At 43.2% G+C, this 72,089-nt stretch overlaps 1 pseudogene; it reads right to left on the reverse strand.

Moving 5' to 3' along the window:
- Window positions 1-7,430: 7,430 nt before the first annotated feature.
- LOC142503291 (large ribosomal subunit protein uL2-like) lies at window positions 7,431-60,219 on the reverse strand (annotated as a pseudogene).
- Between the last annotated feature and the right edge of the window lie 11,870 nt (window positions 60,220-72,089).

Consider the following 72,089-nt stretch of genomic DNA (forward strand, 5'->3'; position numbering starts at 1 on the left):
ACTGTGCATAGTATAGGTTTTACTTATATCTTTAGAGGGTTTTTATATAGAGTTCTAGGTTGGCGCCAATTTTTTCTTTTGTCTTGAGATATATATATATATATATATACACACACACACACACACACACACACACACACACACACACACACACACACACACACACACACACACACACACACACACACACACACACACACACACACACACACACACACACACACACACAATGGGACATATTAGGCAAAATATGATCCATTTGATCTAACCAAGTCCATTACTAATAACACAATTGATTACAAAATGCCTTTTGCATTAATAATTTTCTAAATTTCCATAAATGAGGCTAAAGGATTTATTGATTAAACTGTGATAGTGCTGATTGGGACACTATCCACTGAAACTCACATTGGTGTCAATGGGAGTTTCCATGACTTACCAGTGCTGGAGAAGAGCTTAGACCCATTCATTGGAATAGAGCTGAACTCTTCTAGACATCTCATGACTCTACACACAGGTTTTACATGGGAACACGTGTGGATTGGTTTTCGTTGTCTGCCGATAAAGATTAACTTAATTTGGAACAACATAAATAGTGTAACTCGTGTAGCTAGTGAAATTAGCACTGTGCTTGACTGCAGGAGAATGTATACATCAGGGCAACAGAATACTCACAGTATAGGATTATAAATGTATGTGCTGTCGGCACGGGTGAGAATAAAAAAGATGTACTCTCTATTAGTTACATCTTCTTAAAAAAATTGCCACAGCATTTCATTATTTTATGGAACAAAGCCAATAGACAGAGAAATGAAACAAGTCATACAGGTACCAAGAGAAAATTTACTACAGCTCAAACTAAAAAAGACTGAACGGGTACCTCAAGTCATAACCTACAACCCCATTCTCACACAACTCAAAGGTATCATCAAAGATTTACAACCCATGCTTTCTGGGGATGGAAGAATGAAAATATATTCCCAGAGTGACCCATGACAGCCTACGAAGCAGCCTCCGAACCTCCCCAACATGCTGAAACAGTCTGAAATGTAACCAGGATAGAGAAACAAAAGGCACGCTAAGCATGCAAATATATAAGTATAGGGATTACCACTCCCTCAGCTCAGAACAAGATCAATATACAAGGATAATTCACCTGCAAATCCAGCAATGCCATATCTATATATATTATATAATGAAGGAAATGTACCAATATAAACTACTAGATGAAAGTACTCAACTTTGCTCTGGAATTGTATTGTATTGTATGTCTTTATTTGTATAGCGACATTAATGTACATAGCGCGTCACAGCAGTAATACACGTGGTAATCATATAAATAACAAATAATATAAATAACAGAACATGGGAATAAGTGCTTCAGACATAAACATAACATTTAGGAAGAGGAGTCCCTGCCCCGAGGAACTTATAATCTAATTTGTATGTAGGAGGAACGTACAGAGACAGTAGGAGGACATTTTAGTAAGTGCTTCTGCAGGGGGCCAAGCTTTATGTATCATGTTCTAGAAATAGCTATAGGGCTACTCATATGCTTCTTTAAGCAAGTGTCTTAAGGTGGGTCTTAAAGGTGGATAGAGAGTGTGCTAGTCGGGTATTGAGGGGAAGGGCATTCCAGAGGTGTCGGGCAGTCAGTGAAAAAGGTTTAAGGCGGGAGAGGGCTTTAGATAAGAACCCCCAAAGTACTGAGACTTATCAATGGATAATTTTTTTTTTTTAGTTTCTTAATGCTAAATTCCATGCTAAAACAACAACTCTACCCATAATAGTTTAATTGCCTCTGTATTCGCGTGGTTGTGGGACATTGTACTCTCGTCCCAAACAATGATCTTGCACTCTTGAAGAACTGGTTGCTCCTGTGTTTTTGCTAATGGTGCCAATTGGATTTTCAGAGTTACCAAGATTGAGTGGTAGCTTGAGTGTTGTGTGATGAGATCATGTCATATGTGATGTCATATGTGATTTCATCAGTGATGTCATTACTGATGTAATTTGTGAATTGTATAAAAAATAGATAAAGACCTGCTCCTTTATCTCAGGAACCACCATGCAAAATGTGGTACAATATCTTAACAGGTGTCCAAATTCATAGCAAACAGACAAACAACTTTGCAAAATATATAGTACAGTAGATATAGAGTAAACTAAACAGACCCTTAAGACTAATAAAGATCGTGGGGAAAATTAAGGATTTTAAGCAATCTGGTGCTTCAGGGGTTAATGTGGTTACAGTTTATCTTTGAAATACAAGATATTGTGTTTATGACAGGTCAAGACCCTTCCTGTGCCTGTGCTGATCTACAAAGAGGGTTTATTTGTGGGGTGGGGAGAGTGGAGCAGGGGTAGGGGTATCACGATGGCCCACTAAAAGTGAAATATGTGTAGTTTAGAAGGCTTGGGATGACAGCCAGATCCTGGGCTGTCAGCCTCAAAGAAAACTGTAACAGCCTTGAATTATAACTTGTGCATCCCAGAGAGAGGTGACAACCAGTTCACCACTTCTTTGGAGGGCTGTATTAAAAATGAGAAATTATGGGCCTGACAGCAATTCATAAGAGTAACAAATGGATATCTATTACCAGATTAGACATTAGGTATGATTAGACAAATCAAATCATACCACTCACTGCATGTAAGAGGTGAAAAAGACAGAAAACTGTTTCTCATGAAAAAAGAGACGTTGGGCTGTAAAATTTTATATGCAGGTGTGTATGTGAAGTACTCAGACCTAACGGTGAAGATGGCACCTGTCTAAGTATTAGAGAAATTATTTCATATATTTAGTCAGATTTTTGAAAGTCAGAAGAAAGTTTGTTTTCTTTCAAGTCGTAAAACGTGAAGTTTGGATCTATTCTGATCCTATTTTATGTCAGTTTTTCTTTTTGCAATAAATATTAATAACGTTTACTTTTATACTAATAGTGTGTTTCTTTTTCTTTTTTGTGCCCTCGTTATATGTGTATATTTCGGTTGGTTGCCCCGCTGATCAGAGGTGAGTGAGGAGCAGCAGAGAGACTATTTAGCACACTTTGGGACATATCATGATTTTTGGAACCGCGCGAACTTAATATATCTTTTCTTGAGGACTCTAAAAACAATGCCTTGAGTGAAGATACTGGATTCATTACACATTACAGCAACATATAATTCACCTCTTATCCTACTGTATATTTTAGAGACTGTGTGATTGTAACAGGGACTTAGTTTCTTCAACAGGGATACAGTATCTCTAAAATCCAGCAAGGATCTGGTTAAGTACAGCAGGCACTTAACCAGACTCCACCTGGCCAATTAAGTCTGTAAGAAAAGCCTCATGTGAGACACAGGAGAGCGATTTCTTAACTCACATTTGGGCTGACAGAAGGAGAGCAGAGAAGCCTATACACAGACCCTTTCTTGAGCACAAATGCTGTGCTAAGATCAAGACACCCAGAGACCTATATTTCCTGAACACAGAGGACCCAGAAACCTGCCAGAGACTGACATGGAGGGCCACCTGCTTAAGGTACCGCCTGAGCCTTTGGGGTGATAGACTGGTAATGGGAATATCCCTCCAGTCCTGCAGATAGGGTCTGGGGAAGTAAGTTAGCCCTTACAAAGGGATAGGGGTTTGTTATTTTGTCGTTTTTGTATGTTTTGCCTGGATAAAGGAACAGGCTCAATAAAGCCAAGATATAATTTCACCCAAATTGGTCTCCATTATATGTACCTCTGGACACGTCTCTTACAGTGACCATAACACTGACCCTTCTTTAGACCTCTGCTTCTCATCCACCTTTGACCCCTACGATAATCTTCTCACTACTCAACTTGAAGACTCCCAATAGAGTTTATCTCCACCTCTACTTATCACCTTCGAATATATATCCTTCCTTCCAACTGTGCTGCCACAATATACTTGAGGAATAACCCTATTAGGTTTGGAAAGCTCTGTACACTATAATTTTATCGATGAATAATCTAATGTTGGTCCCTGTACCAGGGTGCCTTCCCTGTTTAAGTAGATTTACAGGAACACCTGTCTAGAGAGCTGGAGTCCAGCACTGAGCAGGCTAATTCAGAGCAGACTTTTAATTTAGACTAATTAACCTGCTCAGCTGGAATCTCCTTAAAAATCCTGAAGCATTGACTGCAGGGAGGATTTCTAGTCCAAGAAGACGCCCTGGACTGCTTAAGGCTTTGGCCATGTTTGGCGCTTGCTGGCGGAAGCGTGCTGACGCGCGCTCCTGCTCAGCACTGAGCCCCTACAGCCGCAATTAGAGCGGCTTTAGTAGGGGCTCACCTGCGCTTCCGCGCGCTTCCGGAAGCGCAGGTCTTAGGGGAATTTAAAATTCCCCCGCTTGCCGGCGAGACAGGCCGGTCACGTGAGCGGTTCGCCCAATGAGGGCGAACCAGCTCCGTGACGTCACTGGCCCGCCCCCGGCTAGTGACGCGCCTGCTCCCGGCCCGCCCCCTGATGGTCTGTCCCCCTTCTGCCCGATCCCTGTCCCCCTTCTGCCTGATCCCCGTCCCCCTTCTGCCCCGATCCCTGTCCCCTTTCTGCCCTAATCCCTGTCCCCCTTCTGCCCGATCCCTGTCCCCCTTCTGCCCCGATCCCTGTCCCCCTTCTGCCCTGATCCCTGTCCCCCTTCTGCCCCGATCCCTGTCCCCCTTCTGCCCCGATCCCTGTCCCCCTTCTGCCCCAATCCCTGTCCCCCTTCTGCCCCAATCCCTGTCCCCCTTCTGCCCCGATCCCTGTCCCCCTTCTGCCCCGATCCCTGTCCCCCTTCTGCCCCGATCCCTGTCCCCCTTCTGCCCCGATCCCTGTCCCCCTTCTGCCCCGATCCATGTCCCCCTTCTGCCCCGATCCATGTCCCCCTTCTGCCCCGATCCCTGTCCCACTTCTGCCCCAATACCTGTCCCCCTTCTGCCCCGATCCCGATCCCTGTCCCCCTTCTGCCCCGATCCATGTCTCCCTTCTGCCCTGATCCATGTTTCCTGTGTGTGCATTGTGTGTGTGTGTGTGTGTGTGTGTGTGTGTGTGTGCGCATGTATGTGTGTGTGTGCATGTGCATGTGTGTGTATGCATGTGTGTGTGTGTGCCTTTGTGTTTGTGTGTGTGTGTGTGTGTGTGTATGCATGTGTGTGTGTGTATGCATGTGTGTGTATGCATGTGTGTGTGTGTGTGTGTGTGTGTGTGTGTGTGTATGCATGTGTGTGTGTGTGTGTGTGTGTATGCATGTGTGTGTGTGTGTGTGTGTGTGTGTGTATGCATGTGTGTGTGTGTGTGTGTGTGTGTGTGTGTGTGTGTATGTGTGTGTATGTGTGTGTGTGTGTATGCATGTGTGTGTGTGTGTGTGTGTGTGTGTGTGTGTGTGTGTATGCATGTGTGTGTGTGTGTGTGTGTGTGTGTATGCATGTGTGTGTATGCATGTGTGTGTGTGTATGCATGTGTGTGTGTGTGTATGTGTATGCATGTGTGTGTGCCTTTGTGTGTGTGTGTGTGTGTGTGTGTGTATGCATGTGTATGTGTATGCATGTGCGTGCGCGTGCGTGCGTGAATATATTTATCAAAGTTGCACAATGTTAATAAATAATTTATTCTCACAACATGTCTTTTTTTTTAATTTTTAAAATATTATATAACACACACACACACACACACACACACACACACACACACACACACACACACACACACACACACACACACACACACACACACACACACACACACACACACACACACGTTCCCCAGTGACACACAAACACACAGACCACTTCAAAGTGACACACACACACTGACAGCTACCAAGTGACACACTCACAGTGATACCCGCCTCCCAAGTGCTTGCTGTCTCCTCTGTCAGGACAGCAAAAAGCTCCTGGTAGAGCGAGCGGCAGCAAGCACCTAAGCGCTTACTATGTCCCAGGCCTAATGGATCACAGGGGAGCTGCGTCTCTGGTTCTAGACACAAACACTGGAGTACTGTGGAGAGAAGCGTGCACATGGACTTCTGGATCCCTGCCCCAGCTGAAGGAAACTGACCTCCACTCTGTGATATATATTTGTTGTTGTCAAGGGGCCTAGCTCTCCAACCCGTAGACGGGGTCTGTGCTGTTTAGTCAGCGCTCCCTATAGCAGCTAGGTTGTTTTCCTGTAACCCTGTTTTTACTGGTGAAAGCTATTTATGTTCAGGATATTGTGGCAAATAGAATCCTGTTTTGTGTTCACTTAAAAACGTCTCTTAACCTCTGCAAAAATCTCCTAAAAAAGGTGTTATAAGTGGTACAAGAGGTGGCCCTTGAATACTAAAGGGGACCCAGAGACTGTTGGGGAAAAATGTGTGTGCTTCTGTTTGCAACAGCCCTGCCATGCTTGAGCAACAGGAGTGAAAGTGGAAGAACTGCGTGCAGAGGTGACCAGAATACACTGCGCTGGAAAAAGTCATAAACGTCACAGTCTAACTAGGGGGACTGCTACAGACAGTGACCCACACAATGCACTGATTCTGTGATCAAAGTCTACTCCATCACGTGTATGTGAAAAAAAAATAAGAAAAAAAAGACTCCCCAGATGGGGTTTTAAAATGGCTGCTCAGAAAAAAGAAAAAAAGTCTACAGAGACGCCTGTGAGAGCTACGAAATCCGCAAGTGAAGTCTGCCCCACCTGTATGACTACCAACAGTGATTCTAGCATATACAGAGAATATTTACACAATAGCGTTGAAGACACCTGAAAGTGCCACAATGGAGGGCAAAATGGTATTATGGATGTAATGAACTCGGCCACACGAAAGAGTGCCCCCAGACCTTTTGATGATGAGGATGTCTCTTACAGTATATAATCCCAAAAATGAGATGTGTCACCCCTAGGATGTTGGTAATGCCTGGACCCTAGGCACATGGAAGAGTCATGTCCCTACGTCTTTAAACATGAACACTGGCAGCAAGGGCAGGACCCGCTGAATGATGAATATCTCCACCTGCTACTACAAGAAAAGCATGGTGGGTGCAGTGAAACTGCAGAAATGTCAAGCATAGAAGGCGACCTCAGTATCCCTGATGCGCCAGAGTCTTCCAAAATAAAGAAAAGAGGCTCTCGGCTTACCATGGAAGTTGCAGACACATCCACAGATGACCCTTCGGCATCAGAAGGGACTGATATGCCCTGAAGCCTAGAGCGAATGGAAGAGTCATCCTGGGAATGGTGGAATCTCCAGCGGGCCAAAGGCAGAAGTTGCGAACCCTGAAGAAGTGTCTCCGGTTCAGAAAGTGAGAAACTCTCAACATACAATACCAGGCAAGTTGAGCCGAAACAAATAAGTGACAATCCCCTTACCAATCCTGAAGATGCACTGCAAAATGCCAGACATTAAGGTCATCTCCTACGTGAACGATTGGAAAAGAAGATAGAAGTTAACACCACGCTACAGAGTGGTCCGCTCACACTCGCCTTTGACTGTGGGACTGTGATGAACATGGAGCGTTGCTTTCGTAGTGACTTCGAAGACCTGACGCCTGGGCTAAAGACAGCGAACACTAAAATTACCAACATGTTAAAAAAACAGAACCACTCTCATGAAGTTATTGCTGACTGGAAGCAGAAGTACTGTATGAAGAGGCTCAAGCAGAGCTGGAAGATTCAGTCTCAGTATAGAGCTTGAACTCTCGCAGATGGAGTCTATCAGTCTCAACTCAGAGCTAGGAATCTCTCAAAAGAAGTTTTGCAGTCTCAGTGCAGACCTGTGAGTCACTCAGAAAGAGATTTGCAGTCTTAGTACTGGAAATCTGTCAAAAAGAAGTTCACACTCTCAGAATAGAGCTTAATGTCTCTCGCCAGGAGGTGACCGGTCTCGGCACAGAACTGGAAATCTCTCAAAAGGAATTTCACGGTCTTTATGCAGAAATGGGAGTCTTTCAGAAAGAGTTTCACACAACATGGAGCTACTGTAGAAGTCTTGCACCAGGAAATCCCAAGTTTCAACACAGGTGTTTTGAAGGGAAAGATGACTACGAAAAGGTTATGAGTGTTATAGAGACTGTAAACAGAACAGAAATCCAACTTTTATATTTAACTCATCAAGTCTATAAAGGAAAATAGAAGGTCCATGAAGAAAAAAATGTGAAGAAACAAATCCAACAAGAAAAGTTGGAAGTGCAGTTAGCACTGAAAGAAGTAGATGGGGATTTTCAGCAGGAAAAGAGCAAATCCCTGTGTCTGCAATTAGAACTTTCTCAGATCCAATCAAGCTCTGAAAGAAAAAAAGAGAAGCGTTGTAACACTTCAGAAATACTGCAGATCTCTTCTCCAAGGTACAGAAGGTTTGAGAAAGTTTTACGCTGGTGCTGCCCGCAGACCAGACTCGTCCCTTATACTGAGGTGGGGACGTATATGTGCACGCACCCGCAGAAGAAGGAGCGTGTCCGGAGTGTGGTGTTTCGGCATTGCCAGGCCAGGTGTGAATGTGTAGCAATACTTGCCGGTACCGGTACAGAAGAGACTAAGTCGTTGCCGTAAGCCAAGGTCAGGGAGAGAGAGATCCGAGAGGTCGAGGTCCAAGCTGAGGTCGAGGGATGAGAGAAGCTGCAAGGTCAGGTGGGAGCCGGGGTCCAGAGCCAGAGAGAAATGTCCGCCAAGCCGGATCGCAAACTGAATAACGAAGAGCAAAGGGAAAGCCAGAATAGACGTCTGTAAGCAGAGACTTTGTCGAGCGATGTGAGAGAGGCAGCACAGGTACCATATATCGTGGCTGACCAATAGGGATAGGAGGCAGACCTGGAGGAAGATGAGGAGCTGTCCTGGATTGGTTCCTGTAATAAGCAGGCAGGTGGGGAGCTTTAGGGTTAAGTGGCAGCCTTTGTGAGATTTGGGGGCGTGGTATCACTGCTAGTGCAGTGAATAAATTATCCTTGCCCGGCGCGCGCTCTGTAAGGTCGGAGAGCGCACGCCCGGGACCCGAGGGAACCGCCAGAGCCCTAAGAGGCTGCGGGGCAGCGTCGGACCGCCGGGAGTGAGGGGGCCACCCCCGCACAGCAGGAGCAGGTCGGGTGAGGAGAGGAAGCCGTCTCACGGCAGCGGGGGCATTCGGAGGTGAGGAGGGGTCGCGCTGTGAGCGCCGCGATCCCCGCATCCTCGCAGAAAGAAAGTTATCTGCGCAAATGCTCTGCAGTGGTTGTCATAAAGGCTGCCTACAGAGGAACAAAAGCATGTTACCTTTATCGCTAGAATAAAGCAGCCTGCCTTCTCCAGTTAATATGGAGAATACGACGACAAAGAAAGAATTATGTACATTTGAAGCAATCTGTAATTGTGGTCTAGTCAAATGTGAGGAAGTATCTACAGCAACAATGTTACAGGAAAATGAAGGAAGCGGCTTGTGTGATTCATTCCAGATATATATCACAACAAAACAAGCTGTGCGTTGCTACAAACTCATCCTCAATATCGTCTCAACCGGGTTTCAACAAAATCCAGGAAAGAGGAACCGAATTGGGACTGAGAAGTACAATTCAAATCCAGTCATGTTACCATACCCACGTGGGCCAAACCAGATTCTGCACGCTGAAAACAGCCGCTATAAAGATTCAGTCTTTGGCTAGATTGATAGTCCAGAAAAATGTGTGAGGCTCAGAACTAGTGACAGACATAAATATAAAGCATATATATTCCAGCAAAAAGTACCTTAAGGTATCCTTACATTCATTGAATTGAAGTATAGTGGTATGCCAAGTTATCTTCAGAATGAGCAGATAAAACAATATATTGATATAAAACATAAAATATTTATTTAAAATATACTAAAATAAGCACAAAAACTCCAAAATATGGAAGTAAATTAAATATAGAAACCTGTAACTTAATTGAGCTTAAACCTGCATTGATGCACGAGTATTCACAACAAAGTAAAGTACAGCTCAACCCCGTTATAACGCGATCCGTTACAACGCGAATCCGCTTATAACGCGATGCAAGCGTAGCTCCCAATTTTCGTATTTATGAATACTTTACAACACGATTATTGGAATCTTAAATACTTTATTGTACAATGCATACAATTGTACATTATTTCTAACGCGATCCGCTTATAACGCAATGTGATTCTTTGGACCCCAAGCACAGTGTTATAAGGGAGTTGAGCTGTATATCCTAAACTAGAATCGGGTCTCATATATGTTGGACCCTGTAACTAGGGAGTTATCCCTGTTCAGGAAATGTGCCTCTAATCCAGCAGTGTGGTGGTTAACTGCTGGTAGTCAATTAACCAACACCACCTGCCTGATTATGTTTCTTAGAAAAGCCTGTCTTTGAGACAGGAAGTGAGATTGTTCCTGAGTCTCACAAGTTGTGGGACTGACCATAGAGACAGATGGCTTGAAGCCTGCCAGAAGAAACAGCACGCTGCCTGCAAGACACAGGGGAAAGAACCTGTAAACCTGAATGCTGACACAGCCTGAGGAAAAAGGCAGCAACCAAGGAACAGAGAAGACTTTCCCTCCAACTACAAGAAACAGATAAGACTTTCCTTTATAAGACTTTTGGTATATCTGCACATATCAAGATATATGTTTGGGGCTGGGAGACATGCTTATCTAAAGGGAGTTGTGGACTGCATAGGTTTCACTAGAAATACTCCCAAGTGGAACAGAAGCGTTGTTTGACCCCTTTTTTGAATATGTTTGGATGTTTTTTTCTTATGATAAAGGAACAGGCGCAATAAAAGCCTTATTTAATTTCACCTTAACAAGTCTCCCTTGCATACCTCTACGCACGTCCTCCTACAGACCCCCTCTAATATTGCAACTAGTTGCCTCTAGTCATTACAGCAAAAAATGGATATACATGTAGCCCGGCCTGGTTTCACTGGCTACCAGTCTGCCCTCCTCCTAGCAGTAAGCCCTAGTAGAGCAGGCCAGCCAGGAGTAATCATGGGTTTTCCCCACCTCCTGCAGCTTCAGTGAGTTACAGGGGAGGCGGTGCAACTAGGCCTTGTGTCCAATCAGGGATTCAGTGCTGACTCCTGATTTAAGGAGCTGCACTTCCTGATTTAGTCAGTCACTCTACCTTTGAGAGAGGCTAGTCTACCCAAACCAGTTGTGCAGGGCGCTGCCAATCTGTGGGCCCTCCCTTAGGGGAGTGGCAGGAGACTATTCCTCTTACTCCACCAGGGAGTAAGAGAAGAGCTAGGACTGGTTCTGGTGCCCTAGGCTGGGAGTCCATGTCCAGGGACATCCTGAGGGTGAAGGCCCTAAGGTCTACTGATAGTTGCTGTTTGAAGCCTGCAGTGTATAATAAAATGTTCCTGTTTCACTATACCTGCCGCCTGAGACTGCAATCTATCAGGGAAAGGGAAGAGAACTCTCCTGCAGGAGATTGCTCCCCTCATTCCAGGGGCCTGCAAGAGATGGAGGCACTGTCACTGTGAGTACGAAGCCTGCTCTGTCATCCCCTACTACTATCATGCGGGAGACTCACATCTACTGTGAGCCAGCAGGTATGCACCACCACACTACATGGAGCAGCAAAATCTTCCAGAGGGGAGGGGGGGAGTGAAATATGGGCTACATACAAATTAATTGAATCACAATAACACCCCTATGAATACGTGTCTCTTGCATCCAGAGATTGTTGTATTATAGTCCGTGTAAGTTGTTTATATCCAAGGTAGCTGAGATATAATTGTGATATATTGTGAATATAAACAACTTACATGGACTATAATACAACAATCTCTGGACGCAAGAGACAAGTATTCATAGGGGTGTTATTGTGATTCAATTAATTTGAGCACTAAGGGGGAAGCAAGAGGAATGTAAGTACAGTACTAAAACCTCAAACTTTTCCATACCGTGGGCCACTTCAGAGTCAATACTGTAATCGTTTGGAGGACCATCATACTTAACACTTAGCTCTTCTCATCAATATATTAATACATTTGTTTGATATATATTTAAAAAATATCTGCATATGAACAGCCTTTTGGTAGTTCGATTACTCAGACCATCACTGAGGTCTTAGGGGGATATTCAGTAAAGGTTGTTGGCGGCCAACACACCGGATCGGGTGCCAAACCCACACCAGACTTTAGTGGGCCATCAGTGGTAAGTGAACACCACTGAATTACACTTACTATAATAAAAGGAGGCGGCCTCTATTAATGTACCTCTATTTACCTGTAATGAGGGAACAATAGAATTGCTCCTTTCTCTAATTGGATGCATACCAGAGCTCCAAAAATATGCTGGTAGAATTCTATCCCAGTGGTGGCTACAGTATATGTTCTGCCTCAGATGCATAATCAGAGGGTTCTCTGAAATAGAAACGTGCTACATAAATAAACATATTATTATTACTATAATTATTATCAAAGTGAGTAATAACAAATACATCCATTCTTAAGACCTATTTGGCTAGATATAAAGGGACATCTTTAAAAAGTAGTATTTTGCCACAAGACACCTTTCAGTGCTGGAGACACCTTACATTCCATTCAAATCAATAGGCTGTCTCACAGTGTCCGGAAGGTGTTTTTTGGTTGAAGACTGCTTAGTAAATGGCATAAGGTTGCAGAATGTATTTAGTTTCTGTGAAAAATACCCTGTTTATTTCTGTGATTATACAGACACTAGAACTCTACAATACATGGTTTATATTCCAAGCACATGGTGCTTAGTTGTCAATATCAGTTCATGTTGAATTAACAGGATCACATAACAAAGGCTTAATTATAAGACCTAATGGTGTAAAACGGTTGTTATAATTTATGGAAAATTGGCCATTAACTACCAGGAAAAAAAAAATACTAGTGTCGCCATTCAGAGGCAATACACCATTGTAATACATGGACAAACTCGTTAACAAGAAGTGATCTTATCTTTTGCAAAGGCAAAAATCAATCAAGATAATCCCCTAGTATTCTAGCCTCGTAGCGACCTTTTCTCCAGATAATAAGATGTTGTGGAGTTTAACTTCTGGCTAGGTCAGCATGGAGTAATAACGTAACGGGAATAATATTTTTGCAACAAACGAATTGAAGGTGTGGATCATCGATTTTGGATAAATTACATTAGGGGTCTTTACTTTCATTCAAGTCTACTGTTGATATCTATTCTTTGGTAACTCTCTGGAGATGTTTTGAGGATTCTTTAAAAAAAACAAACAGATTATTATCTTCAGAATGCTGGATGCAGTTTTTTTTTTTGCCTGCAAACCTGGAGCACGGCTATCTTTTTATTTACAGACTTACAGTTATCACAGGTAGAGATGGGCACATTATTGGGGTGGATTTGGATCCGCTGCGGATGGCCGGTTCCTTTGGTCAGCGGATTTCAGCAGATCAATCTCAAAAAGGGCGATTCGTGCTTTGCGGATTTTTTAAATTATTATTACCAAATACAATCTGTGGATTCTGTAACCCGTGGCGGATTTTTAGAATCCAATCCGCGGATGCAGCAATCTGTTGGCAGATTCTTAAGAATTCCTAACAATCCACCAACGGATCGCTGAATCTGAGGATGGGATTCCACAAATCTGTCAACGGATTGTAGCCAATGGTGGATTTTGACCAATCCGCTTGGATTAAAACCGACCAAATCCATCTGCAGACTTTACACCGCGAAATGGATTGGGAGGGGATTGCGAGAAAATCCTGGAAACGAAAAAGCATTGGGCGCTAACTCTCTGACGGGGTAGACAAACAAATGACATGTACTTGGAAAATGAATACCTTATTAGGGGTCTCTCTCGAAGGACCCCTAAAATGGAGTTGTATGAGTTGGTTTGCTGTGGCTCAACCCCACCAGGATCTATCCAGGATCCTCAATACATGCAAACACAAAAGAAAATAGGGGAACACAGGAAAATAAGATTAATCCTAGAAGCAGATTTGGGTGGATTCGCCCATCTTTAATTACAGAGCAGATAGACAAGTAAATAAACGTATCTAATCTAATTCCAAATTTTTCACCTTCAGCTCTTAAAGCGTTGATGCATTATTAAGTATACACGACCTATTCTTCTTTTCTTTTACTTTATTTCTCTTCATGCATTTTTTATAGAGAATTGTTATTGCCATGTTTATATATTTATAGCTTCTACACATCAATGGGGTGGCTGTTGGAAGTACTGTATACAGAAAGGAACTTCTCATAGTGATTTTATTGCAGTGCCTCCTCCCGCTAACTCTTGCAGTGATATTGCTTGGAGCCGTTTCAGCCATAAGATCGAAATGGTTGTAACTGCTGTGTGGTTGCAATAACAAAATATACATTTCAGCCTGAAAGTAATAAACTCCAAATTAAAACAGCATTGCAGGGCCCATCAACATTTAGTTATTAAATGTTGATGGGCACTAGATATGACAAACGTGTACTTAGTCATACCTAGAGCACATCAGCAAGGTGCCTTTTTTTACTTATATCTGTGTAACCCCTGCTTGGAAGACTACTCGTTTCTGTAAAGGGGTAACTTGGCCTTAAGGGGTTAACTGTCTGAGCTCACTCAGGTTACTCCCTTCCTCTTCACACCATCGGATGTATGACATCAATGTAAGGGTATATATAGCCATCCTTTATGTTCTAGAAACAGGTTCATCGGAGCTCTGACTGGGGTCCTCACTGTGAGTTCTGTACATAGGTTTGTGTGTTTAGGAATATGTATTAAGATGTGTCTGTCATCCTTCATTGTTTTCCAGTTAGTAATGTGCCCCTTCTAAGCTAGTGCCTGTTAAAGGAACAGGGAACTTCAGTTTGTGGGAGAGAGATGCAAATCATCCTGTTCTCATAGAGATGCCCCTACCACAGCCTGACCGCCACTGTCCTCATAAAGTCGGTTTTTAGGGTAGGGAATTAGGGTAAGAGGTTAAGGTCTTTAGGGTAGGAGATTAGGATAAAAGGTTTTTCGGGTAGGGGGTAGCGTTAGAATTAGGGGTTGTTAGGGTAATGGGCAAGGTTAGGGGGTTACCTTAGAGGCAAAACTGCTGCAGTGAGAAGTCCCTGCGGCAAGTGTGGTTGCGAAATGGCTGTGCCAAAATGTCCTACACTGTTGTAGGGTCTATGTATTAAGGTTATCTGCGCTGACGCATTTGTGTTTAAAAAATTGCATTTTTATTTGAATGACTGCATATCTATTATCAGAAATTATACAATTTTTCAGCTTTGCAAAGGTCCCTCAAATGAACAATATCTCCCTTCAATTTGTCCCAATATACCACCTGTCCCGAACAGCACACAAGTGAGCATGTGACTTAGTATGCAACCAGGGTAATACATACGGCTAGTCTGGCCAACTCACCTTTCCACTGTTCAAGTTACTTTCAATTAGTTAATATTGACCCTTTACTCTATTGCAATCATATCAATCCCTGCCACCCACCAAGAAATATGCAAAAATATCTGCCAGGGTCTCAAGTCCCTGTTTATTAAAGAAAAACTATATACTTAATACACAGAAATATATGTGCATGCAATGTCTTGTATATAATGTATACCTTGTTCATTTATGTAACTGTACTTGTAACCATGTATTATTTGTTTTTCTCTGTGCCCAGGACATACTTGAAAACGAGAGGTAACTCTCAATGTATTACTTCCTGGTAAAATATTTTATAAATAAATAATATTGTAGCAAAATGTGTCAGAAAATGTAAATACACTCTACAAAGCGTGCAACGTTTAATTGAGAGCCCAAAGCATCACTTACTTAAGATTGTTTTAATATATATAAAAATACAGTTGTTTCGACTGCAGAAAAATATTATTACAAGAACATCCAGTTACAATAAAGGCAGAACATTTTCTAAAAAATAAAAGGATAAAACAAACAGAATTCTCAATACGTTACCACACGTCAAAAGTTCTTCCCAGGTCATTGGCGCGGAAAGATGAAAATTCCCGTGTCTGATCCCAAACACACCTCTGTTGAATACCAATTTTCTATTCAAACATGCCAAGATTTATGGCCAGACGTTCTGCATTGAAACACACATAAAACCCACCCCTATCGTAAATCAGTTAATTAGCTGACTTGAAAAAAAATCTCTTGTCTCATGACGTTTAAAATCTGACTCAATATATCAACACTCATAACTTACATTCCCAAATACTTAGCCAGATGACATCATCACGGTTGTGTCTGTGCTCTCCACACGCACATCTGCACCTAATTTGAGAGCCTAATGTTTATTTTTGCAGGAGAAACAGTTACCTGTCTATTGCACCTCTTACCCATGCAGTGTGTGGTATGATTTGATTTACAGTATCTAATCGCAACGGTGACAGATATCCATTTGTTACTGTTATGAATTGCTGTCAAGTCCATAATTTTTCCTATTTAATATAGTCCTCCAACTAAGTGATGACCTGTTTGTCACCTCTCTCTGTGATGCACAAGTGATCATTCAAGAATGTCATAGTTTTCTTTGAGGCTGACAGCCCAGGATCTGGCTATCGTCTATAGCCTTGTAAACTACTAATTTCATTTTTAGTGGGCCATCAGTGATAGTCTCCCAAATTAAGCCCTATTTGTAGATCAGCACAGACCCCTGAAGGGTGTCATGTACACAATAGGGTGTAAATGTAAATCTGTCCTAAAATCCTTCCACTTGCTTCAAAAATCCCTCATCTTGTCAAAAGAGCAACATAAATCTACATAAAACTGGTACAAATAAGATAATTACATAATGTAGACCCTGCCCCATTGGCTACCTAAGGCTAGGACCCCAGTGGTGTTGGCAGCGCACGCAGTGGCGTGCGAGCTGCACACCAGTTACTAACCTCAATAAGGCAGACCCCTGTGTCTTCTTGCGTGTTGGCTCATGCAGTGCAGTGGAACGTCAGCCAGCAGGGGAGACAACACGATTGTGTTCCCATGCGGCGACGCGGCCAATAGCAGGGCAGATAGCTTGGACCAATGTGAGCACAGTGCTTTGAGCTGCTGGGCTGTGCTTTTTTTGTGCCTGATGTCATGGCTGAGCCCCCCCCCTCCATTTTGATCACCCCCTGCACCTCCAATCACTCTCTACAGACTGCAGATCGCGGTTTTAAGCTGTGCATGCTACGCCAGGCGCTTGCAGCAGCCACCACCGGGGACTTAACCTAAATGGCTAGTAAAGCGTTGCCATGCAATGCTTTACTAACTGCTAAGGTAATACCCTATAATAATTATATTGTGAAATTTTGTGGAACCCCATCCCTCTCTAATAGCGCGGCTGAGATCAGATGTATTGTAAGGAACCCCAACCCTCTCTAATAGTGCGTCTGAGATCAGATACATTGTGAGGAAATTCATCCCTCTCTAATAGCGCATCTGAGATCAGTTGCATTGTAAAGAACCCCAACTCTCTCTAATAGCACGTCTGAGATCAGGTGCATTGTAAGGAACCCCAACCCTCTTTTATAGCGCGTCTGACATCAGACGCAATGTAAGGAACCCCAATGCTAGATGCAGTGTAAATTCTTCTGTATTTGGTACAAATGGCCTGAAAATTGCAGGGAACCCTTTAGGAATGCCATGGGAACCCCTGTACTAAATTGAGTTCATCCAAATGTATCTCTCAGAAATGTTTAAGAGAGCCAAGACAATTTCAGAGAAACATCAAGGTAAAATGTTTATCTAAACTTGCAAAATGTTCTCACGTGATTCCCAGTTTACCAAATTCTTCCAAACTGTCAGTGGGTTCAGAGAGAAATATTTAACAAATCAAGAATAAAATGCCTTAAAATCGTATAACATTGTACACCCCAATTACATGGTTAATAAAAAAAATTGAGAGCTATAAGATAAGCCAATATAAATCAACAGCATTCCTATGGAGTTAGGGGCCATACGATTCTCATTGATAGCCAGTCCTAAAAACAGAACATCCACTGTTAAATCCTAAAAAAGGAAAAATAATCCATATTTAAACTAGAAACGTATAAAACAAGGAAAAGGAAAATAACTCAACCAGAACATGTCCTTTTTATTTTTTTTTAACAAAAAATGTTCTTCTGAGCACGGTCTTGACCCTCTAGGCCCTGCAATTCCAGGCGCTAGGAGAACAAGAGTGCTCAGGGGCTCCAGAATAGATGATCAAAGGAATTTATAAATATTCCTCGCTTGCTGTCACAAAAATGTTTCAACCTAATCATTTCTGGGATGACTTCTGTGAATGGTAACAGCATAATAATCCATTCTGCCCCAAAAGTTACTTTTGTAGCCGGTTTTTGAAATGAACTATTATGACAACCTAGATTTTGAATGTTCTCACTCTAACCCACTCTGACTCTTCCCATCTCTCCTTTCCCCTGTCTCCTCTCACAATTCCTTCATTGTCTACCTGAGGACCAAGGGTCCAGGTCCTAGCCGGTCAGGGCAGGCCTTACTCCGCCACCGGGCCCAGGACAAATGTCTCTGCGCTTACCCTTTCGCAGGTAACTTGCCCTGCATGGTAAGTGAATGGCCCCGGGCGAGCGGCTATCTGCAAGGCTGGTTAAGGCTTTTAGCCAGCATTTAAAAAAATGAGTTAGGTGGATGGACAAATGCTGGGGCTCTGGTCTTTTATCAGTTGAACCACGTGGAAAGAGTTTGTTTCATTGTGTAACACCCCCTATATATTTATATATATGGTTATGAGATGGGATGTACTTTACTGCTCTGCAACAGCTCAGTGCAGAGAACATTAAAAGGCACTATCTATTGCCAACTCCTGTGGACAGAGGAGAACAGTGGGGGTTTACACCTTAGAGGAGTAGTGACATCACAGCAACTGAATTGTGGGATTACTCAGGCAGGCAGGGTTTTTTGTGAGCCAGACCCCCAAGGAAGGAAAGCAAGAAAGAGCTGTGACCCTGAGACAGGTGAAGGACTGCAGTGTTGTTTTCTATTAGAGGCCTAAGCGGACAACACCTTAGGGAAAACACCCAGTAAAGCAGGATCTTATGGCAGGGCTGTGTTGAATGATGGGAACAAAGAGGATCATCGAGTCGTGAGTAGCCTGAGCAAAACATGTGGGAGATCGCATCCCTGACTCACTGACGCTTTTGACAAACCAACCCCATCATGCTCTGAGTGTGTAAGTAGTAGACAAGCGACTGCTATACTGTATATCAGGCCTGCAACCACAACCAGATTCTTCCCCACACAAGCTCCACCATTGTGCCGGCACCAACAGTGGCCGACTAGTTTAACAACAGGACTATGCCACAGACTCTCTGGGACATCCGTGCTGCGATTATATTGTGTGACTACATATGTGATGGGTGTTTTAATGCATCTGACTATATATATATATATATATATATATATATACTAGCTGAGAGCCCCGGCGTTGCCCAGGATGTTTGTGGTGTGGGGATGGCATTTGGGGGGTTGGGTGGGGAGTGGTCCACGCGGCCCATGGTGGTGTGCGGTGGTACTTCTGCTGTGGCTGTACTGATGGTGATTGTATCGGGGTGCTGATTTGGGAAGGTTTGGTGTTGATGTGGGGATGCTGATGTGGGTGTGGCGATGGGGGTGGTGCGAAGGTGCTGATGTGTGGGTGCTGATGGGGGCTGGGAATGGCGGGGGGCCGAGAATGCCGGTGTGCTGATGTGGTGGTGCTGGGGATACCGTGTGTGTGTGTATATATATATATGTGTGTGTGTCTGTGTCTATATATATATATATATATATATATATATATATATATATATATATATATAGACACAGACACACACACACACATATATATATATACACACACACACACACACACACACATGTAGACACACACGTACACACACGTACACACACACGTACACATGTACACACACACGTACACACACGCACACGTACACACACACGTAGACACACACACACATGTAGACACACATACACACATGTATACACACACACATGTATACACACACACGTGTGTATACACACACGTGTATACACACATGTACACACACACATGTACACACACACACACATGTAGACACATGTATACACACACACACACACACACATGTATACACACTCAAACACATGTATACACACTCACACATGTACACACATTATATATATGTATATATATATATATATATATATATATATATATATACACATATACATATATATATATAATGTGTGTACATGTGTGAGTGTGTAAACATGTGTGTGAGTGTGTATACATGTGTGTGTGTGTATACATGTGTCTACATGTGTGTGTGTACATGTGTGTGTGTACATGTGTGTATACACGTGTGTGTGTATACACACGTGTGTGTATACATGTGTGTGTGTGTATACATGTGTGTATGTGTGTCTACGTGTGTATGTGTGTCTACATGTGTGTGTGTTTACGTGTGTGTGTGTGTGTGTGTGTACATGTGCGTGTGTGTACATGTGTGTGTACATGTGTACGTGTGTGTGTACGTGTGTGTACGTGTGTGTCTACGTGTGTGTGCGTGTGTATGTGTGTGTCTACGTGTGTGTGTGTGTGTGTGTGTGCATGTGTGTGTCTACATGTGTGTGTGTGTGTATGTACGTGTGTGTCTACATGTGTGTGTGTATGTACATGTGTGTCTACGTGTGTGTGTGTGTGTGTGTATGTAAGTGTGTGTGTGTGTGTGTCTACGTGTGTGTGTGTCTACATGTGTGTGTCTACATGTGTGTGTGTGTGTCTACATGTGTGTGTGTACATATGAGTATGTCTACATGTGTGTGTGTGTCTACGTGTGTGTGTGTGTGTCTACATGTGTGTGTGTGTCTACATGTGTGTGTGTTTGTGTGTGTGTCTACATGTGTGTGTGTCTACATGTGTGTGTGTGTGTCTACATGTGTGTGTGTGTGTGTCTACATGTGTGTGTGTGTGTCTACATGTGTATGTGTGTGTGTATACGTGTGTGTGTGTCTACATGTGTGTGTGTGTCTACATGTGTGTTAGTGTCTACATGTGTGTGTGTGTGTCTACACGTGTGTGTGTATACATGTGTGTGTGTATACATATGTGTGTGTGTGTGTCTACGTGTGTGTGTCTACATGTGTGTGTGTGTCTACGTGTGTGTGTTTCTACGTGTGTGTGTGTCTACGTGTGCGTGTGTGTCTACGTGTGTGTGCGTGTGTATGTGTGTGTCTACATGTGTGTGTGTGTGTGTGTGTGTGTGTGTGTGCATGTGTGTGTCTACATATGTGTGTGTGTGTGTATGTACGTGTGTGTCTACATGTGTGTGTGTGTGTGTGTGTGTACATGTGTGTCTACATGTGTGTGTGTGTATTTTTGTGTGTGTGTGTGTCTACATGTGTGTGTGTACATATGTGTGTGTCTGCATGTGTGTGTGTGTGTCTACGTGTGTGTGTGTGTGTGTGTCAACGTGTGTGTGTGTGTGTGTCTATATGTGTGTGTCTACATGTGTGTGTGTCTACATGTGTGTGTGTCTACATGTGTGTGTGTGTCTACATGTGTGTGTGTGTGTCTACATGTGTGTGTGTCTACATGTGTGTGTGTCTACATGATTGTGTGTGTGTGTGTGTGTGTGTGTGTGTCTACATGTGTATGTGTGTGTCTACATGTGTATGTGTGTGTCTACATGTGTGTGTGTCTACATGTGTGTGTGTGTGTGTGTCTACATGTGTGTGTGTGTCTACATGTGTGTTTGTGTGTGTCTACATGTGTGTTTGTGTGTGTCTACATGTGTGTGTGTGTGTCTACATGTGTGTGTGTGTGTGTGTGTGTGTCTACATGTGTGTGTGTGTGTGTGTGTGTGTGTCTACATGTGTGTGTGTGTGTGTCTACATGTGTGTGTGTCTACATGTGTGTGTGTGTGTGTGTATGTGTCTACATGTGTGTGTGTATATGTGTGTGTGTGTGTGTATATGTGTGTGTTGGAGGAGGGATGGACGGTGGGATGAGGCCGGAGAGGAAGGAATGTGTGTGGGGGGGGGGAGTTGCTTACCTTACAGCATACAGCAGCTTCCTCCTGCAGCCCGGGAGAGTCGCACCCCAACTCAAGTCATCTGCTCGTGAGGGGCGGGGATCGGACGGGAGCCGGGCGGAGAGCACAGAGGGCATGTGGAGGGAGAGAGGGGGGGAGCCAGACGGAGAGCACAGAGGGCATTTGGAGGGAGAAGGGGAGGGGGAGCTGCACGGAAAGCACAGAGGGCATGTGGAGGGAGAGAGGGGGGGAGCTGCACGGAGAGCACAGAGGGCATGTGGAGGGAGAGAGGGGGGATCTGCACGGAGAGCATGTGGAGGGAGAGAGGGGGGAACTGCACAGAGGGCATGTGGAGGGAGAGAGGGGGGGGAGCTGCACGGGAGCTGAGCCCGGAGAGCTGCAGAACGCATGTGGTGGGTCCCTCCTGCAGGTGAGGCGGCCTCGGCGCCGCTGCTCGTGGGTAGTGTGGAGGCACTGGGGAGGCTGGGGTTTGCTGTGAGTGGGAGTGGGGAGAGGTGAGGCGGTGGCACCGAGGAGCGTGCGGCGATGCCCGTGGGTAGTGGTGTCTGTGGCTGGTGAGTGTGACCAATGAGAGGTGTGTGCGGGGGCGGGCGGGCCAAGGGAGCAATCTGATTGGCCGGAGGCTGAGTGACAGACCGACGGACCAATCAGATTGCCCCTAGACACGGACATACAATGGTTTCAAAAATATAGATATAGATATATAGATAGTAATGTTTGTGGCACTCAACAACCGTAGATAAAAGGAAAAAATACTTTGCTTGCCATGTGGTGCACACCGACGGGCCAGGATCACCATCCAGCCCCAAATAAAATGTATGGAAGAAAAAATATCCGCAGCACTCGCCAACTAATAATCAAATGATACATTTATTCCATCTGGCAAACAATGTATGAATTGAGCGACGTTTCGGACTATCCATTCCTTTGACAAATAGTCGATAGTGTGAAACGTCGCTCATTTTATACATTGTTTGCCAGATGGAATACATTTATTGATTATCATTTGGCAAGTGCTGCAGATTTCTTTCTCATACAGTATATACACCTGCTGTACAGACCAAAGTTTCTGAATGTCTCTCTGTTATATCATCCTGGATGATTTAATGATTTTTTTTATTCACCTACCACTGTGAATACACTTGTGTAATATTATATTTTCTTGCATATGAGGAGAGTTTGCACTTTGTTAATTTCTGCTGTTACAATTCTATAGCAATCATTGAGAAAGTCATATTCCTCTTTTGAAATAGGCTCTGACACCTTTTGAGCTCTGAGCTTTGGCAAAAAAAAAGTATCACAAACAGATCTGTTTCTGTGTTCCAAACAGCAGACGGTCTATTACTCTGAAAGCTGTAACAATAACGTGTTACACTTTGTAATGTAATGTTACATGTTAGCTGCAGCATTTTGCAGACTGCAGCACACAGTTAGGCCGTGATTAAACCCAATCCGTCCGGCAGCGGTCACTGCACGCCGCCCCAAAAAATCAGCCTGCACTAAGGGCGCGCGACTGCGTGGCGAACGAGCCCGTCAAGCGCGCGATTTCTGAGCAGACTTGGAAAATTGTTTTCCCGGAGCAACGGCAGTGTCACGGCCGCATCACGTGAGCGGTTCAGCCAATGAGGGCGAACCGCTAAAGTGACGTAATGACCACGCCTCCGGCACGCCTCCCGATGCCGCCTGCCTGTAGTGCAGGTCTCGGGTAGCGCATCAGCTAGAGGGAGCGCCCGCACCGGGCCGGATTAGGTATAATCGTACTTTTAGGAGGCGGCCATTATGTTAGTCACACGATCAGGATTTATAACAGGGGCACAAAATGATTGCCAGTTTAAGCAAGATGTAGAATTATACATTGTTGCATGCTTTACAGGTAAAAATAAGAAAGGAAACAAAATGAGGGGAATATAGTTTTGCTGCTTTCAATAATGGCAATCCGTTTTCTTCCTGGATCAACATTCTTTCCATGTTTTTAAAAATCCTCCAGTTTATTGCAGAATACACAGTTATTACTCTTACAATCCTCCTTTGTATCGCAGAAATCCGCGGATTGTACTCTTGGAATCCTCCAACGGTTTGCGGAATCCACAGATTGGATTGCCAGCGATTAAAAAAAATCCGAAAACACAAATTGCCCCTTTTTAAGCCTGATTTGCGGAATTCCGTGGACCAAAGGAATTGTCCAATTCATAGTAGATCCAAATCAGCAAAAAAAATTCTCACATCTCTGCCTGTATACCTTTCCTTTCTCAAAAGATGTCCGACCTTTTTTTTTAAACAAATCTATTGTATCCAGATATTGTATCTATTACAGTCTCCATGGCTAATGAATTCCACATTGTAACTGCTCTAACTGTAAAGAACTTTTTTCTTTTTATTGCTGGTGAAATCTCCTTTCCTCCAACCTTAAGATCTGACCCTGTGTCGTTTTGTACTACCCTTGGGATGAATAGTTACAGTAATTTGAAACCTCCTTGTTTTGACTCGATATAGTATATAGTTATCATGTTCTGTAATATTTTTAGGGTTCCTCAGAGCATTCTCTCTGAGAATTAGGTATATCATGAACCACTGTAGATAATAGTAGCTGTACAGATAATGGTGTTTTGGACTGGGGTCGGTGTAGACATGCTTTTTAATTCAACAGAAACAGTTTTGTGAAAGATATGATCATGGGTAAAGTAAGGAATAATTCCTTCCAGTATTCTCTTGGCAATTTGACACACAAGGCTATACACCTTCAAAAATAAAGAGCCCGTCTGAAGTTGCATTGCTTGCATTTTGTCACGATTAGCACTGTGCAAGGCCATATTTAAGGCTCGCAATGAGAAGACGTAATTCTACCGGTCACTGGTTTTTTTTTTTAGAAATTCTGAGTCTTTAAATTGAGTAGAAAGAGATAAAGTAACAGGCTAAAGTAGGTTTTTATTAGAGATGGTGAAACTGTCAGAATCCGTGTCCCAGAATTTCCCCAGCTTTCCATTCAAAATCCGTTCCGCAGTGTAAAGTCCGTTGATGGATTGTTCCTATTTTAATCCGTGCAGATTAATCCAAAACCGCCATTGGATACAATGCTGATGAATTTTTAAGAATCCAATTCCCGGACTCTGCAATCCGTTGGCGGATTTTGAAATTATTATTATTAATCTGCCATGTGGATTGTCAGTGATATAAAAAAAAATTGAAAATATGAATCACTCTTTTTCAGACTGATTCGTGGAAATCCGCAGAACACAGGAACTGGCTGGTCCGAGGCGGATCCAAAACCGGCAAAAAATGTGCCCCTCTCTAGTCTTTGCGTTTTTCAGTTGGGCACTACGAGGTCCAAGGTTTGTAACTATCCAGCAGATCTGATGTCAGACAGAAGCTTGAACGCCAAGTGTTGCTTGTGAGCTACTTGTTTTTTTTTCTGGGTGGAGAATCGTACCTCAGTTCCAAAGAGGAGACCTTGATCCAGAACTGATGTCATTTTTGATTCTGACATACTGTGTTGTCCCAGGGGATCGTGCCCCCTGGTAGCATGCCACTGCCTGCAACAAGATGTGCTCACCTCAGGGGAGAAAGGGGGACCTATTTAGTAATGTTCAGACTCCCTGTTGTCTTATACACAGTATATCACCCAAAACACTGCCACACATGGAGCCATACCTGTGAACACACCTGGGATACCTGGGAAATGACCTTATTTGAGTATGCAAAGTGAATGTGCATATTACTCTACTAAGCAGGTCTTTCTCCCTCCAAAATTCAACAACTTGCCCTAAACTTTTTGGGGAAAATTTTCTAACTTTTTCACATGTTCACACATCTCAAATAAGTAAGCATGGGAGTGTGCAGGTGTGTGTATATCATTGTGCGATTCATTGTGTCTACGTTTAAAGTGTGTGGTGTTTGTATTTTGTCCGTTAGTGAATGTGTGCAGTAGGGTTCGACAGCATCACATGCTGGCTGGCCACGAGCTATAAATGACAGAGGTCCCCATGAACCCTATCCAGGTTCCAGCAGTGCATTGTCTGCATGTTCTTTATCGCGCTGCACAGGCTTCCTGATCCCTCTAGCAGTGGAGGTTAGGTAAGCTGGACAATTCATTTGATAATTCTTCGTCTTCATTAGCAGAACCCTGCGAAGCTCGGGGTGATGAAAAGGATTGAGCATAATTTCTAATTAATTAATGTCCATAAAGAATAATGATGTTAAACGACACCTAAACATCCCAGCACTGTTACTTGTTAATTACCAGCAGCATTACAGTTAATTGTAATGTTTAAGTGAAATCTAACGAACCGTTTACACCACAACAAAACTTTTGGTGAATTAAATAGCAATTATGTTTATGCTGCGCGTTCTTATCTCGCATTGACAAGCGTTTTGCCGCGATTAATTGATGTTAGCACAGTAAACTTTACCACACAAGTTAAATTACCTATTTAATCAAGACGCTTATAATGTTGTATGGCTTTTCCTATCACAACAGAATTACAGCGAGAGGCTCGCTGCAGGAACTCGGGCAGAATTGAATGCAGGAATGGTTTAATCATCATAAAGATGTATTTACAGACTGATTGGCTCAGTGAAAGAGCAGCGAGATAAAAATGTAATTACACTTTTGGCATCCAAATCTCATTCCAGTTGATACCATACAACACTATATGAAAACTGTACTTTTTGCAATTAGTCATATACACTATATATTGAGAGAGACATACATATAAATATTTGTATTTAGATATCTATATAATATGTACAGTATATCTATATAGCAGTTGAATCCCAGAAACTAGTAAGTACTGTAGATATACAGTATGTGGTTAATCCAGACATTAATTAATTTTACTCTTGTTTTTCGTAGCCATTCATTACAATACAGTTTGTTAGGAAAATGCATTGAGCACACTGCATAGTTGTGTATGTATGTACGTGTGTGTGTGTATATATAAAATAATATATATATATATATATATATATATATATATATATATATATATATATATATATATATATATATATATATATACAGTGTTCGACAAATCACCCAAAAATCTACTCGCCCAACCAAAAAATCTACTCGCCACCTAGTCCCGCCCCCAACCCCGCCCCTAACCCCGCCCCCAACCCCGCTTTAAAATAAAATATATAAATAAAATACATTTAATAAATTCCTAGTCAGAACAACATTCGTTTTTGACATAAATGTATTTATTGTATTACATTATACTACAATTAGTCCTTGTTACATGTGTGTGTGTAAATGTCGGATCTAGAAATAAAAGCCAGGTGTGAATGACTAGTTTCCTGAACCCCTTAACCAATGTCTGGATGTCCCCGCTTCACAATATCTAAAGCAGCAATCCCACCTGGGATCTTACCTGATCCGCAGTCCCTCAATGTCCAGGTACGCTCATTCCTGCAATGTTATACATTGGGAGGTGTTCATTACTTGTCTTCTGGGTTAGGGGGGGGTTCCGATGTCTTCCGTGTGAAGCTTGAGCCAGATCTGGAAGAAAGCAGTATAGGGTAGTTAAGATTTCGGTGTAGTATAGGGCAGTTAAGATATATAGGGTAAATAAGAGATCCAGAGTGTGAGTGACAGAGAGAGAGAGTGTGGGAGTGACAGAGAGAGAGAGTGTGGGGGAGAGAGAGAGAGAGAGTGTGGGGGAGAGAGAGAGAGAGAGTGTGGGGAAGAGGGAGAGAGCGTGTGGGGGAGAGGGAGAGAGAGTGTTGGGGAGAGGGAGAGAGAGTGTTGGGGAGAGGGAGAGAGAGTGTGGGGGGGAGAGGGAGAGAGAGTGTGGGGGAGAGAGGGAGAGAGAGAGTGGGGGAGAGAGGGAGAGAGAGTGTGGGGGAGAGAGGGAGAGAGAGTGTGGGGGAGAAAGAGAGAGAGTGTGGGGGAGAGAGAGAGAGAGAGTGGGGGAGAGAGAGAGAGAGTGGGGGGGGGAGAGAGAGTGGGGGGAGAGAGAGAGTGTGGGGGAGAGGGAGAGAGAGTGTGGGGGAGAGAGAGAGTGTGGGGGAGAGAGAGAGTGTGGGGGAGAGAGGGAGAGAGAGTGTGGGGGAGAGAGGGAGAGAGAGTGTGGGGGAGAGAGGGAGAGAGAGTGTGGGGGAGAGAGGGAGAGAGAGTGTGGGGGAGAGAGGGAGAGAGAGTGTGGGGGAGAGAGAGAGAGAGTGTGGGGGAGAGAGGGAGAGAGAGTGTGGGGGAGAGAGAGAGAGAGTGTGGGGGGGGGAGAGAGAGAGTGTGGGGGGGAGAGAGAGAGAGTGTGGGGGAGAGAGAGAGTGTGGGGGAGAGAGAGAGTGTGTGGGGGAGAGAGAGAGAGAGTGTGGGGGGGAGAGAGGGAGAGAGAGTGTGGGGGAGAGAGGGAGAGAGAGTGTGGGGGAGAGAGGGAGAGAGAGTGTGGGGGAGAGGGGGAGAGAGAGTGTGGGGGAGAGAGAGAGAGTGTGGGGGAGAGAGAGAGAGAGTGTGGGGGAGAGAGAGAGTGTGGGAGAGAGAGAGTGTGGGGGGAGAGAGAGCATGTGGGGGGGAGAGAGAGCGTGTGGGGGGGAGAGAGAGAGTGTGGGGGGGAGAGAGAGAGTGTGGGGGGGAGAGAGAGTGTGTGGGGGGGAGAGAGAGTGTGTGGGGGGGAGAGAGGAGAGAAACGGTGGGTGACACACACAGAGGGTGGGTGATACACAGAGAGAGAGGCTGGGTGAGTGACTGGCTGGTTGAGTGGTTTGCTGGGTGGGGCAGGGGTGACTGGGTGGGTGAGTGACTGACACTGACTGGGGGTGGGGGGGTGACTGACACTGACTGGGGGTGGGGGGGTGACTGACACTGACTGGGGGTGGGGGGGTGACTGACACTGACTGGGGGTGGGGGGGTGACTGACACTGACTGGGGTTGGGGGGGTGACTGACACTGACTGGGGGTGGGGGGGTGACTGACACTGACTGGGGGTGGGGGGGTGACTGACACTGACTGGGGGTGGGGGGGTGACTGACACTGACTGGGGGTGGGGGGGTGACTGACACTGACTGGGGACTGGGGGTGGGGGGTTGACTGACACTGACTGGGGTTGGGGGGATGACTGACACTGACTGGGGGTGGGGGGGGTGACTGACACTGACGGGGTGGGGGGGTGACTGACACTGACTGGGGGTGGGGGGTGACTGACACTGACTGGGGGTGGGGGGGGTGACTGACACTGACTGGGGGTGGGGGGGTGACTGACACTGACTGGGGGTGGGGGGGTGACTGACACTGACTGGGGGTGGGGGGGTGACTGACACTGACTGGGGGTGGGGGGGTGACTGACACTGACTGGGGGTGGGGGGGTGACTGACACTGACTGGGGTTGGGGGGGTGACTGACACTGACTGGGGGTGGGGGGGTGACTGACACTGACTGGGGGTGGGGGGGTGACTGATACTGACTGGGGGTGGGGGGGTGACTGACACGGACTGGGGGTGGGGGGGTGACTGACACTGACTGGGGGTGGGGGGGTGACTGACACTGACTGGGGGTGGGGGGGTGACTGACACTGACTGGGGTTGGGGGGGTGACTGACACTGACTGGGGGTGGGGGGGTGACTGACACTGACTGGGGGTGGGGGGGTGACTGACACTGACTGGGGGTGGGGGGGTGACTGACACTGACTGGGGGTGGGGGGGTGACTGACACTGACTGGGGACTGGGGGTGGGGGGGTGACTGACACTGACTGGGGTTGGGGGGATGACTGACACTGACTGGGGGTGTGGGGGGGTGACTGACACTGACGGGGTGGGGGGGTGACTGACACTGACTGGGGGTGGGGGGTGACTGACACTGACTGGGGGTGGGGGGGTGACTGACACTGACTGGGGGTGGGGGGGTGACTGACACTGACTGGGGGTGGGGGGGTGACTGACACTGACTGGGGGTGGGGGGGTGACTGACACTGACTGGGGGTGGGGGGGTGACTGACACTGACTGGGGGTGGGGGGGGTGACTGACACTGACTGGGGGTGGGGGGTGACTGACACTGACTGGGGGTGGGGGGGTGACTGACTGGGGCTGGGGGGTGACTGACACTGACTGGGGGTGGGGGGTGACTGACACTGACTGGGGGGTGACTGACAGGGGGGGGGGTGACTGACTGACTGGGGGGAAGGTTACTGACTGGGGGGGGTTACTGACTGGGGGGGGGGTTACTGACTGGGGGGGGTTACTGACTGGGGGGGACCTCTGGTGTCACACACATACACATACTCCCATACACACATACATTCATTCCCACACACACACATTCTCCCACACACACACATACACATTCTCACACACACACAGGGGAGGAAAGGCCGCGACCAGCACCATGCAAATCCCCCACCCACCCGCGCCCATCTCCCACTCGTGTGGGGGGCAGGCCGACATCCCCCCCCCCCCAATCAGCAGGGTGGGTGGGAGGCACGTGGCGAGGTATCCCCCACTGGGTGCCCCAGGTGACAGTCAGCCCCGCCGTGGCCGCCACTGCCCTGCTCCCCTCGCCGGCATGTCACAGTGCCTGGCCAAGCTGCAGGCTGCTTCTTCCCCCCCTGCCCGCGGCGGCATGATGCTCGTGGCGGGGGGGGGGGGCCAGGCCGACATCCCCCCACCTCATGCGGCGGCTGCGCCATCATGAAGGTAGGGGACGCATGGGAGGCACGTGGTGAGGGCCGAGCCCCCCCCCCGCAAGCCAACCGGGCTGCAGCAGCGGGGACCTCCCGCCCCTGACATCGATCGGTGGATCGAGGGGAAGGGGACAGGAGGAGGGGAAGGGGACAGGAGGAGGGGAAGGGGACAGGAGCAGGAAGAGGGGAAGGGAGCAGGAGGAGGGGACAGGGGACAGGAGCAAGGGACAGGAGGGGAATGGGACAGGAGCAGGGGACAGGAGAGCTTCCACGGTGGGGAGTAGGGAGCCATGTGGGGACCAGGCGGATCGCAGGGAAGGAGCAGAGGGGCCGCAGCATGGAGAGTACTTACCCTTCAACAGAGCTCCAGGCAGAATGGCCGCTCGTTGGGGGCGGGCTCATATAGAGCCTGGCCGCGCGCCCACAAAGCCTGGAGCGCGCGCCAATCAGGAGTCAGGTAGGGGAGTTTTTTTTTTTTTTTTTTTTTCAGCGCGAGCAGGGAAATTTCAGCGCGAATGGGGGGAATTTAAAAAAAAAACACGTGTGCTGCTTGGGCCAATAGTTACTCGCCCGGGGGTTAAATCCACCCGCCCCGGGCGAGTAAATGTATACAATTGTCGAACACTGTATATATATATATATATATATATATATATATATATATATATATATATATATATATATATATATATATATATATATAGTATATATAGGCACTGTGAACTGTGCTAACCCAAAGAGCTTTCATTCTAATTTGAAATACTTTAGGCACAAAAAAGTTAAGGAGCATAATCTACATCAGCTAATTGAGCAATTTTTGTCCAAAATTTCCCATGCAAGTCTAAAAACAGCCCAATCGACCACATTGGTTGATAAGCCTTTAATGACCTATTCCACTAAAATCTCTAATGTTAGCCACGTTTTACCTTTAGCTGCAAGAATAAAAAAAAGTGAGCTTTCTTCCCTTTTATAGAGAACTGATAAGAATACAAAGGAGGTGATAGAAAATAAGAAATAAGTAACGTGTATTGCAGATCTCTGGATAAAAACACCACATGGGATCTTATGTGTCATCCTGTTACAATTAATGTTCTCAGCTCTCCCTGGCTTATTCCCCATTCACCCAACTTGAGATGGTCTCATAAAGCAGATCTCCTCCTGAATGTCTTATCTTTCTATGTTGCAAAGTGTTGTTATCTTTCTATGTTGCAAAGTGTTGTATAGGCTGATCCACTGAGTCTCATCATCAGCTCAAACTTTTCATTTTGCGCAGAACTCTTTGTTCCCCAGAAAACTTCAGTACAAAGGCCTGGAAAATGAGAGTTATTGATTTATACAGCTTCTTCTGTTGGATGAGGGGAGAATGTGTTTCTAAGAAAATTCAGAACTTTGGCCATGTTTAAAAAGCCCCATAAATAATATCACTTCACAATCTTTATCCCTGTAACTTAAAAGCATATGAAGTACATGAGTGTGTGTTTGGGGTAATGTTTGTTTCCAGACGGGTATACAGGGTGTTTTAAAGCTTTGCTTTACTAGTCCTTACAATCAGAAATTTTTCCCTACAGAGAAATACTGAAATGTAGAAGTCATGTTTGTTCCTGCAAAAGTGTTGATTTGCTGCAGATTGTGATACCTTTTAATGGACCGACATGAAAACTCTTCATACAGTAGATGGAATAGTATTCAGTCACTTCATGTGGACAGATCTCTCCATAATGTATCTGGTCTCTTCTTTGCATGTACAAACCTTCCTAAACTTCACAGATCTCTTCATATGTACAGAGACTTGCAAACCTCACAGGTCTCTTCTTCATGTGTACAGAGCTTCCCAAACCACACAGGTCTCTTCTTCATATGTACAGAGATTTCCAAACCTCACAGGTCTCTTCTTCATGTGTACAAAGCTTCCCAAGCCTCACAGGTCTCTTCTTTATGTGTACAGAGCTTCCCAAACCTCACAGGTCTCTTCTTCACGTGTACCAAGATTTCCAAATATCACAGGTCTCTTCTTCATGTGTACAGAGCTTCCCAAACCTCACAGGTCTCTTCTTCATATGTACAGAGATTTCCAAACATCACAGGTCTCTTCTTCATGTGTACAGAGATTTCCAAACCTCACATGTCTCTTCTTCATGTGTACAGAGCTTCCCAAACCTCACAGGTCTCTTCTTCATATGTACAGAGATTTTTAAACCTCACAGGTCTCTTCTTCATGTGTGCAGAGCTTTCCAAACCTCACAGGTCCCTTCTTCAAGTGTACAGAACATTCCAAATCTCATGGGTATTTTCTCCATATGTACTAACAAACACATTAAATAGAGTAATGTGGCTTCCAAAAGCATGTTGTCAAAAGAGTTAAATAGATCTGTATATACAGTGGGACTCCCATTGCTCGGTAATGCCCTCCTAGCACCGAAGTGGTTAAACAAGATAGGACGGGCTCTTTCCACTGGCCATTATAATAAGTACACTGCAGCATAGCAGGGAAATGCAGGCATTGGAAATCCCTGTGGGGAAAAGGATTATGAGACACTGAAATAACTACACAACCTGTTATACGTGTATAGCGGGAAGCAGAGGGGAATCATCTCAGAACTGATTTATAAACATTGAAACGTTCTAATATTTTACATCTGCAAGCCATTTCGCAGGAAGAGTTTATATCCTAACATGTCATAAATATACATTTGTTTTTGTCTACCTGACGGATTTGAATAGACAGGAGAGAGTCCAGGAAAAGTCTCAGATTTCTTAAATAAAAAGTGAAGTTTTTTTTTTTTACAACCCTTTTTGCTGACTTAGGTGCATCTGGCATGGTAGTAGATAAGGTTGAAAACAGACATACGTTCAACAAGTTCAACTTATGCAAAATGTAGACGACAGATACTTTAGCCTATATTTTTACTTATAATATATTGATCCAGAGGAAGGCAAACAAAAAAACCCAGTGACATATCATCCAATGATATCTCATAAGGGGATAAATAAATTCCTTCCTGACTCCAAAGAATTGGCAATCAGATTATTCCCTGGATCAACATCCTTCCCATATTTACTTATTTGGTATATCCCTGTATACCTTTCCTTTCTAAAAAAAGATGTCCAACCTTTTTTCTTTTAACAAATCTATTGTATCTGCCATCACAGTCTCCATGGGTAATTAATTCCACATTTTAACTGCCCTTACTGTAAAGAACCCTTTCCTTTGTTGCTGGTGAAATCTCCTTACCTCCAACTTTAAGGGATGACCTTCTGTCCTTTGTACTGCCCTTGGGATGAATAGTTCGTTTGAAAGCTCCTTGTATTGTCCCCAAATATGTTTGTATATAGTTAACATATATCCTCTTAGACGCCTCTTTTCTAATGTAATCAAATCTAATTTAGTTAGCCTCTCCTCATAAGTTAGAATGTCCATCCCCTTTATTAATTTGGTGGTTCTTCTCTGCATTTTCGCTAGTCCCAAGGTGTGGCCTTATTAATGCTTTATAAAATGGCAGAATTATGTCTACTTACCTTCCATCCATTGCCCGTTTTAATGCAAGATAAGATCGTGTTTGCCTTTGCAACTACTGCATGACTTTGGGCACTATTGCTGTCTGCTGTCTATATGCACTCCTAAATCCTTCTCCATCAAGGATTCCCCCAATTTATCCCCATTTAAGTAAATTGCCTGTTTATTCTTGTTTCCCAAATGCATAATCTTACATTTATCTCTATTAAACCTCATCTGCCAGTTAACTGCCCAAGTTTCCAGTCTCTCCAAGTCCTTCTGGAGAGAAATTACACCCTGCTCTGATTCTTCTACCTTACACAATTCAGTATCATCAGCAAAGATGGAGACTTTGCTCTCAATGCCAACCTCAGGGTCATTAATAACCAAGTTAAAAGTGGGGGTCCCAGTACCGATCCCTGAGGCTGTTACTGAACTTAACTCCTTAAGAACTCTTGGATGTATGCGATCGGGGCCAGGTGCCTTATTTACTTTAATTTTATCAAGCCGCCTATGAACTTCTTCCTCAGTTAACCAAATATTCGTTAATATAGAGGTTGTGGCTTCCTCCTGTGGCACTACTATTGTAATTGATTCTTCCCTGGTAAATACAGAGGCAAATAATTTGTTTATTACCTCTGCTTTTTCCTTACCTCCTGCCCATCCATCTGACACTGAAAGTGTTCAATATTTTTTATTCTATTTTTTTTGTTTGTTATTAAGGTACTTAAAGAACTTTTTAGGTTTGATCTTTCTTTCTATTGTTAATGTTTCCTTAGTGAAACGACTGGGAAATGTTTTCATTATATTACCGAAATAATTTATTGTCCCCCTCATCAACAAGGGTTGACACTTTCACTGGTATTCTGGATAAGGTTCTAAAAAATTTTGTGCTTTGGTTTTGCTGGAACTCTATAGGTTTTGGGATTTTTTTTTTAAATTAGGATTTTTTGACATTTTTACATTTGTTTTTTAAAGTGCACAAAACTTTATTTTTTAAATAAATAAAACAACCCCCCGGGATAAGTCTTTTCGGGTTTTGGCTCCAATTTCCAAACAGACTTTGACGTTCACGAAGTTTGGATTTCGAACCCTCGTACCTGCCAACCGAATTTATCAGCAGAGCTAAAAGGCGTTGCAGTGAACTTATTTAGTGGATGCTGTGTGTCGGCAGCATTAGACCTTTGAGCTCTCACTGATTTTCAGTCAGTCTCACTGATTTTCAACAACAGCAGTCCTATCACCGGCTTCAATGGAGTCTCGCTGATAAGAGTCTGCCCTTTAACGTCAGCATGCCATGTTTTACTCCAGAACCTGCAAATGCCACTGATTTCGGTCCTTGCACATTAGCGCGCTGCTGTACTTGTAAGCCGTTGTTGTAGTAGGAAACTAGATTGTTTTATAGACAAAGCATTTGCCCGCCATCTTGTTGGTTCCTACAAGAATTCTGCTCTTAGCAACACGGAATTCTGGGACTTGTAGTCCTGCATACTGGACACCTAACAATCTCCTATTGAACCCCCAAAATAACCACAACATATATATAAGCATATGAGTGTCACAGAGGAGTGCTACTGAACATGGCAATATATATTTAAAACCAGAGACAGAACATAAAACACAGACAGAGCTCAGTTTTAGCACATCCAGTGAAACTCATACACGGTACAGTGCCTAAATATATATGTATAAATATTTATTAAGTAAAATGGTCTTTTAGTTTGACATTTTTGGCCAAAATTGTTGTAAGCCCCTGAGCCAACTGCACGGCAGACCACAATTCAGGGGTCCCTAACGCTAATATAAATTCTTAATAACCTGTGTAATAACAGGAAGAATGATTTATAGTAAATCTGTCAATATTAGTTGCAACGTTCTAAGTCTGATTGAAGCTTTTATTCACCTGTACATTACCAGGAAAAGCACTCTGTATTAGATTTGTCACAACCGTACTGCAAGCAAGCAAGTTCCCCTGAGTAGAAGATGCTATGGAGTGAGCCCTTAACCATTTAAATGTGGGGGGTGGGGGGGTGATCTTCAATTAGGTAGGAGGTTGCCACCCTCCAATCAGCCAAGACTAGCTGAACAACAATTGTAAACATACTGGACACCTAACAATCTCCTATTGAACCCCCAAAATAACCACAACATATATATAAGCATATGAGTGTCACAGAGGAGTGCTACTGAGCATGGCAATATATATTTAAAACCAGAGACAGAACATAAAACACAGACAGAGCTCAGAAAAAGGGCTATCTGTCGCCCATATAAATATCCCGAGCCTGCTGCCCAAACTGGACGAACTAAGGGCATGGTGCCTTATGCATAAACCCAAAGCCATCATTCTTACAGAAACATGGCTATCCCCTAAAACCCCTGATGCAAATATCGCCATTCAGGGATACTCCATTTTTAGGAGAGATAGGTCAAAGAGAGGAGGAGGGGTGTTATTTTATATTGCAGACACCTTACAATTTACACTGTTAAATTGCCCACCAAGCCCATCCTCTTTTGAAATTCTAGTTGGCAAAATCTGCCTCCCCTTTTCTAAGCCAATCTTGCTTGCTGGCATCTACCGCCCCCTAAAGCCCCTCTACAATCCCTGACTGATATCACCCAATTTCTTGGCTCCATTTCCTCTCTGAATGAGAAGAGTGAGCTGCTAGTTCTTGGGGATTTCAACTTCTATTGGCTTGACCCTAAAAACCACAAAATCCAGATACAACTCAAGTCACTTAAACTATCACAACTCATTTCCCAACCCACACGGATAAACCTGAAATCGCATAACATTTCCTTGCTAGACTGGATTCTCTCCTCAAATCCCAGCAGAATCCAATCATCTGGCATCCTTCCTGACATTTTCAGTGACCATGCAATAGTGTACTGTGTAAGGAAAATTAAAACGCCCTAATCAAGCCCTAAAGTTCTCCTCACTAGAACATTTAAAAAAAATTAACCCACAACAGTTTCTGGATGACCTTACCAACTGCCCATGGCACAAAATCGATTTAATTCCCGACCCTGATTCTGCACTCGACTATTTCCAATCCGAGTTCTTAAAACTCTGCGATACCCATGCTCCACTACGCAAAATAAGGGTACGGGGGGCCCACCCTCCATGGGTTACAACTAACCTTATTGCACTCTACCAGCTCAGGGATACCTTGTGGAAAAGCTACAAAGTAACTGGCACTACCAAGGATCTCAATCACTACAGATGCATGCGGAACATGTGCACAAGGCAAACAAGGCATGCAAAAGCACAATATTGCTCTGACAATCTCCACCAAAATACGACAAACCCAGCTAACTTCTGGAAGGTTATCAACAATATATTCCAGCCTCCTTACCATCAACAACCAAGTAATATCACTAAGGGGGATATTGCAAAACGCAGCCCAAACCACAAACCTGAATCTGATCCTGGGAGTACCCCTATAGTCCCACCCCCTCCCAACACTGCCCACAATTTTCAATTTGGCCCAGTATCTGAAGAGGAGATTATACAAGCGCTCCTCAAACTAAAACTAAGCAGCCAATGTGGACCTGACTTACTACAATCTAGGTTCCTACGACTTGGTGCCCCAGCCATTGCCAAACCAATTGCGTCCATAGTCAACTCTATTCTGTCTGCAGGCCATATCCCTAAGACCTGGAAAACTGCCAGAGTTGTCCCAATCTTCAAAAGTGGGGACAAAACACTGTCTCAAACTACAGGCCAATCTCACTTCTCCCAATTCTATCCAGTCATGGAAAAATGTGTCCACTCCCAATTAAGCGATTTCTATACCAAGACAAATTTCCCTAGCCAATTCCAATCTGGGTTTCGTCCCAAACACTCCACCATAAGTACCCTTCTAAAAGTTTGCAATGAAATCCAGTGTGGAATGGAACGGGGACAACTCACTGGTGCAGTATTCCTAGATTTTGACACAGTTGATCATGCTATCCTGCTTAACAAACTCCAGAGCTCTGGAATAGGGAAGCATGCTTTAAACTGGTTTCAGTCCTACCTATCAGGAAGATCCCAACATGTGTCCATCTCAGGCTCTAACTTCAACCCCCTGGATATCACCTGTGGTGTCCCGCAAGGCTCTGTTCTGGGGCCCCTACTCTTCTCAGTGTTCATTAATGATCTTCCCACAGCTTGTAAGGAAGCCTCAATATACATGTATGCAGATGACACAATCCTATATGCACACAGCCATAACCTCTCTGACCTTCAACACATACTTCAGCCTGACTTTTTGAGACTCGAAAACTGGATTTCCCAAAACAAACTGTTTTTAAACACTGACAAGACTGTAACAATGGTATTTGGGACCAAGACTAAATTTTTAAAGCTTCCAGTGACTGAGCTCCTGATTAGAACCAACGCTAACACCACCCTAACCCCTGTCACTAGTTTTAAATACCTGGGCTTATGGTTTGACTCCCACTTAACATTCGGGATGCACATTGATACCCTGACAACCAAGACCTATGCCAAACTAGGGGTACTTTACAGGAACAAATCCTCCCTAAGTCTCCTGGTCAGAAAGCGTATCGCACAGCAGATGCTAATGCCAATTATTGACTATGGAAACATAGTATATGGCTCGGCACCTCAAACCCACCTTAGCAAACTTGACACCCTCTACAATTCAATTTGTCGTTTTGTTCTCCAATGCAACTACAACACACATCACTGCGATATGCTCAAAGAACTAGATTGGTCATCACTAGAGTCTAGGCGCAAAGTTCACCTTTCCTGTCTTGCCTTTAAATTCTTCATGGGCAAGCTACCCAGCTATCTGAACAAGCTCCTCACCCCTACCACATGCAGCACTTATCACCTGAGATCAGACTCCAAAAGACTGTTCATGGTCCCAAGGCTCAACAAAGTATCTGGACGTTCCTCCTTCTCCTACCGTGCACCCCAAAACTGGAACAACCTACCAGAGACTCTCACATCCACCACCAGTTTAAGTTCTTTCAAATCTAAGGCTGTCTCACATTTTAATCTGGTCTGTAACTGTTTCATACGCACATAATATATATTTTCTTTAACTGTGCACGCAATGTCTTGTATATAATGTATACCCTGTTCATTTATGCAACTGTATTTGTAACCATGTATTATTTGTTTTACTCTGTGCCCAGGACATACTTGAAAACGAGAGGTAACTCTCAATGTATTACTTCCTGGTAAAATATTTTATAAATAAATAAATATACGTGCATAACTGATGTAAGTAACGCATGTGTAACAGGCTCTATAGTCTCCCCGCTTGCGCACAGCTTTGGTGCAGGTGGGGAGCCGGTATTACTGTGCAGGACGTGCTGACAGGCGCATGCACGAGCTGCTCTTTGCCTATTGGGCGAGTGTAATTAAAGTGAGTGTCCTTAAAGCGGGGTATGCCTGTACAGTACAGATGTAGCAAGACTTAATATCTTCAGTACCGTGACGGAACTGAAGAATTAAAGCTGCGCGGGGCAACATGGACCCCCCCCCCCCCAACATCGCGATCGCAGCAGACACTCTCCCCTATTTATTTTATATATTTATTAGTCTTAAAGAAAGTTTATTTGTGGATGATAGACTTTTATGATGTTTTCAGCTTCTCCTTATTTATGTACAGATGTAGTAAGACATTCTGTCCCCAGCGCCGCAGATGAACAAGCAAATGTCAGCGACGTTGGGGACAGAATTTCTTTCTACATCTGTACATATGTAAGGAGAAACTGCAAACATAATAAAAGGCTGAAATCCGCAAATAAACTTTATTAAAAAACAAAAAACAAAGAAAAATCTTTGTTTTAATTTAAAAAACAAAGATACAGCCTCCTGCTCTCTCTAACATACTGTATTTCTGGCTCATACGAACAGAAATATTGTAATTTTCAAAATTAAGCCATATACAATGTTTTTTCTGCCACTCCCATAGTTTCTAGAAGGTAAACACACTTACTTACTGTGAGTTGAAATAATGACAGCTCAACTATTGTAGGCAGTCATGCAGTTTTTTGGCGCCCCTCCTGGTACCTTTTGCACTTCCATTGTAGCTCCCGGGGGACTTGGTGTCAGAAGGGAAATGGTTTGTGTTTCAGGAGGCGCATTTCAATGAGAGATTCGCCAACCATGTAATGATGTTTTGCTTGACATAATGATGCCTATGAATGATTAAAAAGGATATGCTTCACACTCCAGACATTTAACCCCATTGCATCTGGCAAGACGCTTTCCAGTGCTTCCTTTTAAAGTATTAAGTATATCACATGTTAACCGCAGGAGACAATTTCCATAGTCCATAGCAGACATTGTAGATTGTGTATTAAAGTCTCCCGGCTCCAAAACCAGGGCACAAAGTTGGCAGCAGATTTATCAAAGAGAGAACTCTCCATTACTTTCAGTGAAATTGTTTTCTTTGATACATACCTTTTGAACCACTTTGTGCCCCACATTTTCAGCCGGGAGACTCTGTGTTTCAAGGAACACCGGTCCCTGGAACCTGCTAGTGGGAACCCCCACAGACCCTGGACTGACATGGAGAGCACCCTGCGTACAGGTACCTCTCCTTGGACTGGTGTCAAATGGTTGGTAAGAGGCCTAGCCTTCCAGCCCTCAGATAGGGACTGTTGAATATTCGTTAGTCCCCTACATGGGGTTAGGCTTGGTTGTTGTTTTCTGCTCTAATTTTGTTTAGCTGGTATGAACTGGTTTCCATTTGTTTAAAGCTGCTGTCTGCTCCTCCTTACATCTTCGTCCTAATTTCTAATTTTTCGCTTTACCCCATCCTGATTCTTGCGTTCTGCTCAAGCATGTCTTCTCTCTACCACCTTTGTATCTAAAGCCCTGTCTCGCCATAAACCTTTCTCACTGACAGCCCCACATCTTTGGAATGCCCTTCCCCTCAATATCCGACTAGCACCCTCTATATCATCCACCTTTAAGACCCAACTCAAAACACACCTGCTTAAGGAAGCATATGAGTAGCTCCATGGCTGATAATTAACACGTCATACATAAACCTTGGCACATTGGAGACGCATTTACCAGAACACCCTCCTAATGTCTCTGTACATTCTTCCTATCTACCAATTAGATTGTAAGCTCTTCGGAGCAGGGAATCCTTTTCCTAAATGGTGCTTTTGTCTTAAGAACTTCTCCCCTTTGTGTTATTTATATTATTTGTTATTTATATGGTTGTCACGTATATTACTGTTGTGAAGTGCTATGTACGTTAATGGCGCTATATATATAAAGACATGCATGCATACTAATAAAACCTGCGTTTATTTCTCAAAAAACATCTCCGGTATTCTAAATTCTGCACACCTCTCCTACAGGCCCAAAGAGAGTGAGCTATGTGGTACGTTTTTAGTAAGATTCCAATGGTTAGCAAAGAAAATTAGGACAAGGCGTGTGTTCTGTGCAAGATTGGTGGCTCATAGCATACAGTACGTAATAAGCAAAATACAGAGATCCACAAATAACTGTTGCTCCATGAAAATCATTATTAATTAACACATACATCCAGAGTGAACCATAAGAATATTTTTAAGTAAAAAAAGCAGACCGTGTACGCAAACAAGTACATACAGTAGAATTGAGCAAACACAATGAATCCCTGTCTCAAGGAGCTTGCATTCTAATTGTGGTGTCTGGAGCACAGGGAGATAAAGGTACAGATCCACAACAGAGTGCTAAGCTTTAGCATGCCATTCATATGAACGGGATTAAAGTTGTGCTAAAACTTAGCACCCTTTTGTGGATCTGAGCCAAAGTGTCTGGTGCAAGGTCAAAAGAAGAGCGGTCATTGTGATTCCAACGAGGTTGACACACTAAAACGGTAGTGGCATTACAGTCACGGGAGACCAGGACTCTTTCATGGGATCAAGCACCAGACAGAACACAGAGATCAAATTAACGGGTGTTTATTTCGGCCAGGGCCAACAAACGCAGCACAAAATCACAACCGAGCTTATACGCACAAACTTTAGCACAATACAGAGGGAATCCCAATCATTTAGGTGTCCGGCGCCACCGAAATGACTTTCCCGGAGCAGTTTCCACTTCTGTAATAAGTCCAGGATATCCATTTAGCTCTGGATACAAGTTGGAGCAAGGCAAGTTCAAATCTCCTGCACAGTGTACAAGCAGCCTTGACTTCAGCTGACTCTGGCATGTCCTCAGAGCCCACTGCTTAGTCTGTCTGCATGCCAGCCCAGGAGAGATCTGTTGAACTGAGATCGGCAGCCCCTTTTCTACATTCTAGCCTCCATAGGAATTCATGGAGAATGGGTGGCAACCAATCACAGCGTAGAGCTGCGTGTATCATAGCACGGATGCTATGTGTGCCAATCGCAGAGTGAGCTACATAGGCCAATCAGGGCTGTGGGAAATTCAAACTAACTAACCACTGAGACCTGAGTCGGTTGGGTCTCACACTCAGGGTCCAGTTTCAGCTGGATACCTCCTGTGGAGATGGAAATGACCCTGCCCTGCCCTCAGTCACAGTTCAGAGCAGGATAAATAATAAATCGGAGAATACGGTTTTTATTGACCACTGTACAGACCACAACCACCCAGTCTCATCCCTTCGTGTAATGGGGATAGAACTAATACAAAGAAAGTCCACAGGATTTGATGTAGATACACTTTTATTACAACGAGAGACATACTGGACATACACGTTGGACACAGTTTATCCTAAAGGGCTAAATGACTACATATCATACAACTGTTTTCTTAATAGGAGATAAAATTGTTTCTTATATGTTTCTTGTATGGCATGGCTGCTGTTGGTGAGAAGCCTTTAAAGTGAGTAAGGACTAAATAGATTGATAACCATTCCATAAACTTTTAATAAATGTTTATTTTGCACATTTTAAATTTATACTGGAGCACACTATATAGAGCTACCCCTGATCACATACTAAAGGACATTTATTGCAGAAAAGAGAGAAAGAAGTAAAGCCCAATTTTCAGGACACATTAAGGACTACAAGATTCCAGAGATCTCACAGTGACGAAACAGGACGCAGGAGCACCTCCCACATCGAGACGCAGAAGGATCGAAGGCTTACAGGTCATAGAGCGAACACACAGCCCCCACAGCATAACGAGGGAAGGATAAACTACTCAGGCAAGAAGACTGACGTCACTGTAGATCGACGGGGAGACGATGACGACGCTGGAACGCATGTGCATGCGCAGAAGAGTCCCGTGACGTCACTGGAACGCACAGACCGGAAATGGACACAGGAACCGGAAATGAACTCTCATGGACTGTTATGGCTATGCATGGAGATAGCACTGATCAGGGGAAGCGGATTGGGAGCAGCTGGGGTGATTATGTAACTGTTTTCACTTGTTTTTCACTTGTTTGATTAATGTTGGAGGGTATATATATACTAGGTAGACCCTCATTTGAGTATGCCTTGTCACTTGAAAAAGACCTGTTGGTCGAAACGTCGTGTGGCACAATAAATTCATTATCTTGAAATCCGTGGAGCGCTGGATCTCTCTTTTTTCCTCAGTGTACTTTGGAATTTCCTGGCAGGTACTTCCTTGAACCAGCAGCACCGGTAAACTGTATGTATTTATTTATATTGTGGTGTGCAGCCTTAACCTCCCTTTACATTGGTACTCAGTCACAGTTCCCCAAGCCTGAGTAAACACCCCCCCTCAAATCCAAGCAATATCCATTTCTCCCGACATGTGGGCTGAACAAATGGTTTCTCAGCTATGCCTGTCCAGAGCCCTAGCCTATGTTTTAAAACACAATTTTATTCTTGCATTTACTGTACATTACACATAGAAAAAAAAAGGTTTACACAGATACATTAATGAGTTTAACACATAGCATGCTGGCCACATGAACCACAGGTAGATGGGTGTACAGGGCACTCCTGTATATTCATCAGACGAATAGAGGTCAGAGACTGGGCTTAACCTTTAATATACCTGTCTCTGGGCTCCTACCATCACTATTTCCACTAAGCAACTCCGTCAGCCCATCCTTCCACTAATGCTATTGTAGTATACCAAATAACATCTAGGAGTTTGATACCTTTAAAAATAAAACAGACAAGAAGATCTCATCTTGCATAAAACAGGGTATGGATGGCAGAGAAGAAAGCGTAATGTTGCCACTGTGTACATTATTAGTAAGACTACTCCTTCAATATGGAGTACAATTGCGGGCACCACTCCATATAAAAGACATTTTGGAACTAGAAAAAGTGCAGCGAAGAATCACTAACTTAACAAAGGGGATATCTGTCTCACTGTATGAGGAAAGGCTAGCTAAATTAGATTTGTTTATAATAGAAAAGAGACATCAAAGAGGAAATATAAATATTTCCAAATATATTTAGGGTCAATACAAGGGACTTTCAAAATAACTATTCATCCCAAGGGCAGTACAATTGACTCAGGCTCATCCTTTAGGGCAGGTCCAAACTGCCGCAGACTGCACGGAGGCAACCGCGCGGGGCGCGATCACATTGCCTAGAAACATTGATCGCGCCCATAGACCGCACGGATGCGCATGGCCGCAAGCAGGAGGGGGCGCGCATTGCGCAAGAAATCAGTTGAAACGGATTTCTTGGCGCGACAGGTAGGTCACGTGAGAGTTTCACCCAATGAGGGCGAACCAGCTCCGTGACACCCCTAGGCACGCCCCCACGGCATGTCCAACATGGATGGAAAACGCACCCACAACAGCCTTCGCACGCCTCCGCGCGGCTGAAAGCTGTGTGGCCTTAGCCTTAAGCATGAAGGAAAGGAGATTTTACCAGCAACAAAGGAAGGGTTTTTGTTTTTCAGTAAGGGCAGTTACAATGTGGAATTCATTACCAACTGTGAGACAGTGGTCATCTTATTAGAAAGGAAGATGTATACAGGGATACACTAAATAAGTATACAGGGGAAAGATGCTCATGCAGGGAGAAATCTGATTGCTGTTATTGGTGTCGGGAAGAAATGTATTTTCCCCTTATGAGATATTATTGGATAATGTTTCACTGGGATAAATTTTTGCCTTCCTCTGGATCAATAAACTGTAAATACAAATATAGGATGTCTATCTGTCATGTAAATTACATAGGTTGAACTCGATGGACATATATCTTTTTAAAATTCACTTACTAATGTATGTAAGTATTTTTAAATAATATCTACAAGTCTAAAAATGTTCCTTTTTTGGGGTTTGTTTTTACTAACAATGAGGCGCTTTGAGGGGTGAGGGTTGTAAATAAGTTTTGCTTAACTCCTGTGATAAAATGATCATATTTATGGAGCCCTACTTTGGGTCACAGACAATCAAAGAAGAATGCAATAATAAAAAATGAGATAATTATATGTTCTTGTATAGCACTGCTAGCTTTACAGAGATATTTTGCAGGCACAGGTCCCTACACAGGGAGCTTACAATTTATGTTTTTTTGGTGCCTGAGGCACAGGGACATAAAGTGACCAGGGTCACAAGGAGACAACACCAGGAATCGAACCAGGTTCCTCTGCTATAAACTCAGTGCCAGCCAGTGTCTTTACTCACTGAGCCACTCCTTCTCCACATGAGGTAATGATAATGAAAGCAAACCCACCATAAACTTTTGATTACTTCTTTTTCAAACACTGAAGATAAACATTCAACAATGATGGAAAAAATATGTATAATTGTCTGATTAGCTTAACCGTTAAAGCCCGGGAGAGGAGGAGCGGCTGGGCTTTGCAGTGCCACCTGCTAGCCGAAATCTAGAGTGAGTCTCACACTGCATCTCCTCTCTGCTAACGGCCAGGCGGGCAATTGGCCGCCTGCCCCCAGACCAGCCCAGCCCACCCCTGGGAGGAGTCCTCCTCTTCCGTTCCTCTTCCTGATAGATCGTGTTATGGGCTCCTTAATGCGATCTTGCCTTAAAAAAATTAGCAGGAACTTAATGACGTAGCTACATTACTACGTCATGGGGCCCTGGATTGCCAGACACCGACGTAAAGGTAGTAGCTATGTCTCTAGGGTACCCAAAGGGCTAAGCCAGTTAACTTATTAAACATAGCACTATCACTTCAATTTGGTCCTTCGTGGGACTTCATCTTTAGAGTGGGAGACTCAGACCACTATTTGCTAAGCGGTCCTATGTCATAAAACCCTCTGGTGCCAGACGACACCTTAAAGCGAGAGCAAAGTAATTGCTGCAGTTTTTATCAAAGGTTTATAAAAGTTCGAAAAATCTGCGGAAAATTCAGATGAACTTTTGCCGCCAAAAGTTCTATGGAAATGGCCCAAATTGTAAAAAAAATTGCAATTTTACCTTGTTATAGTGTCCAAATATCAGCGCCGTAACTTGAAAAAGGTTGTCAGTAATCGAACATGCAACGCCCACTGACTTTTCAGCGTTAATATAATTTGCCACATAGATTTCTATAAAGGAGGACTTCGAAATAGGCAATATCCACCAAGTTCGACGGGGCGCGCAAAAAAGTTTGCACATCCCTACTTACAACCCCTGAGGTGGCTTCTGACTCTGGAAGGTGTCTTATGGAATAGCACTGTTTACTAAACATGGCCCATAATCCAATTTGTCTACCCTTGACTAATATCCATCACCTCCATGTAGGTCAGGGGTCTCACACTCAGTCCTCAAGGGCCACCAACAGTCCAGGTTTTATGGATATCCCTACTTCAGCACTGGTGGCTCAGTCTTCGACTAGGTCACTGATTGATTCACCTGTGCTGAAGCAGGGATATCCATAGAAACTGGCCTGTTGGGGACCCTTGAGGACTGAGTTTGAGACCCCTGATGTAGGCTGTTTAACGAGCTGTGCACAAGAGAAAGTACTGTGTGTACTAACGTAGAGAAAAGCACAGATACTTTTTTAGTCCCAAACCTAAACGCTCTCTTAGTTTTTAAATAAAAATGGGTTTCTTTAAAAATTGATCATCTTCGTCCATCAATTTTAAGTAAACCTTTATTAAAATGGGAACGTTGTCCCCTTTGTGTAGCAGGATGAGCCTCTCCTCCTCTCATTCAGTGTCACTAATTTGGCACCAGCGTCCTCCTGACTACAATGGCGTCTCACTCGCAGAAGTCAGTATTTTTCCACTGACACACTCTACGGCCCAGAAAAACTGAAATCTCACTGATTTGGTTCCATAAAGGTTTCGATCTCTTCCAGTCCTAATACTTGAGGGTTTTCTGTGGAAGGGTCCTTGTGCATTTTAAGTTGTGGAAGAGCCCAGATGCTGAAGTAGTAGAAATAAGTCATGGCTTCAGATTAATATTGATTCTGTGTCCCTTTCCCTAGAGCCTGATGAAAGAAGCTGGGGTAATGGCATTTATTGATGGTTTATGATACTTACAGCACATTGTGGTAGTTTAAAAGCAATCCAAGTTATGAAGTCGTCGCCTGATGGGCATGTTTTATGCATTTTCCATTCCTTGCTGTAGTTCAGCAGCAGCTGAACAGTGAATAGGTTGGAGGCAGAATATTTACGTGCAAGAGATGTGTCAGATCTTGTAATGATAAAGTGATAAATATCACGGTCAAGAACTGGACGTTTGCGCATGAAAGTGAGGCCCTTTTAGAGTCTGTGTGCAAGGGCGGTACTTATACAAATGGGGGTGGTGGGGTAGCAAAACAACAGCACCAGATTAATTTTTTTTAAGGAAAAAATGCATTTTTTTTTCCAAAGGGAACCGTTTTCTTCCCCAATCGGCTGATTCTTGCGACAGTTTTGCAGCTGGAGATGTTGATAAATTGGCCCCAAAATTCCACTGAAGGGGTTTACTTCTATGTTAAATCTGGTGATGTTTTCTGGCACCGATGTTACAGCGAGGAGACTAAAAAAGAAAAAGGTAAATAAACACCCAATGTTCTTGGTGAGAGAAAAGGCTAGAAGCGAGGGTGGTGTGTATATGAATCTACCAGATGCACAGCTGGGGAGCAAAAAAAAACAGCACCAGATTTGATTTTACATTTTTCCAGTTGAGGGACTTTGGTCCCATTTATTACCTAAGAGTGTGTTTATTCATGTCAACTGGATGCAAAACCTTATTAAAGAAAGGTGTCCTACAGGCAGCATTGACAGTGATTTTCCTTCAATAAATCTGGAGCTGTTTTTGCCCACATTTTGCAGCCAGGAGACTTTCATGAAAACACAGGTGGCAAAACTGAAGCACCTTATTTATCATATAGACAAAGTTCCCTTGCAGTAAATGGGACCCCTTTCTTTTGATAAATCAGGTGCCATTAGGGCGTTAGTGTAACTGTTATGATCGTATGTTTGTAAAGAAGCTTCATATGCTGGTACTGACGTTAGGCAAGCAAGAGACGGGTAGGGTGGACAGGGGCCAGGACCGATCGAAGTAATAGTCAGGGGTCACAAAAGGAAACCGATCACTAACACAAAGGGCCAAGTGGAAAGAAGTCGAACTGAAGATACACAAGACTGCACTCCCCCCCTCCTAGTTCACGTTTGTTGTCCTGAGTTGTGCGTCAGTGTGTCTCCCCGGTACGTCTAGTTACAAAACGGAGTGCTGTGGATGCTGAATTACATGACATTGTGTTGAAAGGTTTCTGTATGCCTGTACCAAGCACTTAATAAAAACTTTTGTTGAAAACAAAAGAAGCTTCATATTCCGCAATGCGGTAACGAGATTTGATCATTACACAGAGTTACCAACAAATACAAACAAGGACAAACACAGAGAGGTACTGAGGGCCCGGCTTGTCGTGAGAGCTTACAATCTAGTGCAGTGCATTTCAGGCCTCTCTTCCAGTGTAAGGGTTAATAAAAAATAATTCTGGATAACCAGGTGGAAACCTTGGACATAGCTGTGCGGAGAAAATCCAGTCATGCTCTGCAGTCAATACCAAGAACAGCTGCCATGCACAGCTCCCCTTGAATGTGACATTTCTGTGTCAATAATAGCTGATAATTAGAAATACTGCACACCGCTAACACAGGGGAATTGGAGTAAAAACAAGTTCAAATTATTCTGCAAACCCCATGCAGATCAGAGAAGGACGTGAAATAATGCGGTGTCTCTGACATGTTCAATAGGTGTCAATTACAATTCTATATCAATAATGCAATTAGAAAAGGATCCCACAGAGACATTTGAAAGATGGATTACACCCGTGAGTAGTGACGCGTGGGAGTTAGCACAGCGTCGTGGTCGGGGTGATGGTTGTATTCCATCCTGGGCCACTTATGTTCTGCGAGGTCTCAAATTACTTTTGCTATTATATAAAAAAAGGGAACAATGGACGTTTTTTTGGTCATTAACACAGATGCTGAAAAGGTGCAATCCCACGTAGCCGGCCAGAAAAAAAACCATTTGTAAAAATGTTAACAGTAACTAGGTTCCCTACAAAAATCTAACTGTACTAATAGCAAAGATTGAGATGTTTTTTTATTTTATTTTTTTTAAAGAAATTAATTGCAAGGTGAATGAGGGTCTTCTGAATGGGAAAGTGTCAATGAAGTGTTTTTTTTTTTTTTTCCTTATTCCACCCTGTTCTTATCAGAGAATGAGTAAGGATAAGGGAAGAGGAGAGAGAAGGGGTGGGGAGTGTTATTGTGCAAACTCTTGTTAAACACTCAGACAAAAGGGAGCGCCAAAGAAAATCAAACTAAATCCCAAATCTCATCTCCCCATGTTTACATAATAACTTTAACATTATATTGAAAAATATTGATAGGTGTCAGATTTGGGTACAAAACGGCATCACTCAACCTAATGTGACCCCTTAAACATGACACTGCTGTTAATACACTTTGGACCTAGCAGGGATCACCCCTTTAATGAAGTATTTTTAATGTGTCTCAATCTTTTGCGCTATGTGCGTCGGCAAGAGATTTGGGAGGGATACGTACAGGAGGAATTATACGACATTTATTATAACCATGTACAATATGGATAGGTAGCGGAAAATGACACTACCACTGGGTGCTCCTTTGCATGTCATTACCCAGAATCCTTGTCTGCAGCCTAGCCATTATAAGACATGGAGCAGATTTGCGCCCCTGTGTGACATGCAGATACACTCCTGTGCATTCTATCTTGACTCAAAGATATACCATTTTGCATCTGAGTTTGTCACCTGTTTCCATTTTGTGTGCACCACAAATCTTGGCCAACTCTGACTATGAGTAAACTATGCTTACTATCGACTTGTGTAAGACCACGTTTGTTACTCATGCAGACAGACGCAAACTGAGCTGTGTGTCTACAATATTTGCTTTACTGTACTGTATATGCAAAGCAAAAATGTACGCAAGTCAATTTGCACCAGTCTTGGTTCTTATAGTTGGTCCAGATATCTTAGAACCAGAGATTAACGCTAACCCATACTTAACAGGTTCAATTGGTGTAAGGAGAAAATGGCACCAGATAGAGAAGTGAATGTAATCCTGTAATAATATTACACAGACCTATCCCTCACATAGCTGCTCCTATATCTCCTCCCCAAATCTTGTAGTGCTCCTTAATTTCCAATTCTCCATGTGTTACTGTATGTCAGTGCCCCTTCTGCAACACAGACCAGAGAGTGTTGCTGGAATTGCATGATTGTCCCTAAAATATAAATGTAAAGTGTGTTCTGGAGGCAAACATGATTAAAATCCCTAGGAAAAGCGGAACGGCTCTAGCAGTATTACCCAAAGGAGACACTTTATCAAGGCCAATTATTTCACTTAACTTCATCTTGTGTCCCTTGGTGCATCCCAGCGTCTACTATTAGTAGAATACATGACATGTAATCTCACATGTCAAAAAATATATATAAATATATCATAATGTATATTAAAATATACACTGTTGAGAGACTACACAAAACTAAAATGCGAATTAAATGTGAAACAGAATTAGATAAGGCAAAATTACAGAATGAAAAGTCATTATTATTTCATAAAAAGGAGGTATGAAAATGTGTCAGTGTTTCGAGTGAGGCTGTTTGAGTTCATCGGATCTGTTTCTCATTTTAATCACATCACTTTCCTGTGAGTTCGATGTTTTGGAGAATTAAAATTGAAGATTGTTTATGGGACTTAATGAAGGTTTAATTTTTCTGTAAGAAGCCTATTTGCTGCCAAACTGGCACAAAACCTGTGCTGAAGAATTGCACTAGATCAGCGGTTCCCAACCTTTCTACATTGTGCTTCCCCTGCAAGAAAATATTTGTTCCCACGAACCCCGAATGAATTATTACCTTATTACTGTACCTACTCTTCAGACTATTGCTCATAAAAGTGTCTGTCCGATCCCAGGCAGTATAATGTCCAGAGCTCATCTGGGAAGCACACGCTTATTAAGGCACCAAACTGCACCCCAGTGTGCACAGACAGCATGGGTGGTATAGCTGTCAATTAATGCGGAAGCTTCCAAAGTCACGCCCCACAATGCCTTGCTACGCTGTGGATGCGAAACATTGTTGGAAGCAACTTTGACAATATACCACCCACGCTAAGCTGCTGTTTGAGGCCTTGCTAAGTGCGCAGTCCCTTCACGGGCTCAGGATCCAGCTATACTGCCTGAAATCCGTCATAACAGATTTTTTTGGGCGAACCATTGGTTAACACCTCGTGAAACCTCTCTTGAAAAAGACTGCACTAGATTTAATAAACTCCCAGAACTTTCAAGGGGGTTTCTTTCCTTTGCCTTTTAGCTGACAATAGTTATGGAGTAGTAAACCTAAAACCTTGCATGGGAGGAAAAAAAATTCCAGCCTATTTCAGGTTGTGTTCATAAGAGAGATTATTAGTATTAAAATGTGAAAGGTCAAAGGGACATTTTTGGATGGTGCACAGATCAAAGATCTCTCCGCAGTTCATCTTTGATAATAACAGGCCATCAAGATAGGAAAAAAGCACATAATGTTTGCACAAAGACTCACATTTTATCTCAACAAGCGTCAATGAGACCTACTCGATATATACCTAAGAAAATGCAGCTTTGTCATAGAAGTGCCAGGGGTGTAATACCCATGTAAGCAAGTCTAACAATGTCAGCAGTATAGAGATGTAGCAAGACACCTCCGATCACGTGACCATAGTTGTCGTGGTAACAGATGATTAATGCTGTGGTTTGTCCCATTCAGAAGCATGGACCCCCTGCAGTGATGTCTCGCGGCCCAATGATGTTAGAGGAAAGCAGGAAAGTTCATCGGCCACTCCAGCACGTAGAGCACATAAAGCTTGCCAAACCCCGCAGTAATAGTCCTCTTGGGATATTGGAATACACTCGGGCAGCTGGAGGGGGTGGTGCACTGCAGGGGTTACCTTGACATAGAAATATAACAACCCTACTCGTTTCAGGGGGAATTAAATACAGCATAGTTACCTGGAATATATAGGTGTATGTACTAGCCTATTGGTTGATTGTCCCAAGAGCATTGGCCAATCACAGAGATTCTCTCTAGTTCAATCAACAAGGTAAACAATGACAATATAAAAAGGATTGTGGGCACATATATGACTCACTCAATTCAGCTACAACAATCAATAAAATGTAATATCGAATGGAGTATCAAAGTATTTATTTAAATAATAAAAGAGAACCTAAAAATGATACTGAGATAGTAATAAAGTAAAATTAAAAATATTTAGAATAAAAATAAACTTGCACATATGAAACCATAAAGGGAAAATAGAGAGAATAGAGATACAGTGTGTATTGTGCAAGACATAGAGACAGAGAGACAAGCACATGATATGCAAAGGGTGAGGGATGTTAGACCTGGAGTGCCCTAAATCAGACACAGCTGTAGAGTGCCTATGTGTGTATGTAGCCCTGTGTAATTTTGGGGTTACATGTCTTTCTGTGCAATAATCCCTGTTAAAAGGGCAGGTTTGCCAGGAGTAATCATGGGGTTTGCCCTCACCTCCTGTGATGTATATTATTCAGTGAAGGAAGTGACATCAGGCTCTGTGTCCACTAACAGTGACACAGGGGTGGTGCCTACTGACGCTATATAATATGCAGCACTTCCTGAATTTAGTGTGTGTGCCTCACCGTGTGAGTGAGGCGAGTCTATCCAGCAACCTGTCAGGGCTCTGGCAGTGTTTGTGGCCCTCCCTTCAGGGAGTGGTGTGGAAGACTATACCTCTTACTTCAGTAGGGAGCAGGGGAAGAGCTAGACCTGCTTTCGGGTCCCTTGCCTGGGAGTGTTAAGTCAGGGACTTCCTTTGGGTTGGCAATCTGAGGATGAGTGGCTAGACGACCAAGCCACTATGAGGGGCGGCTGTCCATGTCTGCTGTTAATAAATGATGTCAAAGAGAAAGAACGCTTCTGTCCTGTGTGTGGAGTCACTTGGGAAGAAGGGGCACATAGAGGTTCTCTTTCAGAGACTCCTCCCTGCTATGCTGGGGATCTGGAAGAGATGGAGGCGCTGTACCATGAGTGAGTATGACTCAACCTTACCTCACAAGCCAGTCCTGATGCTATTCCCCTTAATACCATCAAGCGGGAGACTCAGGAGTCCTGTAAGCCAGCAGGTGCACCACACTATAGCAATGTGTAACCAGAGTAGTACTTCCCTAGAGGGGACAATCTGCGATTGGGGGGGGGGTGAGGGGGACCCATTACATGTATAAGAGCAGTGTCCACAGTTGATAAAAGTGTACAAACATTCAACGTATATACCCCTATAACAGACAACCAGTGGTAATGGCATGGGCCACAACTCTCCCTGGCACGTAAGCAAGGCTATGTAGTATCACACTAGGTGTGAAAGTTTCAACCTCTAATGGCTACAATAATAGTCCAGTATCAGAACCACAACTGTGGGTCTCTCCTTATATATATAGGGGTTATATTAAATCAACGTGGAATGAATATTGTGTGTATTAAAGTTCAAGTCCAGACGCCTGGCTGATTGCTGCCCCAGAAACCACGGATCACCAATCCTGAATAATAACAGAATAAAAACAAAAAACAAGGGCGCTGTAGCAGACTACGGTGTATTGTACTAAAAAACAAATAAAGATGCATATACACAATAATATATCACGTTCAGAGCATAAACATTGTAATGCTGAGACAATAAATATGTAGATAAATGTAAGCCATAAGTGGACGGAGAGTCAGCTGCATCATCGGTTCCAGCAACCGCTACGGAGACTGCACGTAATATCGGTGATCCAGAGGGAAAGTGCATCACCTCCTCCCAAGATCGGCATGTCTGATTGGCCACACTACAACATATCAAGCAATAGTTTCTGGCTTACATTTATCTACATATTTATTGTCTCAACATTACAATGTTTATGCTCTGAACGTGATATATTATTGTGTATATACATCTTTATTTGTTTTTTAGTACAATACATCGTAGTCTGCTACAGCGCCCTTGTTTTTTGTTTTTTTCAGACATGCACACGAGCACAGCAATGAATTGAGTATTGTCCAAGATGGAAACATCTATGAACAATGATGTAGGTGACAACTAAATGTTGGTTAACTTGTGTCAATTATTAATCTACAAGGAAGGCACCAAGATCTATGTCAGCATTCAAACCTTGTGGAATGAGAGTTTTAAGGGTGCGTATCCACCTAGTTTCTAATTTACAGATCTCATTAACCGTGTCACCTCTCCAATTAAGGGGAAGCTTATCAATTCCCATACAAATTATACCTGTCGGATTTTGGTTATGATGTTTTAGAAAATGTTTAGAAAGACTATGTTGATGGAATCCTTTTTGAATATTAGTTGCATGCTCAGCAAATCTAAGCTTGAATTTCCTAGTTGTTCTTCCTACAGTACAGTACATACTGTAGGTTGCAAGTACATTGGATGAGGTAGACTATATTGGTGGAATCCCACCTGGTGGAACAGTTGATAAAATGTTTAATGGTAAATTCACTTTTTGTTTTAGTTGATATAAAGTTTTTCTTTACCTGTTTTGGTTCATGAACATTCAGTTTACACATTTTGCACCTCAAACACTTAAAAGAAAACCTTGTGTTAGGTACTGTTTTGATATTGTAATTTGTTAAGCAGCTAGGAGCAACTTTATTTTTAAGTATGTCTGCTATAGTTAAGATAACTCTTGGAATTTTGGGAAGATGAGTCTGCAGTATAGGGTCCTTGAGAATCAAATGCCAGTGTTTATTGATCACCTGTTTAATTTTCTGATAAGCTTCATCCAAGATGGGATCCTTATAATTTTTACTCTTAATTTTTTTAATGGTAGCCTGGGCTTTTTCCTCATAAACACTGTTCTTACTGCAATTATGTTTTATTCTTTGTAGTTCCCCATAGGGGATATTATCCAGCCATATGGGGTAGTGATTGCTATCAGCTTCTATATAGTTAAGACAGCTGACAGGTTTATGGAAAGTTTGATTACATAGAGTGTTGTCCTCAATATAAATCAATAAATCAAGAAATTCGAATTGTGTCGCGCTAAATTTGTGCATGAAGGTGAAATTAAAAGTGCTGGAATTAAGATAATCTATGAAACATGATAATGTGTGGTGATCAACTTCCCAAACAAAAAGAATGTTGTCTATATAGCGCTGATCCCTTTTTAAATTTTTTTTAATGGGATCTACATTGATTTGTATAATTTCCTGTTTAGGTAACCAATTTTCGGAATGCATCTTATCCTTCCAGCTTCTATAACGGTTCATTTGATAATTCTCCTTATCACGTTTAAACTTTTTTTGTTTTAATTGAATAATCTCTTTTTCAGTACTTTGTATTTTATTTTTCAGGATCTTTTCTGAATCCTTATATTGCTCACTATGTGAGTAAGGTTCTAAAACTTTCTGAAGATTTTTAATTTCAGATTCTGTTAGAATGAGAGATTTCATTCTATTGTTAATCAGTAATTTTAATAATTCAAATGAACATAGATCTAACTGTGTGTTCCAGTCATTAAAACAATTACCATTGAAGGGTCTATCATTAGGACTTTAAATAACCTTAAACCTCTAGGTATTCTTTGAGTAGAGATATATTTCTCTAAAGTAGTGATGTTCCACCAGTCTTTGGATTCTTTTATAAGCAATTTTTCTAGGGCAAAGAAATGATCAGAGATCATTTCTTCCTCTTTGGTGTCATCTTCAATAACAATATCCTCATCAAATATGTCAAAAAGAAAATCTATACTTTACCAAATAACAGATTTTCCCCAGAGAGGTCGCTGGTAAGAAGCAATGAAATATCCTGTATCTGGTCTCAAATACTCCTCTGTGGACATCTCCCCTTCATAATACTGGCTCAGACTTAAATACAATTATTTCCCATTGAACACAACCTTAACCCCACCCCTGTCGTAAATATGTGGTGAGGTTGACAGTCTTACCACAGAGTAAAACACCCCCTACCCAAAGGACGTTTAAAACTCTTTTTCATATCTAAATGTACCCATAACTTCACTTCTGTAATACTTACTCACACGTGAGACACATTAATACATTCAGGCACTCATGGCGGACCCATTCCTAATAGAACAGGGTAATCATAAAACTAAGAGAGATATTAATATCTGTCTCTTAGTACCGGCTAGACGTCACGTGTCTGTAATCATTATGTGTGACTCGGTTCCACGGAAACACACATGTAACTTTTAGCATGTTCAGCAGAGGACGTCTCATGATATTCTCATATTTAATAAGGTCAGTCAGTTTGATACCTTCTGCAGCCACGCCCCTGAACATCCATACACTCCCTGCCGAGAAATGCTTTGAAGCTCGGCCTCCTGTGTACAGAACGTTGTCCAAGGTGCTATATTTTACACCCAATTCCAGACACTGCCCTTATCTGTCTCTACCTGCAGAAAGGTGCTAACATACAATAAACCCACTCTTTGTACTTTTCACACCCAACTTCAATCAAGGCCTTTTGAAGTCCCCAGATTTCTGAAAAGACACCACACACACACGTTTGTATTTTAAACTCAAATTGTATCTCATTAACCCCTTAAGCACAAGAGGGATTAAAAAAATACCTATTAACTCCTGGCACTATCATGACAATGGTATTTGGGACTATGGATACATTTCTAAAGCTGCCAATGACAGAGCTACAGATCAGAACCAGCTCTAAAACCATTCTAGCCCGTTACTATTTTTAAATATCTGGGCATATGGTTTCACTACCATTTAATATTTGGGAACAATGTTAATTTTTCCTGTCTTGTCTTCAAAACCATTGTGGACAAGTTACCCATTTATCTGAAGAAGCTCCTCACCTCTACCACATGCAGCACTTATCACCTGAGATCCGACTCCAAAAGACTGTTCATGGTTCCAAGGTTCAATAAAGAATCTGATCGTTCCTCCTTCTCTTACCGTGCACCCCAAAACTGGAACAATTCACTAGAGACTCTCAAAACCGCCACCGGCTTCAGCTGTTTCACATTTTAATCTGGCATTTAACTGCTACATATGCGCATAACATATATTATCTTTAACTGTTCATGAATGACTTTAAATAGCATGTATAACCCTGTTCATTTAACGTAACCAAGTATTGTTATCATAACTGTGCCCAGGACATACTTGAATATGAGAGGTAACTCTCAATGTATTACTTACTGGTAAACCAAAAAGGAAATGTACCAGGGCACTACGGATTTCTAAATAGAATTCATTTATTACTTCATATACACAACGTTTCAACCACAAAACGTGGTCTTTCTTCACTTGAGAAGCGGGACCGCGGCGACGGCCGACCTGACAGCCCGTGGGAGTGGCAGCAGGTAGGGGGAAGTTCCACTGTGCGCCCTGGGTAGTCCGAGGGTTGCGCGGACGGTGCAGAGGCACCGGTATCCTAACAATTACTTACTGGTAAAACATTTTCTAAATAAACAAATATCTCAACACACGTACAGTACACTCATACAAAGTGTCTCCATTGGGTATACATACATAATGTACTGTGTGTGTGTGTGTGTGTGTGTGTGTGTGTGTGTGTGTGTGTGTGTGTGTGTGTGTGTGTGTGTGTGTGTGTGTGTGTGTGTTTAGATTGTATATACCAGTGCCTGTGTATCAGTGTATTAATGTGTGTGCTTTGATTGCTGATCACAATATATTTTTCTCACTATAGAAGTGTTTTATTTTTATACATGACAGTATTACAACATTGCATAAACAGGGTGGACAGTGTCAATACAAGGCTAAGTCTTGAGCACCTTATGAATGGGTCTTAGTAAAGCATGGTTTAGTAAACCTGAGTTTAAGTGCGAGAGTCGATCCACTGCCTTTTAAAGTTTATAATCCGGGCAGCACAGTGAGCGTGAAACATACATAATAGGATTGCTCATCTTGTCCTCTCTGAAGTCACCATCCGTGGAAATTTTGCCTGCTGTGTTTAAAGGTCTTCCCAAAATCTATTAATCTTTTTGTCTTTGAAAAGATCGTAGCAATCAATTCACTTTCCATGGCTTTTGTATGCATTTTAATACTTACCTAAAGAATATGATGAATTGAAAAGAGAAATGCACCCTTTGCGTCAGTTGAGCTCAAATTGCATTGATACTCAGATGTACTGAGAAGCCGGCTTCCCCTCGCTTGGGATTGTTTAAATACAGTTCAAATGATTTGAAATCTTCAGAAGGAGAGGACTGCTTCACGGCATACTGAACAAGAGCCACAGACCCCAAAATATGTTGGGGTTTTTTGCACAGCTTATTGTCTAAATGATCTACTGAAACTTTTCAGTGCATATCCCTTATTGTTCTCCTTTACCTGCATGGTCTTTGTGCCATATAGATGTCCAGTATGATGGGCAGTGATAATACTGACCTTACAAATGGCTGGCGCATCTCTTCTGATGGTTGAAGGTTTACAGATGTTCTGATTGTTACCACCACCGAAGGGATGTTTTACAGGTTTCATGGCCATACCACGAACATGTGGCCAGCAGTTTCTCATGGCCTTGTATGTATGTATGTTTATCTTTATTTATATATCGTCATGAAGGTACATAGCGCTTTACATCAGAAATACATGTGACATAATATTATAACATAATGGAAATGTGAGTCAGTCATAAAACAATAGGAAAAAGAGCCCCTGCCCTGAAGAGCTTACAATCTAAATGCTAAGTGGGGATGATTTACAGATACAGAAGGAGGGTGCTCTGGTAAGTGCGCCTGCAAGAGGCCTTGGCCTTGGTGTTCTTGGTCAGTGCTTATAAGATGTATAGTATCAGCCAGCAGAGCTACCGATATGCTTCGTAAAAGAGGTGTGTTTTAAAAAGATAGAAATAAGGCAGGGACCAGAATTGGGAGAGATATCACCAGAAATAAGGAGGGGAAACATGGAAAGAACATGGATGTGTGAGGATGATTTGAAGGGGTGTGCATTCTTGCTGGGGGTATTGCTGAGCAGTGTCAAAGGGCACAGATAGAAATTGAGTTCATGTGAACTGAGAAGGGGAGAAGAAAGGAGAGAGAGAGAGAGAGAGAGAGAGAGAGAGAGAGAGAGAGAGAGAGAGAGAGAGAGAGAGAGAGAGAGAGAGAGATGAATGGAGTTACAGGAATAAAGAGGCTGCTAGAAAGCAATGTGTAGTTTGGAAAGAAGTGAAGTTTGCGCAAATATAAATAGAGCAGGCATGGCAGTAGTACAAGTTTAGTGGTGAGTACTGGGCACTGAAATTGGAGTTGGGATGAGGGCAAAGTTCAAGATGTGATCAATTCAATATATGAATGGTTGTGTATTTATGGTAGGCACGGTCTGCTTTCACCATGGGTTTGTCAATACGACTACCACAGCCCCAACGATTGCTCGGTTTGCAGAAAAGATTACTTTCTTGAATCGAGATGGCAGCTTCACTCTGGTTTTCTTAGTTGCTGGATTGTGAGAGATGACTGAGGCATAGTTGCCAGAAGCCTGGGCCAGTTTACAGCGATCACCTAGCTTCTCTTCCACATAGCACACTATGGAGCCTTCTGGCATGGTGCCAACATGGAGGATATGGTCAATGTTGATCTGAGCTTTCTTGTCATAGTACACAAATTAGCCAGTATAAATACCCTCACTGCAATGAACAGTTTAGTCTTCTTCTTATATTTGTAGAGATTATGGAACTCAACTCTGGCAAGAGGCACCATGGCCAAGGTAATGTACAATGTCTTTCACATGTAGCCATACCTTTCAGCAAATTCAATAGCCCGGAGTTTAGTGGGTCCTTTCTGTGCTTCACATGGGCTCTGAAAATAGAATCCGCACTGTCCCCTAATCACACGTCCCATTGCAAGGGTTAGGGTTAGGGTTAGGCATAAAAAGGAATAAATATGTATTTAAAGTCAATACAGCTAACGGCCAGGCTTGATCAACAGAATCCGTTCTGTAGTTTATAATGAAAGGAAAATTACGATTAAAGCAAAATAGAGGCTGGATGCATAAAAAAAAGGTTGATCTAGAACACAATACCATAGGAAACATCTTGATTATTTAACATCGCTGCTTTAAATTTTCACAGCCGCTGCTACTAAAGATGATTCTTGAGGGAATGAAGACCCGCAGCTCTCTTTCCTTTTGATCTGTGTGCTTTATGTTCTGATCACGATATAGACACCGGTAGCCACAGACGGATAGCGGTGAAGATGGGATTAAACCCACTAAGCAGATGTATTTTTAATCTCCATCCCATTGTCTTTCTTGCTGGTGGATGTACCTGTGCCAACATGGTGGTAATGGAATTCATTTTACAAATGCAATGCATCTGTAAATCTGTTTATGCCTCTGAGCTCAGTCACGCATTGCAAAGCAAATGAGAAGGAGCCACTCGTTGATAATGTGGGCCAGGGATGCTGGTGTGTACAGTACTTTTTAGTATTTAAACTTCTGATTTCTCTGGGCGATTCTCAGGAACACTTCAGCATAGCAGGAACCTGCTAGTTACTTCTTTAACTATGAAGTTTATTGAACATACAACACATAATGCAAACTACTTACTAAACACAGTGTTATTCAGTCTGCAGCCATGACAGAACTGCATATGGCCCAGCCAGAAACACGAGGCATCCCTCTCCTCCAACCCCCAGTGTCTAACATGTTATTACAGTGTAACGAGCCTATACCCCCGGCTCAAGAAAAGGGTCACACCAAAATAGTCTGAAGTGTGTGTAAGAGATGCTCAGAGTTTTACCTTGTTCTCAGGGTGCTGGGAATCCGGTCAGGCTGTTGATAATGAGTGAAATAAAGATAGAGGGCATCAGGAACTTTTATGAACTTTATTAAACAAGTAACTTCAGGTTAACAACTCCACAGGTTTTTAGGAATTATTATCAGACACCTGCACTCCGGTTTCCTCCACCATGAGGTTTGTAGGTTGCTCAGCTTCCTCTAAAAAACTTTTGCTACTGCCTGGGACAGAACTGGACGCTTGCTTCCGGTAATTCCCAGCAGTCCCACCTAGGTCCTCTTCATAAGGCCTGCGGTAAGGAACCCACTTCCTGCGGTGGCAGAATTCCCCTAAAGTGCTGTGTCTCTATGAGCCTGTAAGCTGGGAAACAACTCTGAAGACAAATTTAGTTGTTCCCCTTTTACAGGCTAGAAGAGCCTGCAGACCCCCTCCATCATCACATCACCAAGTGCACCAACAATAACACTTTAGTTGTGGACGGGTTTGCTCTTGTGGACACCGGGGTGGTTGGGTGCTCAGAGGCACCTCAGTACTTTGGGGGGATATCCCATCAGGGTGTGGACACTGTTTTGGAAGGCACTGTGGGTTACAGCCATGCGTGGCCTATTTGGTGGTGGGGGTGTTACATTGTTATTCATATTATTCTCTGCATGCAGTAAACTGTGTGAGTATTATTGCATTGGGTCCTGTGATGGGTTATCCGACATAGTTAGGATCCCGCACAGGTGGAGGCGCTGTCACAAGACGGATCAGGTAACCCCCAGGCCCCCAGCAGCGGAGGTTCAGGCCTCCTGTGAGCCACAGGTAACGCACCACACACACTCAGTAGCCACCATACCTCCCATAGGGTGGGGGAAACTGTGCTACATATGTATGCATGGCAATTGATTTAATCCTCTCCCCTCCCCGTAACATCCCCGTAAGAGACATGTGCAGACGTACACACAAGGAGACAGATTTGGAGAAATTAAAACATGGCTTTACTCAGTCTGTCCCTTTAACAAGGCAAAGCATACAAAAAGAAACAAAATAAACAAACACTTATTCCTGTGTGAAGACTAATTCACTTCCCAGTCCCTCTCTACAAGACCCGTTACCAGTCTATCACCCCAAAGTCTCAAAAGGTACCTCAATGCAGGTGGCTTTTCATGTCAGTCTCTGGAGTCTGAATAGTTGTCTGCTTGAGGGTCCAGCCTCTGGCAGGGTCCTGCATCCTCTGTGTCCAGGCATAGAGGTCTGTCTCCTCCTGTCTTGCTGTCAACACACAGTCCTCCTGTGTGCTCAAGACTCCCTGGGTGCAGTTTCAGCAGGAGTTTTTTTAAACCTGTCTGATTACTAGGTGGAGACTGGTTAATTGTTAACTGCAACAACCTGTTAATTAACCAGCTCCCTGCTGGTTTCTCAGACCACCAAGGCTTTCTATTGCAGCCTCATTTAGATAGCATTGCTTCCCTGTTACAACCCCCCTCTTCCCCACTTCTTTGATGTGTTATACTGTATATGAAAACCAGAAAATAAACAGTTAAAAAAATATATAGAAAGAAAGCAGGTGTGAGAAAACAGACATGAAATAAAAGAAATACCTGAGGGGAGAACAAAGAGAAAAAGATGCTGGGGGAGAGGAGAGACATGCTTTCGAGTAGAAGAGAGAAAGATATGCTGATGGAACAGAAGAGCGAAACATATCTGGTGGGACAAGCAAGTGAGACGTGCTGTGGGGGAGAGGAGAGAAAAACATGCTGGGGAGAAGATGATAGAGAGACATTCTTGGGAGAGAGATAGATGCTGGGAGGAAAGGAGAGAAAGACATGCTGAAGGCAGAGGAGAGAGAAATTCATGCTGCGGGGTGAGGGATGAGAAAGATATGCTGTGAGGGAGAGAAGAGAGCGACATGCTGGGGGTTGAGGAGAAAGAAAGACATATTGGGGGAGAGGAGAGAGAAAGACATGCTGGGGGGAGAGGAGAGAAAAAGACACACTGAGAGGAGAGAGACATGCTTGGGAGATAAAGAAATGTTAGGGGGAGAGGAAAGTCTATTAATTAAAGTCAGCTAATAGACTGGGGAAAACCAGTGTAAAACTGCACCAGATTTCTCATATACTGTAGGCCGTTCCTTTTAACTTCGATAAATAACTCCCCCACAAAAAGTAACTTTTCTCCAAGTTTTCTAGCTGCAAAGTTTCCTACACAACACTGCAGCATTCAAACTGCTTTTGGAGGCACCTGACTGCTCTGATATATCAATGAAAGAAAGAAAAAATGGGCCATGGTTTGAATGGGACCTTTCTGCCTTTGATAAATCTGATGCTGATTTTTGCCTTGCTTTTAAACCAGCTTTGCTGCTGGGAGACTGTGATAAAAACTCAAAACACATCGATCATACTTATTCTGTGATATTTCTACGGTCTTTCAAACCCACGGTACCATGCTGCAGAGTATGTTGCAACCTTATAAATAATAAATCGAGGTGTTCCATCTCCTAGCCTTACCAGAAGTGAATGTTAAAATACACCGTTGATGCCTTTTGGAGCTGAAAGGGGTTAATTTCCTCTTGGCCTTTCCGTGAACAGATGTGTCAGGATACATGGCCCTCTTACGAAGCATCAAAGTTTTTCCATTCTGTTCATTATGGGTTGTAATAAACTTAAGAAACTTCTTAATCATTCTTAAATGTGATGAAGATCTGTTAAGTTGACGTGACGAAATGGGATAATAGATGGATAGAGACATACAATTTGATTAATGTCATTCCATTATGTAGGCTGCTTAAGTCCTCCTGTTGATGCTCCCCAAATCGTTAGCTGCCACTTCTAATCAAAACAGAAGCTAAGCAGGTACCAAGAGGCGCATGTGTAAAATACCTCTCTTTCACGCCTTCTCTCCTAGTGGGGCTGGTGGCAAAGGGATTAAGCCAGGGGTGCACAAACTTTCTGCGCTGCACCCCCCTGCCTGATCTCCCCCAGTGTCGCGCCCAACCTTACCTGTAATCCGGTTTCACGTGACCCCCGCGGCATCAAATGACGCCACGTTGCCATGGCGATGCGTCGCCCGAAGCTGGCTGAATTTAGGTAAGTGAGTTACAGAGCCCTCGCGCTGAAGAGCGCAAGACCTCTGTCACTGCCTTGCCCCCCCAAAAAAATCTCGCGCCCCCCATTTTGCACACCCCTGAGTTAAGCTACTATTTAGCACCAAAAACTGCATTCAGGGGCTTCCTCTTTATTTGCAAAAGTGGCCAATCAGGCAGTTTTCGTCCAAAATACCCCATTGAAATCAAACAGGAATTTGGTCCAAAAAAGATCCGATTAATGAAGTAGAATAAGCCCGTTACAGTTAATGAACATACATCCGAAATGATCGTAAGTGAAAATACTTTTTGTTTTTGAAGAACAGAGGACTGTCATTTCAAAGAAAGTGAAATACCGTGCAAATGTCGATCTTCAGGACACAAATCTGCTACCTTGCTTTTGATGACAATTGCGTTTCCGTTTTTTGTTTTGCATAAAAAGCGAAGCTTGGGCTAGGGTAACGTGGCCACCTCCGCTGGGAGTGATAGATGGATGAATATATTAATGAAATATATTACACTGCGGGATTTTCTCTACTAGGCCACATCTAACTCGGAATGAGGTCTAGGTGGCAGCTGAGTCATTACAGGAGACAGAACGGCCTACAGGGCCACATTACAGTTTAGCGCCATACAGAAAATGGGAACGGAACACAGAAAAGAGCATCAAAGCAGCCATTTATCATGTACTGTACAGTACCAAAAATGGGAATGTTTCAGAGCAGTTAAATTACGAGTAAACTACATGGGCAAACACATCACAGTCCTGATCAGAAAAAATGACAACAAAATAAATTGGATGGAAGTCTGACTTATTTTTTAGCATGGGTGAAGAATCCTGATGTTGGTCGCAGGAAGAATTGAACTGTGTAGATTAGATCATCGTCAATTTCATTAGCTCAATGTACATTTTTTTTTGCAAAATGTAAAATCTCCCAGGTGGACATATTTGCCAGCCTTGAATGTCCAAAATGCGCCAAGTTCTCAAAATTGCACAAAGGTTTCACCCACATGAATCCTTTATTTGTTTCTCTAAGCTCTAATAACCCTATAAATAGGTAGCATGGCAGCTTTAAATTGGCATGGGAGGGTTTTGATTTCTTCTAGCCATTCCCTTTGGCCTGATGGCACTTGATTTTCAAAGGCAAATCTCCCCTTGCACTTGCCAATTTTTATTGGCTTTCTGATAAAAACAGTGGGTTAAGGGTGACGAAAACACTTGATCGACAAACACTTCCCTATTACGGGGCCCTAAGAACTTAAATTATTAATTCATTTCCCTAAAAAATGAAAGCAGGGACGTCAGCTAGACTTAACCTCTTCACACAATGTTGTTTTCTAGCTGGCTATGTGAGATTGCACCTGTTAAAGACCACCATCTTTCCGAGTTTTCTTTCCTCTAGTTAGTTTTTCAGCCATACTTTTGTGTTAAGGTGAGTTTTGGATTCCCCTTTCTCAGTGTGATAAATGTCTGAAGGCAGTTTCTGTTCTCCGAACTCTCTTCAAAGCTCTTGTCTCCAACTCTCTCAAGGTTTCCCGCTTGCTTTGATTTGCAACCGGCTCTTCTTTTCAACCTATTGCACATACTGTACCGTTCAGTGAAGTCTGTAAAGAGTGAAGAAGCATAACTAGTGCCTTATATCTTCCTGTCCACTGGGAAGTGACATGACCGAAACTAATAAGCTAGTCCCATGTCAAACATGCAGAAGTTTCCCTCGCAATAAGTAGCTGACAATGAATTTCACATGACCCAGTAGGAATTAAGTACATATAACATTTTCAACTCACTTTAAGGGTGATTTAAACTTTCTAGGGAAGCAGATTTTATTGCTCAGTTGTTCAATAAATATTCTGCCATTTGACGGGTCAGTACCTCCTAGGACAAAAGTGACCTAAGGACAGGGATATTTGACATAGGTAAACTTAAATTAATCTACTTAACTCTACTTTCTACAATATAAGTATTTTAAAACTTCAAGCTTTTTCAAGGTAAACAAATGGCTTGGGGATTTATTACAATCTATGGGGCCCATTCAATAAACAGTGATAAAATCAGTGCATTGCCGATCGACTTTGCATTGTTTTATAAAACATGTGGATCAAAACAGTATCCACTAAGAAAAAAACACCAGTTTGTTAAAGTTCGATCAAAAAATGCAGCATAGAACGACTTGTTTTTTTCTAAGTGCTATCGCGCTATACGTCCTGTCGATCGGCAACTGATTGTTTAAACTGCAGCATGGCAGAGCTGCACGGAGACGCTATGTCTTCATGCATGGCTCTTACTGCCAATCGTGCAGTTTAAATATTCATTGTAATACAAGTGTACAGGAGCAGGGGGTCTCCTGAGTGGAACCGCATAGATTTCAGCCTCGGGGACTCCCTACTTCCCGAGATATATGCCCCGTTATGGGGTGCTGGTATCCCCGCCATTTTTAAATCCTTCACGTCACATGATCGGGGGATTTAAATACTGCAGGAGATACCGACACCCCATAACGGGGCCTGTATCTCGGGAAGTAGGGTGTCCCCGAGGCTTAAATCAATGCGGTTCAGCTCAGGAGACCCCCTGCTCCCTTAAACTAGTATCAAAAATAAATAAAAGCTTCATTACCATAGCGGCTAGCTGCTAAGGTAATGAAGCTACTTTAATGTGATTTTTACTAATAGTGTATGGGAGCAGGGGGTCTCCTGAGCTGGACCACATTGATTTCAGCCTCCGGGACCCCATGCTCCCAATATTAAGGCCCCGGTGTGGGTGCCGTTATTCCCTGTGTGTTTAAATCTCCTGGTCACGTGACACAGGACAATTTAAACACCTCAGGGAGGGTGAGGAAGTCACTCACGTGATGAAACACGTTGGACGTAAGCTGACCAGGTGACATCATCATGTTGCGGAGATACGTGAGGAGGTCTAGCCTTTCCCTACATGCTAGCAGCTGATCACGGACGCTCAGCAGTTCTACACACACCGCATGGTGCAGGACCGAGGGAGCCGTCTGCACAGCCACCATTCCACATCGTAAGGTGCATCAATCTGAGGCCGGTTCTGACTGGCAACACGATTCAGTCCCAAGTGCCCAGCTGTACGGCTCTGGACCCTGACTCCAATCTGGTGACGTCACCCACACAGAGATTTTCTCTGACATGCTTGTTATTTTTTCCTTCTTGTGAGTGCAGGTCCAATAGGCCGTGGCTCTCTCCTTTTTTAATGTTACATTTAATTTTAGTGCTACATCCAAAGACACCAATACATGGTACAGTGCCTAAATATATATATATATACACATGTAGAGGTATCAGTACCGTGTTAGCCGAGCTTCAATAATCAAAAAAATAAAAAAATAAATAGATGATACCGTTCTGTGGCTAACGAAATGCTTTTATTTGTGCGAGCTTTCGAGATACACTGATCTCTTCTTCCGGCGATGTTACAATGAATGAAGCAAGGATTACTTAAAAACATTGTCTCTTGGAATGTTATCTGTGCTGGTCCTTCCCCCGATGTGGATGTGTTTTATGGCTAGAGGTGTCAAAGGGTAACTGAAAGCAAGTGAAGAAAGAGTGTGTATGTGTATCAGTGTGAATAAAAATGAATGGAGAGCCCACAGTATAAACAGTGCTCTACACAAGGTGTGTGTGGAGTGAGAGGGATATAAATGGTGTGGGTGGGTGTGGAAATGTGAGAGTTTGTAGCACAACTAAAAGTGTGTGTGGATACTATGTGGTCCCTATTGGTGTATAGGGATGGAAAAATAAGGAGTATTGGTATGTGTGAGAGACAGCTGTGTGTGCATACATATAGCACAGTATGTACAGACATGGCCTTTAGCGCTCATGGGAAGAGAGTTCGCTAGTGTCATTAATGACTCATAAAATTTCGATCTCTGTTTAGGCCACTGCTAAGTGTCCCGAACAGTTGCATAAATTTGTATTCATGCAACCGTCTCTCTTTCGGGGGTTTAAGATTACCTTTGAGTATGGCAACCCTCAGATCGTTCATCTTATGGCCAGAGTCAGAGAAATGTTCGCCAACAGGACTGTCTCTTGTTCCGCGTGTGATGCTGTGGCGATGCAGGTTCATTCTCTTGTTTAGCCCCTGCCCTGTCTCACCTCCTTGCTTCATTCATTGTAACATCGCCGGAAGAAGAGATCAGTGTATCTCGAAAGCTCGCACAAATAAAAGCATTTCGTTAGCCACAGAACGGTATCATCTATTTATTTTTTTATTTTTTTGATTTTATATATATATATATATATATATATATATATATATATATATATATATATATATATATATATAGATATATAGATATATAGAGAGCTAATATTATAAGATACAATGAGGTACAGAGTTATGTATATTACATAAACCATTACATGCAAGTGATGATAAGCATGCAGAAACAGATACAGAGGTAATGAGGACCCTGCTCGTGAGACCTTACAATCTAGGGCAGGGGTGTGCAAACTGGGGATCTAGATTTTTTTGGGGGGGGGGTGCTTCAGTTATAGAGGTTCCACACTTTTCCCCCCAGGCATTTAAATTAAATGCCGGTGGAACGCGTGAGGCCTCTATTACACACTTACCTTCCAGCGACGCGTCGTCACGGTAACTCGGCATCAAATGACGCCTCGCGGGGAGAGCAGGCAGAGGTGCGTGTGGGGAAAAGTTCATCTTGAGGATATGTGTCTGCATATAGTAGTTGTATAGTGATCAGAATGAATTGTATTATGATATTAATGGTAGATACCCCATGGGAGTGTGTAACCCTGTGTGGGAGACACACTGAGCCACTTGGTCATGGGTCTCTACTAGAGAAAGTAGGTCTCCTTGGGCTAGGGTTCATTTAAATATTGAATAGATGCCATAACTCCCTACATCTAAAAGACACAGCAAAGATGTGTGCTGAACAGGGCAAGCTATATTTTCAGCACTGAATCATGAGAATGTTAATTACTGTAAAAGTAATCAACACTGATTAGATTTCCTGAATGTCATAAGTGAAGTTCATAATTCAAGTGTTTCTTTAAAAAAAGATGGTAAATGTATGCAGTGAAAACACTTTCAACCAACATGTATAATTATCCTTTTATATGAACCTAACGAATTAAATCAGCTAGGTGAAATCAATAGTAGGAAACATTGCTCAAATGATTACAAATTCTGATCTAAATACATTAATTGCTGAATAAATTTCAATAGATTACATGTGGTAATCACCTATGCCAAGTATGTAGTATTTTTATTTTGGTTAAACCTGTGTATTAAGTACATACTGTAAATACATATAAATGTGTTGTAAAGTTTTCATTGGGCTGATTTATGGTAAATCGACAGTACATATAAAGGAGAGATCTGTGAGGTTTGGGAAGCTCTGTACATGTAAAGAGATCTGTGAGAATTGAAAAGCCCTGTACACATGAAGAAAAAAAATCTGTGATGTTTGGAAAGCTTTGCACAGTACAGTATATATGAAAGAGACCTGTGAGGTTTGAGAAGCTCTGTGCACCACAATGTCATTCCCTCCAGTGCTGGAGGAGCCTGTGATGCACAGCAGGGCCACTTTAAAAGGACAGTTCTATTTGGCACAAAAACACATTGGCTAAGCCATGATTTGAGCTGCCGCACGGCCATCTGATATTAACTGCCTCTCAAGTCAATGGCAGTTAATGCCGAATCAGGGCGTGATACTCCACTTTGGAGCTTGATGAATGTTACTTTGCCTGTGTAAACTGTGTTAAACATATAGTGACATCACACAAAAAAGGCGTTGGAAGAAATCCAACCCCTCCCAAGTCTTAGCTTCCAATACTTTATTAACTGTTGTAAATAAAAGTTATTTTAAAATAAATTATTTATAAACTGTTCATACTGGATTAGACAAATTGACCGTGAGGGTTAGCACCATCGAAAAATGCTCAGGCTAAGGCATCAATCAACAAGATTTAACTCCTTATCCGTGTCACTGTCATTGGTTTAATTTGGTACCAGGACATAATAAACCTTTAAAAGAGCTGCATTTTGTGATCATGTTTACTGCATATAACAGCGAGCTGGAAGTCTGGGAGGATCAATGTTCTATTCCAAAGTAGGTTAGAAACTTACATAAATATTCACAGACTATCTCATCCCTGAGGAGCTGATCTCTTAGAACCAGGATAAACTAATTGCCGAAGGAACATTTAGTTCATCATCAAGAAAGATGCATTCTAACATCGGAAATGTGGCCATCCATATTAATCAACATTTCCCTGCGATAGCAACAACTGACACAGAAATGTCTGCGTATCAATACCCAGAAAATGAGCACATGGGACTGTTTTCTTTGGTTTTCTATGGGGGGGTCTCATCGAAACAGAATGCAGACAAGTTAATAGCAATTACAGCTTTTTGCAGGGGCAGGAGTGGTCGGACCTGCAGATGGGCCATACCGTGACGTGGATGTAAGCTTAAAATACTTTGGCCAAAGAATTTAACTAAATTACCCCTGCTTATGAGAAAATATTTAAATATATATTTTGTCAAGTTGGATGTAGCACTAGGCCTTTTTGTATTTTTTAAAAATATTACATGAAGTCACAATCCTAGTGGCACTTCTTTTGACATAAATATATATGATGTGATGGGTTTGGGTTGTTTGTAACCCGTCCTCCCTGATTTCATGCTCGTCCATCCCACCTTTTTAATGGCAGTTCTTGCTAAGCAACTATGAATGGCCAGTCTACAGTATTAAGACACTAGAGAGATTATGGGAACTCTTGCAGGGGCAGCAGTGTTCGGACATACTGTACATATGGGCCATTCCGTGACGTGGATGTAGGCTTAAAATACTTTGACCAAAGAATTGAACTAAATGATCCTTATGAGAAGATACAGTATTTAACTGTATAATTTATCAAGTTGGATGAAGCACTAGAGCTTTTTGTCTTTGAATAACATACAGTGCTTTTCTACCAATGAGACTCGGTGCTTTTCGCGATTACAATATAGCGTAATGTATGCAGCACTGTACATGGCATTTACAGGCAGTCCCTGACCCCAAATATGTACAATATGTGTTTTGATGCCTGAGGCGCAGGCGGTTAAGAAGACTTGGCATACCATAGTTCTTTGGTGCAGTGCCTCCAGTCAGCATGGATCCTCTGGATAGCAGCAGGATGGCCCATACTGACACCTTTCTTTCAGCAGCAAGATATTGAAACACACTGGTGATGGTTCCCTGGTATTTATTGCAATCAGAGCAGATATACAAAGCAGGTGCATTCTTCTCCCAGCTTCCCCTATTCAAAGTGCACTGGTTAAGGCTTGAGGCCCAGACCAGGCCTTCTGGACTCCTCCTCACATCCCATAGTGAGATGGAGGGTAGATGGTGCTCACTCCACAGGGGGAAGAAAGAGAGAGAGACCCATACTTTAGGAAAGTGCCAGTATTTATAGCCTGGGGTTTGACTGTAACTCTGACTCATAACAAATCAGATCTGGATACTGATAGGCCCTCACATCCAGTGTGGGGTCCAATCAGTACCCACCCTTCAGACTGGCACTCTCTGGCTGTTGCTAAGGCCCGCCCTTGGATACATCTAATGAAACCAAGGCTGCAAAAGCACACAGAGCCTTTAAGAAGGAATTATCCCATCCACTGCCGGCACCTAACAACAGGTCTTATACTGGTAGAGCCCAGGAAAAGAAGTAGCGGCCAGAGGCTAGGCTACAATGTAAAGAGAAAAAGAAACTGCAATAGCTGTAACGACTAAGGTTTCTTCCAACGCTGGAAGGTGTCTTATTCAACAGCAGCACCTTGTCAATATAGCCCTAAATGTACCTATCGTAGTAATAGGAACACCTCGTGGCGGACGCGATGCACCGCCGTGCAAACAGAACGAAGGCTGGTCAGGTGACAAAGGCCA

Source organism: Ascaphus truei, chromosome 9 (genome assembly GCF_040206685.1).
Source record: "Ascaphus truei isolate aAscTru1 chromosome 9, aAscTru1.hap1, whole genome shotgun sequence".
NCBI lineage: Eukaryota > Metazoa > Chordata > Amphibia > Anura > Ascaphidae > Ascaphus > Ascaphus truei.